The sequence below is a fragment of the Mus musculus genome, chromosome 1, assembly GCF_000001635.26.
Source record: "Mus musculus strain C57BL/6J chromosome 1, GRCm38.p6 C57BL/6J".
Classification (NCBI taxonomy): Eukaryota; Metazoa; Chordata; class Mammalia; order Rodentia; family Muridae; genus Mus; species Mus musculus.
The window spans coordinates 120,804,388-120,876,476 of NC_000067.6; the positions used below are offsets into that span (position 1 = coordinate 120,804,388).

General features: G+C 43.0%; 2 long non-coding RNA genes across 2 annotated transcripts; both read left to right on the forward strand.

The window, feature by feature from the left end:
- The first annotated feature begins 1,694 nt into the window (after positions 1–1,694).
- Gm29345 lies at positions 1,695–39,149 on the forward strand. Its single transcript, XR_878480.1, has 3 exons — positions 1,695–1,807; positions 32,477–32,621; positions 39,067–39,149. It is a non-coding gene; the product is annotated as a predicted gene 29345 (long non-coding RNA).
- Positions 39,150–53,264: 14,115 nt separating this feature from the next.
- Positions 53,265–69,907, forward strand: Gm34584. The gene is made up of 4 exons (XR_387339.3): positions 53,265–54,862; positions 55,928–56,490; positions 68,276–68,468; positions 69,365–69,907. It is a non-coding gene; the product is annotated as a predicted gene, 34584 (long non-coding RNA).
- The last annotated feature ends 2,182 nt before the right edge of the window (positions 69,908–72,089 follow it).

Sequence of the window (72,089 nt, forward strand, 5' to 3'; positions counted from 1 at the left end):
TCATTCCTGACTCTAACCTAATGCAGAAATTGCTGTTTTCATGTACTACTCGATATTCATCCATCCCAGGGACTTCAAACATTGTTAAAGAATTCACTACCAAATATAGTTTCTTCAAAGACATTCCTTTTGATTTAGACCGACCTCTAATGTCAACTCACTTTCTTCTGAATTTATCAGATTTAGAGAGAATGAGATGTGACTGGCACTCTGGAAGTCACTACTAGAATGTTCAATGATGTTCTATACCAAATAGAATCTCCTTGGAAAGTCTCTAGAGGAAGACATCAACTACATGAATGGATGAAGAACTGTTTAAAAGCCTGGTTTGCCCACACATCAGCCCCTTGCTGGTTCAAGATGAACAGCAGGATGAACACTCCCACCGATGTTGATGTTCATGCAATCTCCCTGAACTTGGCTTAGTCCCAGGGACTGTCTCTACCTCTCTCTGCCTTTTTTTTTTTTTTTGACTTGGCTTCTTGTGAGTAAAAGCTGCTCCAGCAGCCCAGAACTGGAGTGGTGTTCCTAAGGCATGTATGTGGGCACATGAGCCAGTGCTTGTATGTGGGCACATATATGTGTACCTGCATGTGTAGGCCTGAGGTTGACTTCAGGAGTCTTCCAAACTTTCCACCTTATTCACCGAGGTTGGGTCTCTCAAAGGAACTCAGTGCTCACTGATCTGGCTGGTAGGGCTAGCTGTTCCTATGGGGATCCTTTGTTTCTGCCTTTGGTGCACCGGAATCCCAGGCAGACTGCAGGCTTACCCAGCAATTAGTTACCCGGAGTTTGAGAACCCAAACTCAAGTTTTTATGCTTTAACCAGGAAGGAGGCCTTACCCCCAGCCTTAGGGGCAGATTGAAACACAATACCCAAATCAATGATTGGTTGAGGCATTTATAGAAAAAAAAGAAAAGTGCACATGTATTCCTATGAATGTATGCTGTGTGTGTGTGTGTGTGTGTGTGTGTGTGTGTGTGTGTATTTCTGTGGGGGTATTTTTGTTGTGGGATGTATGTATGATGTATGTGTACATGTGCATCTATGTTTATATTGTGTGCTGTTTGTGTGTGGTGTGGTGATGGTGGTAGTGGTGTGTGTGTGCATTCATGCACATGTGTTCCTGTGATTGTATATTGTGTCTCATGTGTATATATGTGCATATGTATGTGCATTGTGGGGTATGTGTGTGTGTGCATGCGTACACAGAACTGTAAACTTCCTGTCTCTTGGCTGGAGTTTTCCTATCTCTTCCTAGAAAGTTAGTATGGGCCTTGGTCTCCTCAGGAAGTAGATTGTGAGCCATGTGCTTGTGATAAACAGGATACAGGTGAGGCTCGTCTGGGTAGAAGTTTCTCAAAGTGAAGTTCCAAAGGGCATGCTTAGATGAGCCCATCTGGGCATTTGCACTATGCTGTATTTTTTCCAGTATCTCTTTATGCATGCCTGTCACCTTATTTTTGATTCTAAATATGTGCTGGCCCTATATTCTTGTCCCCTTTTCAGGGAAGAAATAGAGTGTCTAGACTGTCAGACACCTGAGCTGGGGTGGGGAGATGGCTCAGTCAGAAAGTGCTTGCTGCAAAAGCATGAGGACTTGAACTTGATCCCCAGAACCTGCATAAAATACTGCGTGTGATATTGCACGCCTGCCATCCCAGTGCTGGGGCAATGGAAATGGAAGAGTACCTTGGGGTCTGCTGGAGGAATTGATGAGTTTTATGTCCCAGTGAGAGACTATAACAACAACAACAACATCAACAAAACTGAGCTGGGGTAGATAAGATGTCTCATCAGGTAAAGGTACTTTCCACATGTTTTAGTTTCTTTCTATTGCTGTGATAAAGCACTAAGACCAAAGCAACTTAAATATAAAAAAGGAGCATTCCATTTGGAGATCATGGTTCCCAAGGGTTTGAGTTATGATCCTCATGTTAGGGACCATGGCAGCAGGCAGGCAGACATGGCGCTAGATCAGTAGCTGAGATATTACATCTTGATCCACAAGTATGAGGCAGGTAACTGGGGAGGGCATAGGCCTTTGAAACATCAAAGCTCACTACCAGTGACAAACAATCCTCCCTAAAGGCCACACCCCCTACTTTTTCTCAAATGGTTCCACCAAGTAGGGGACAAGAATTCAAATATATGAGCCTTTAGGGACCATTCTCATTCAGAACCCCATATGGCTTACTTCTCTAGTTGAACTCAGCATGAACCTGAGAAAAAATGAGCCTGAAATGGTGGAGTAAAGTCTCATGCAATAGGTAACGTTATTTAGAACATCAGACAGTTTATACTCTAAGGGTAAAAAAGAGTCACCTAAGTATACAATCACAAGAACAATTCACCTGTGGCAAAACCAGTTTTTTTCCATAGAGGCATATGAATTAAAACAGCTGGAAAACCTCACTTCTATCCACTACACCTGGGAGAAGCACACAGGAACATTTCAAGAACAGCTCTCTGTTTTGAAGGAACTGAGATCCAAGACTCTTGTTTTCTTGGAGTTTTCTCACAAGCCTTTTGATTTCTTGCATGACTCCATTCTTGGACAGTCTTCCAACATCATGCAAGTTGGTAATGTGAATTTGGTCCTACACAATAGAAGGAGAAAACCAATTCCATAAACTTCCCCTATGAACTACGTGTCACTCCCCCAATAATGAGAAATTAAAAGAAACAAACAAGATGAATGTCCTCCGAAGAGAGAGTAGATCCAAGGTTGATTTCCTTACATTCATGTATGAACATGAGCTTCTACCCACAAATCATGCACAAATAAGCACAGACATGTATATATGCACTCTGAGCCTGAATGGAGACTATGCACACACCAAAACAGAAGCAAGATGAGCCTCATGCATTTTTATTTCTGGTAATATAGAGCATTATTTACTCATGCAATATTGATGAATTTATTTAGATTTATAGACTAATTTAGATTTTTTAAAATGCTTTTCCATAAGTCGTGGGAAGTTATATATCTATGTTCATATGTTGCCTTGGACAGAATTTAAACTGTCCTTAAGACATAGCATTACACAACACAATACAAGTAACATAAGAAACAGAAAGCAACCCTTAGGGCTATAAAACATTCCATTGGGTGAGATGACTCAGTGACTAAAAGTGCCATTTCCAAGTTCAAAACCAGGATAGAGGGCCTCACATAGCAGAGGGACTAGCTCTCACAAGTTGTCCTCTGACCTCCACATGCGTGCTGTGGACATCCCCACCCCAAATCACAAAATAAATAATAGAAACACAGTTTTAAAAGGTTTAAACAACAAAGTGTTTAGGGACACAAGTGGTTGTGGGGATGATAGTGATGGGGGGGTTGGTGGTTGTGCAGCTGTTGTTGGATTATGGGGAGCAGAATGCATAGACGTGTTTCTGGTGGTGGCTGAGTGAAAGTCGAGGTGTTGGTAGAAACTGTGGTAATAGAAGCAACTGTGGTTCATAGGCGAACCAACCACAGGACCAGAGAATAAGGATCAGAAAAGTGTGTCCCAAAAGACATAAAGGAGGAAGGTGAAAATGAAGAACTAGAGCTAAAAAGAAAAGTAAACGAATTTGGGTTGTGGTGCAGAGGGTAGAGTATTTGTCTAACATGCACAGAGTCCTGCATTACACCCATGGAACCGCATAAACCAGGCATGGTGGCACATATGCATATTCTCAGCATGCAAAAGGACCAGAAGTTCAGGGTTATCCTTAGCTACATAGTGGGTTTGAGGCCAGACTGGGCTACACAAGACTCTGTCTCAGAAAACAAGAAACAAAACAACCTCCAAGTCCTATGCAAGCTGCCATCTCATTTTCATAGATTGAGTAACTGAGCATTTTGGGAACGAGGGTTTGATGTTGATGTTTGCGGTCTGAGATGTGAGCTGCTACCCACATAACTGGCCTGTCTCTGGGTGTCTGTGAGCTATTCCACGGTTCTGCTCTTCCTTTGCTGAGAATGCTTCCTCTCTCTATCCCCAGAACTGTGATGCCCACACTGGCTGTCATACATGGCTTCTCCTCTCCAGGGACATCAGCACGCATGAGCCCATTTTCTATCTACCTGCTTCATCTTCATCTTCTTGTAACATTTGACCTATTGCTTTCATTAACACAACTTTGTTTTTGTTTTCTTCTCTTTTGGAGGAGGGGAGTCACCTACCTATTATCATCATCAAGGTCTCATTGGGGCTTCTGCTTTGCCAAAGAGAGAGAGAGAGAGAGAGAGAGAGAGAGTTAGAGATAGAGACAAAGACAGACAAAGTGACAGATAGAGACAGTGAGAGACACACACAGAGTATGAGAGTATGAGTGTGTGTTGCACATGTGTGTAGGTCAGAGGACAATCTTGTTTATTATTCCTTAAGTACTGTCAATTTTTTGATTTTTTTTTTGTTTGATAGAGCCTCTCAAACCCTGGAACTTCATCAAGTAGATTCTACTTGATGAAGGATCCATCTTTAATCATCACCCACCCATCTTATCACTTTTGGGAACTTCAAGTGTGCCTCATTGTTCATGACTTTAAAAAAAAATATGTTGTGTATGTGCATGCACACGTTTGTGGGTGCCAGTGGAGGATAGGGTACCCACTGCTCTGAATGAAATCCAAAGTGATGCTAAGATTTAATAGCAACTAGTTAGTCCTTTAAGATTTAATTTTTATTATTTTTAATTACTTGTATATGTATATGTGTATGTGTGGGTATGTATATGTGAGTCCAGAAGAGGGTGTTAGATGTAAGCCTCCTGATCTGGGTGCTGGGAACCAAACTCAGGTCCTCTCCAAGAGCATCTTTCAAGCCCTAGCTTTTTATAATAATAATAATAACAATAACAATATATTTATTATAATATATCATTAATCATATATATTTTATTAATAGATATATTAATAATAACAATGTATTATTATTATTATTATTATTATTATTATTATTGTGGTTTCCGGAGCTTGAACTAATGTCTTCACATTTGTGAAGCAAGCACTCTATGAACTGAGCCACCTGTACAGTACCAGGAGATGCTTTTGACCCAGCACAGGCACAAATGCGATCCTGGAACAAACCAAGGTAGGCTTTAGAGGATATTAGAATCCTGGCTGTGGGTCAAACCTTCATAAGCTTACACTTCCCTCTCCTCACATGGGCGCCAGTCTGCACACTACTGTGAAACTGCTGTCCTCAAACAAGGTAAGTGTATTTTGTGCCTCTACTGTGGCTCTTCTCACTGTGGGAAGAAGGCAGGTGCGTTAATGACGACAGGAAATCATGTCTGCTGGAGTTTATACCAGAGCCCAAGAAAGTAGGAATGTCGTGCATGTGTGTGAATGTGCTTGTCTGGTGCATGCGGAAGCCAGAGGTTGGCTCCTGGTAGCTTCTCTTTACTTCTTATCTTGTTGTTTGAGACAGGGTCTCTCACTGAATCTGGAACTTGTAATTGTGGCGAGGTTGAGTGGTCAGTGAGTATCAGGGACCCACCACTTTCTCTATCTCCAGTGCTGGAAGTGTATGTGCTAGCACCACCTCATGCAGTTTTATGTGAATGCTGGGACCTGAACTCAGCTCCTTAGGCTTGCATGGCAAATGCTTGTCCCACTGAGTCATCTTCCTGGACACACACTTTTGAACATTGATTGCTCCCTCTCTGTGGTGTAAACGAGTCTCCTGACTCTTACAAGCAATCGGATGAATGGACTGTGGAGAACACATGGCAAATATGTTTGCACTTACGAGCTCCAGGAGTGATGGGATGGGCTTTTTTTCTTTGCTGTTGTTTATAGGAATGTCAATATTAGGGACTTTTTAGTATAAAGTGGGCTTCAGATTGTAAATTTGCTAGTAAAGTTTTTATATGCTTACAGTGCCACTTGTGGGAATTGTACTGCAACCTCAAATCCGAGCTTTCCAGGGGAAATAGATGAAGCAAAGATCCTCTAGAAGATACATGAAGCAAACATGTAGCTTTAACTTGTTGCTCTCTCAGAAGTGTGAGAAAGGAGAGTGGGGGGCTTGTGGCTCTGAATAAAGCCCCAGAGACACAAAGGCTGAATGGTATCTGGCTCATTCATTTTTAAGGTTCATTTTTTGTTATTTTAAAATTATATATTATTTAGAATTTAGATGTGTTCATCTCAGTGTTAGTATGTGATGTGTGTGAATGCAGGTGCCTGAGGAGTCCAGAAGAGGGCATCAAATCCCTTGGAGCTAGCGTGCTCAGATGTGAATGTTGGGAACCAAACTCAGGTCCTCTGTAAGAGCCAACTCTTTAGCTTCATAATTGGCCAATTCATGCATCTGCTGACATTCTCCATGTCTATTACAAATTTTAACACATTGATTAAAATCACATGACTTATAGTCCTTACCACCCCAGTAAATAATAGCAGGACGCTTGTCATCATTGACCAAAGACTCTCTTGTCAGGTTTAGGCTTCAGCCATGTTGTCTGAACAATGACTGTTGATTGTGCACACTCCCCTCTGCCCAGATCTGATTATAGCAGATTAGGTAATGTGGAGAAGCAAAAATATATTTCTAGAAATAATTCTGTTTGCAAAGGGCCCTTGTGTAAGTTCAGAGAATGTTCACTTCAGAGTGCGCAAAGCAGTGCAGCAAATATTAAAGTAACTTTTATTGACCTCAAAAATTGTAAGCTAAAAGCACTTGAATTCATTTAAAAAGCAATTTTATTGAGTTAATGGTGGATGCAAAGAATTAAATCAATAGAAACCCCACTTGCCATTAAGCTAAAAACACTTTATTAGCTGTGTTGTTTTAAATTTAACAATGTGTGTTCTCCCCTGTTCTGTCTTCTTCATAACGCTTCATCCCAACTTCACGTTAATTTGCTGCTTTCCTTTTTCTTTGTGGCTCTTGCTATGCACTTTAAAATTGCAGGTGTGGTAGCGGGTGGTGCATACCTAAAATCCTAACACTCAGGAGGATGAGTCAAGAGGATTGCAAGTTCAAAGCTAGCTCGAGCTATAGAGTGAGGTGCTGTGTAAAGATACAAAGAAGGTATTTGTAGGAGACCATCATATGTATATCAGTTACTTTGATCACTGTGATAAAATACTCTGACCAAAGCAGCTGACAACAGAAGTGCTTCTTTTGGCTCACAGTCTGAAGGCACAGCAGAGAAGATAGAGCAGCAGGTGAGCGAGGCAACTGGTCTCTTTGCATCGGGTGGGTTGCATCCAGTTCTAGGGGACCTGATGCCATTTTTTGGCCTTTGTGGGCACTTACACTCACATGCATACACTCACACACTCACACACATACACATACACAGATGTGGACACATACACACATAACAAAAAATTAAATCTTTAGATAAAGAATAATCAATGATAACAACAGCTTGTATTATTTATTGAGTATTTTTTTTTATCTCCTAGGTATAGGCAGATTTTTTTTTTCTACTTTATTGGCTTCTTACATCTACTACACTGCCAACATTTATTTTATCCTAATCCCTTCCAAGCCCCAAACACTAGGTAGGAGAGAAGGAAGACTAGAGGGAAAGTGGGTCTACTAGACCTCTTAGAATACTTCCTGCTGACTGGGGGCATTGAGTTTCCTGAGGCGAGTCTAATATTTGTCATCAATGTATCTCCAACTAGCAACCCAGCAATAGCAAATACAACAGCACGAACAATCAGCAACAGGGACCATCAACAGCACCATCGGCAGCATCAGGGACCAGCAGCATCAGGGACCACCAGCAGCAATGCCAGCAGTAGGGGAGGCAGCAGAGGTAGCAGTAGCTGCCGCAGGCCCTGCTCAGGTTCTCCCATTTATACTCTCTCCAGAGTCACAAACCTAAACTATCTGCAGCTGGCAAAACAAAACAAAAACAAACAACAACAAAAAAAAAAAACAAAGCACCTCTCCTAGAGCACCTTGTCTAGCATCTGTGGATAATCTGAAGCCACCCCATATCCCACACCTGGGACTAAAGTGAAAACATATTCACGCAACATAGCAATATAGCTGAATTAAAAAAAATTCTCACTATGCTTAGGCACCAAGATACATTCTCCATTTAATCCTGTATTATAAATTGTAGCCCAATGATGGTGCATTATTATAACTCCTATTTGGCATGTATGGAAACTAAGGTTGAGTGTGTCTCTTCCACAGTGGGCCTGGCAGTCTGTTCACTGAGACTTTACCCATCAATGTCTCTGCCTCTGCTGCTCTGACCTTTCAAACCCTTCCCCCCGCTTCTGCTGAGTGTGGGGTTTGATTTATAGTTTGGTTTTCTTCAAGGAGAGTTATAGTTAGGCCGCGCTCCCAACCCACTCAGAGGACTAGCCTCCCACAGTGAATGCAAGCTTGCTTATTGAACTAAAGAAACCAGCGACTTCTCACAAAGTGGGTGCTACTCCTATTACATGCAGGCCACCATTGCACCAGTGGGCATATCTTGCCAGGCTGGCTTTACTGCAGCTCAAAAGTTTCACAGCTGGGTAATATTACTGATTACTTTGTTTGTCAAGTAGCAAGCATAACACTGTCCAGTACTATGAAGACTAGTCAGTAGGAATGAGCTCCTAGGTGAGTGCCCGCCCGATTTCTTCATATTCTATGACTCAGTATGTAGTGTGTTCAGTGACAGTGTCTTACTGTCAAGTTCTGGAGGGTAGCCAAGGGCAATGGCAGTATCCTGTAAAATTTTGGGGGCTGTGGGATTTCACTGAACATCAGCTCCAAAAGAGATAACCCATTCCTGGCTTGAGCTTTTCACTCGTTATCCTGTGGTGTCTAGGTGGGGTATTGTCATTCTGCAATGGGATATAACTCCATTTAAAGATCTTTTTTTCTCGTTATATATTGTTGGACATTTCTATAGTAGTATGTTCCTATATGACTCTTTAAAAATGTCTTTAACATAAATCTCCCCACCCACTTCTTATTCCCTCCTCCATCCAGCTCCCCTTACTCCTCTCAGTTCTATTATTTCTCCTTACCATTTTATAATACTGAGTTCCATTTCCCGTCCCTTGTAAGCCCCTCCCCTGGCCCCTTGCCAGTTTACCGATCTCCACAGGTGCACCCAATGAAACACACACATCTAAATATCTGAAGATAAGAGTCTACAGAGGGACCTGCAGCCATCCTCTTGGGTATCGTGCTTAGGATGATGTCTGAAGGCTAGAGGGTTAGCTTAGTTGGCAGCGTGTTTACTATGCCAGCCTGGGGACCTGGATTGAGTCCCCAGCACTCATGTTCTAAAAAGCCAGATCTGGTGGCACATGTTTGTCATCCCAGCTGTGTAGATGTGTGACAGGAGAATTCCTGATTGTTGGCCATCAGACAGCCTTGATAAATTGGAGAGTTCCAGGTAAAAGTGAGAAACCCTATCTCAAAAACAAATAAACCAACAAGATGAATAGTGTTTCTGTGGAGCAACAGGCAAGTTTGTCCTCTGGCCTCTGCATGCACAAATGGATGCTTACATATGTACATGCACTCACAGAAACACACACACACACACAGACACACACAGACACACACACTAGCTTCTAGGGAGGCCATGGGCTTGAGGCAGAAGCATCTGCTGCAAAGCAGACTTCAGCTCCATACTGTGCTACAGGTCCCCACCCTGGTCTCTGCTAGCACTAGGAATATGTTCTGCCTCCATGGGATCAGATTTACAATAGCAGCAGTAAGTGTGGGGTGACAGGCCTTGCTGAAACAGGCCAATCTCAATCTCTAGGGTCAGTCTCTCCACTAGGGGATCCCATGGCCAGTGCATGGGGTGGTGTTTCCGGGCTAAGCTGTTCCTAATGAATGCATGTATTTTATGATCCCAAAGGCAGGGACATAGACCATATCACCTCATCTTCGGGGCTGCCAAGCAGAGAAATCTATCAGTGAAACCACCACACACCAGAAGCAAAGAGGAAGGCCCTTGACTGCAAATGTTTCTCAAGGACCTTTGTAGCCAGATAGCCTCTCTCAAGGATCAAGATGAAGGTTTGGCCTCCAGAGGCAGCGTCTGCGGTCTGTCCCGGGGTCTCCAGCACATGTATCAGTTTCCTCTGCATGAATGGGCTGGGGAGGGAAGGCCCTGATGTACTGTGAAATGTGCTAAAGCTGGTTTGGTTCGGGTGTCCGTGCTTTGTGACACCTGCCTGTGTGTTACATGGATGCTGTGATGCAACTGTCTGGGAATTCATGTGCAACCCTGTGTGTGTAATGATGCCAACTTACCCCATAGTGGGTGGGCACAGCACCGCCAGGGCTGTGTTGGCTTATGTTCCCCTCCTTGGCTGTGGGGGACTCTCACACTGACTAGATGACAGGCTGGCAGCAGTGACCACGACAAAGTGAGACTGTTGATTCTGAAGCACTTAAAAGTCTCTAAATATCCAGGTCACTGGGCTCTTTCTGATTTTGCAACCTTCACAGAAATCTCAGCCAGTTGTGAAGTTGAGGGTCAAAGAGGGAATTCTCAAGGTTTCCTAGCAATTCCTTTCAGTATGTAGAGCAGGGAAAACAGGTCTGGAAGGATACTTCAGGCAGTAAAGTACATGCCTTATAAGTATAAGGACTTGAGTTTGGTTCCCCAGGACCCATGTTTTAAAGGGCCAGGTATGTCAGTGAGTGTTTATAATCCCAACACTTGGGAGGCAGAGATAGGCAGGTCCTTAGGGATCACTGGCTAACCTACTTGGCAAGTTCTAGGTCAGTAAGAGACCCTGTTTCGGCAAACTCATGATGTTTGGCACCTGAAGAATACAGTAGAAGTGCTACTCTGACCTCCACACATAGATACACAGACTTGCATGCTTCTCCCACACCTGCATCACACACACAGAGGCATACACACACACACACACACACACACACACACAACCTTATGAAGTAAAACAACCAGGTATTCATGAGTAGGTGATGAGTGAAGAAAATGGAATACAACATAGAAAAACCTCACAATTGTATTATGTGAAAGATAGCTGTTTGCAGTATGATTTACGTATATAGCATTCATGAAAGGTCACAGGTATTAAGTACAGCAATGGGGAATGGTTTTCAGGAGTATCTTGGGGTCCCTATGAGGTGCTAGCCAAGAAATGTGGCAAGAAAGCTGGGTCTTTGCTTCATTGTGATCTGTTTTGTATGTTATAGTTTTTTTTCTTTGAAAAATATGTTCCATGCTGGAGGAAGGAAGGAAGTTAAACCAGACAGTGCATGAGAGCAACAGCAAGGAGCTAATGAAACGTGTAGCTCTATGGGACAGCTGCTCAAAGGCTGTTGTTCCACAGGAAAGCTACTCAAATGTACAGCTCCATAGTACAGCGACTTGAATTCATGGCTCCTTGGGACAGTCACCGTTGTTGTTTTCTAGTGTTTCTGTCTGTCTAGCATCTTCCTGCTCTAGAATCCCCAGCCCTAACTTCACCCCATTGCCTTACTCTCCACCAGCATCCCCAGAGGTCCAGATGGTGGAACCACAGAAGGAGCAAGCTGGAAAGTACTTATGATTTTTTTTATTTGAGTGGTTTGACCTTTGTCCCAGTATTGGTGTCTGCCATATAGGAGTGCTGCCTGGGCCATTTCCGTTTCTGTCTTCTTAGTCTTAATTATTCATGCAGGATGCTATGAAGTTACTAGAGAAAAGAATTTCACACTTAAACAACTGAAAATCGCAGATCTTCCCCTTTATACAACATTCTACAAGCTTAGAGATCTGAGATGAGGGGCCCAATAGTGTTATGAATAGCTAGTTAAAGACACACAACTAGAGTCTTTGTGTCTTGGCTGGAAGTTGTCACTTCTAGATCCCTTGAAGAAGGGCAAGCACCAGCCAGGCAGAGGAGTGACACTGTATTTCTCGACTCCTCTTTATGCTGTCTCAAGAAATCTTGGAGCTCCTTGGATCCCCCTTCAGCCTCACTGATGCTGTCTGTGCTGCCAGAGAAGAATGCTTATTCCTGGCTTATTCTGTGCTGTGGGGCTGTCTCTTGAGACTGCTGGGAGCTCGTTTTGCTAGCTCAGCTGTTTCTCAGCCTGCCCTGCCCAATGATGTCAGCTGTGATGTCTCTTCACTCAGGAATCTCTCCCCCCACCCTCCCACTGCTCACCACCTCGGCCTCTCTTTTGGTCCAGCTAGCGATGTCTTCATCTATTTCTCCCCTTTTCCCTGGTCTCTCTACTTTTGACATCCTTGAGGCTGATAGTGTTTGTCAGGTCTGTCTTTAACTCTGGGGAAAGAGCTGGTGGAGCCATCTGTGGGTTTTGGAGAGCATCCCTGCTTGTAATTATTTTTCCTGGAGTTGTCCTTGATGGAGCAAGGGCCCATTGTTGTTTCATTAGCAGTTGTCGCCTGGATTTTCTCAACACAGAGTGTGTCTTGAGGGGTGGTGAAGATGGCATGGGGGGTGTCTCAGAAATACAATAGTTGTTGATTTCTTCATAGACAATTGAATGAAGAAGTCAGTCCCCAGGACACGGCTTGGGTTTGATGGCTCACACCATTTGGTTTCAGGGTTCCCACAATGGGGCTAAGATTTTCGTCACTTCTCAACCCTGATGTCAGGGAGCTGTCAGAAACTCATCAGAAATGGAAAACGGGGAACTTTCTCCTCACAGCAGGAAGTCCTTGTCCGGGAATAATGAGCAAAGATGAAATCATCACAAGCCATCTAAAAGGTTTGGAAATTCGTGTTAATTACCTCAAAAGACAGTGAGAATTGCAGAGAGCTAAATTAAATAACACCTCCTTTCAGTACTAGAAAAGAACTTGGGTTACTGGAGAATCGACAAAGAGTTCTCTTTCCCTTTCTCTCTCTCCCTCTCTCCCCTTCTCTGTTACCTGCCCTCATCTGGTATGATGGTGGTGATAGTGGTGGTGGTTTGTGTACAGGAGGTGGTGTGTGTGTGTGTATGTGCGTGTATTTCAACACAGAAGTGCCATGGTTCTCATGTAGTGGTTGGAGGGCAAACCTTAGAATGTTGTTCCTAGCCGTCCACCTTGTTTGAGGCACTCTCTACTGCATATAGGATGGTTGTGTACTTCCAGGGACTCTCCTTTCTGTGCCTTCCATTTCACTGTAGTAGCACTGAGGTTCCATATAGTCCCTTATCTTATTGGATGGCTTGAGTTGGGACTGTTTATGTATAAGTTTTCTCTCTTATAAAATGTAGTTTTGAAGAGGTCTGTTAAGCTATTTACAGCCTATCATTCTAGAGTGTGTCATTTGAGATATCTTTTAGCAGAGACCTGGGGCAGGGCAGTGTTCTGGGTCCTGCAGGGACACAAAGGAGTGCACCAGAGTCGTCCACATCAGCAGTTTTGTTGTGAAGATCTGCCACTGCACTCAGCTCAAGCAGAACCAGTCCTCTATTAGGCTAACAGATCTGTGCCAAAAGGAATTGGCTTGATGTGAATAGAGTGTTAGCAATTAGAACACTAATTGTTTAAATGTAAATGATTGCTTATAAAGTGCTTAAAAGGACCACTTCTGCTAAATAGGTTGAGCAATCCTCTTGCAATTGCATTCATCTTTTTAGGTTGTTTAGAAAGAGAAAAAGGTTAGTGCTCTTTTTTTCATAGGCTGTTATTATAACTATTTATGATTTATGCTCTGCCGCCTCCGTAAAAGGATTGGAGGCAGCTGAAAGCAGAAAACACACACAAGCCATGACAATTAAAATTTGAAAAAAAAAAAAAAGGAAAATTAAAAAGACAACAGAAAGCAATTACTGAAGGGGAGATGGGATTTCCAGAAAACCTGGGACACATCCATGTGTTTCTTCCTGGACCTGCCCCCAGGTTAGCTGAGTTTCATTTGCTCTTTAAAGGCAAAGGCAGCTAGAAGAACACAGAGGGCAGGCATTCCCTACATGTCCTTAAGCTTGTATCACACCTACAGTTCTATGGATAGCTGGGATTCTTTCCCCAAAGGACCAAGCAGAAGATGGACTGCAGACAAATTCTTAGGATACTATGTGTCCTGCTTTAATTTCTGTCATTGTGATAAAAATACCCTGACAAAAAGGAACATAGGGGAAAAGATAGTTTATTTCAGCTTACAAGCCCATTCTTGGGAAGTCAAGGCAGGAACTTCAAATAGCTATCTAAATCAAGCTCACTGTGAAGAGAAGACAAGAAAAAAGAAGACAAGAAAAGAGAAGACAAGAGACGAGAGAAATGAATGTGTGTATTACTTGCTTACTTGTGCTCAGCTCAGTTTCTCCAACTTTGCATTTTATGACCGCTCCCCCTCCCCTGTGTCTAGGGAATGGTGGCACCCACAATGGGCTGGGACTTTCCACATCAACAAACTTAAGACAATCCCCACAGATATGTCCATGTCCATAGGGCAACCTGACCTAAACAATTCCTCACCGAATCTCTTTCTGGGTTATTCAAAGTAACAATTGAAACTAACCGTCATACTGTGGTACTTGTATACACTGTTAATAGCCTCCAAATTATTTTTATTATGTAAATATCAGAAAAATACACTGTACATGAGACCCTCCAATATGTGCATACTTGTTGACATAAGTTGTCTGCATAAACTATGGTCCCAAGATGTTCTGTATATTGTGAAATACATGAAAAAAATAAATATTCAATATGAAAATTACTATGAACAGTTTACACATTTTTCACTCATTCTAATACTGTGGTTTCATGTGGATGAAATGTTTATTATGTTTAAATGTTAATGAGTGAGGAAGGAGAGATGGCTCAATGGTTAAGAGAGCTCAATGCTTCCTTTTTTTAAATTTATTTTCTTTTCTTTTTTTTTTTATTACGTATTTTCTTCAATTACATTTCCAATGCTATCCCAAAAGTGCCCCCCCTCACTCCCCTACCCACCCATTCCCATTTTTTGGCCCTGGCATTCCCCTGTACTGGGGCATATAACGTTTGCCTGACCAATGGGCCTCTCTTTCCAGTGATGGCCGACTAGGTCATCTTTTGATACATATGCAGCTAGAGTCAAGAGCTCTGGGGTACTGGTTAGTTCATAATGTTGTTCCTCCGATAGGGTTGCAGATCATTTTAGCTCCTTGGATACTTTCTATAGCTCCTCCATTGGGGGCCCTGTGATCCATCCAATAGTTGACTGTGAGCATCCACTTCTGTGTTTGCTAGGCCCCGGCCTAGTCTCTCAAGGGACAGCTATATCACCGTCCTTGCAACAAAGGCTTGCTAGTGTATGCAATGGTGTCATCGCTTGGAGGCTAATTATGGGATGGATCCCTGGATATGGCAGTCTCTAGATGGACCATCCTTTTGTCTCAGCTCCAAACTTTGTCTCTGTAACTCCTTCCATGGGTGATTGTTTCCAATTCTAAGAATGAGCAAAGTGTCCACACTTTGGTCTTCGTTCTTCTTCAGTTTCATATGTTTTACATATTGTACCTTATATCTCGCTATATTAAGTTTCTGGGTTAATATCCACTTATCAGTGAGTACATTTCATTTGAGTTCTTTTGTGATTGGGTTACCTCACTCAGGATGATGCCCTCCAGGTCCAACCATTTGCCTAGGAATTTCATAAATTCATTCTTTTTAATAGCTGAGTAGTACTCCATTGTGTAAATGTACCACATTGTTTGTATCTATTCCTCTGTTGAGGGACATCTGGGTTCTTTTCACCTTCTGGCTATTATAAATAAGGCTGCTATGAACATAGTGGAGCATGTGTCCTTCTTACTGGTTGGGACATCTTCTGGATATATGCCCAGGAGAGGTATTGCGGGATCCTCTGGTAGTACTATGTCCAATTTTCGGAGGAACCACCAGACTGATTTCCAGAGTGGTTGTACAAGCTTGCAATCCCACCAACAATGGAGGAGTGTTCCTCTTTCTCCACATCCTCGCCAGCATCTGCTGTCACCTGAATTTTTGATCTTAGCCATTCTGACTGGTGTGAGATGGAATCTCAGGGTTGTTTTGATTTGCATTTCTCTGATGATTAAGGATGTTGAACATTTTTTCAGGTGTTTCTCAGCCTTTCGGTATTCCTCGGGTGAGAATTCTTTGTTCAGCTCTGAGCCCCATCTTTTAAGGGGGCTATTTGATTTTCTGGAGTCCACCCTCTTGAGTTCTTTATATATATTGGATATTAGTCCCCTATCTGATTTAAGATAGGTAAAGATCCTTTCCCAATCTGTTGGTGGTCTTTTTCTTATTGATGGTGTCTTAAGAGAGCTCAATGCTTTCTAAGAGTACTCGAATTCTATTCTCAGCATCCATGTCAAGTGACACACAGCCCCCTCTATCTCCAGCTCCAGAGATCTATTGCCCTCTTCTGGTCTCTGTAGATACCTGCACTAATGGGCAAGCACAAATAAATAAACATAAACATAAACCTTTGCATGTTAATAAGTAAATAAATAAATAAATAAATAAAGGCTCATATAATGTTTGAGAAATAAAAAATGTTTAATAAGTAATATAACTAATGTTCTATTGTATTAACTTAGATGCCTTTTAAAAAATTTAAAGTACTCTTTTTGTTTAATTTTTCTTAAATTATTTTATTTATTTACATTGCAATCATTGGCCCCCTCCTGGCCCCCCTCTCACAGTTCCTCCTCTCTCTTGGCCTCCAGGAGGGTACTTCCCTCACCAGACTTCCCCCTTCTCTGGGGTCTCACATTTCTAGAGAATTAAGAGCATCCTCTCCCACCGAGGCCATACCAGGCAGACCGTGGCTACGTATGTGCCAGGGGCCTTGAACCTGTCCATGTATGCTCCTGGTTGGTGACTATGGCCATTTTCCTATGTTAATTCTACCTATCCATGAGCATGGGAGATCTTTCCATCTTCGGAAGTCTTCTCCAATTTCTTTTTTTAAGGATTTGAAGTTCTTGTCTTATAGATCTTTCACTTGCTTGGTAAGAGTCATACCAAGATATTTTATATTATTTGTGGCCATTGTGAAAGGTGTTGTTTCCCTAGTTGCTTTCTCAGCCTGTTTATCATTTGTATAAAGGAAGGCTACTGATTTGTTTGAGTTAATTTTATATTCTGCCACTTTGCTGAAGTTGTTTAGTAGCTGTAGGAGTTCTCTGATGGAATTTTGGGGGTCATTTTTGTATACTATCATATTATTTACAAATAGTGATACTTTGACTTCTTTCTTTCCAATTTTTATCCCCTGACCTCCTTTTGTTGTCTAATTGCTCTAGCTAGAACTTTGAGTACTATATTGAATGGATAAGGAGAGAGTGGGCAACCTTGTCTTGTCCTGGATTTTAGTGGGATTGCTTCTACTTTCTCTCCGTTTAATTTAATGTTGGCTGTTGGTTTGCAATATATTGCTTTTATTATGTTGTCAAAGTCTTTTGCATTATATAATGAGATGATCATGTGACCTTTTCCATTGAGTTTGTTTATATAATGTATTACATTGATGGATTTTCATATATTGAATCATCCCTGCATCCCTGAGATGAAGCTTACTTGATTGTGGTGAATGATGGTTTTAATATGCTCTTGGATTCAGTTTGTGAGAATTTTATTAGGTATTCTTATATTCATAAGTGAAATTGGAGTCTTTCTTTGTTGGGTCTTTATGTAGTTTATGTATCAGAGTAACCTTGGCTTCATAGAACGAATTAGGTAGTATTCCTTTTGTTTTTATTTTTCTGGAATAGTTTGAGAAGTATTGGTATTAGTTCTTCTTTGAAGATCTGATAAAATTCTGCACTAACACTATCTGGTCCTGGGCTTTTGTTGGTTGGGAGATTTTTTAATGACTATTTCTATTTCCTTAGGGGTTATGGGAGTGTTTAGATAGTTTACCCGATCTTGACTTAACTTTGGTATGTTATATCTGTCTAGAAAACCATTCACTTCATCTAGATTTTTCAGTTTTGCAGAGTATAGACTTTTGTTGTAGGATCTGATGATTTTTTGAATTTCCTCAGATCCTATTGTTATGTCTTCCTTTTCATTTCTGATTTTCTTAATTTGGATACTGTTTCTATGCCCTTTAGTAAATTAGACTAAGGGTTTATCTGTCTTGATGATTTTCTCAAAGAACCAGCTCTTGATTTTGTTGATTCTTTGTATTATTCTCTTTAAGGACCTCTTGGGTGTGTTTAATTCTTTCTGTTCTAGAGCTTTCAGGTGTGCTGTTAAGTTGCTTGTATGGGATCTCACCAATTTCTTTATGAAGGCACTTAGTGCTACGAATTTTCCTCTTAACACTTTCATTGTGTCCCATAAGTTTGGGTATGATGTGTTTTCATTTTCATTTAATTCTATAGAGTCTTTGATTTCTTTCCTTATTTCTGTTTTTTCATCTTTTCCACTATTTTTTATTAGATATTTTCTTTATATACATTTCAAATGCTATCCTGAAAGTTTCCTATACCCTCCCCCTGCCGTGCTCCCCTACCCACTCACTCCCACTTCTTGGCCCTGGCATTCCCCTGTTCTGGAGCATATAAAGTCTGCAATACCAAGGAGCCTCTCTTCCCAGTGATGGCTGACTAGGCCATCTTCTGCTACATATGCAGCTAGAGACACAAGCTCTGGGGGTACTGGTTAGTTCATATTGTTGTTCCACCTATAGGGTTGCAGACCCCTTCAGCTCCTTGGGTGCTTTCTCTAGCTTCTCCTTTGGGGGCCCTGTGTTCCATCTTATAGATGACTGTGAGCATCCACTTCTGTATTTACCAGGCACTGGCATAGCCTCATACGAGACAGCTATACCAGGGTCCCTTCAGCAAAATCTTGCTTGCATTCCTGACCAAGCTGTCATTGAGTAGAGATAGTTTCAGTTTCTACGAGTATGTGGGCTTTCTGTTGTTATTGAAGTCTAGTCTTAGTCCATGGTGATCTGATAGAATCCTTGGTGATGTTTCAATCTTTTTGTATCTGTTGAGGACTGTTTTGTGACTAATTATATGGTTACTTTTGGAGAAGGCTCCATGAGGTGCTGAGAAGAAGGTATATCCTTTTTTTTTTTTTTTGGATGAAATGTTCTATAGATATTTGTTAAATCCATTTGGTTCATAAATTCTGTTAGTTTTACTGTGTCTCTGTTTAGTTTCTGTTTCCATGATCTGTCCATTGTTGAGAGTAGGGTGTTGAAGTCTCCCATTATTATTGTGTGATGTTCAATGTGTGTTTTGAGCTTTAGAAAAGTTTCTTTTATGAATGTGGGTGCCCTTGCATTTGGAGCATAGATGTTCAGAAATGAGACTTCCTCTTGGTGGATTTTTTCCTTTGATGAATATGAAATGTCCTTCCCCATCTCCTTTGATAATTTTGGTTGAAAGTCTACTTTATTGGACATTAGAATGGCAACTCCAGCTTGTTTCTTGGGACCATTTGCTTGAAATATTTTTTTACCAGCCTTTTACTCTGAGGTAGTGTCTATCTTTGTTACGGAGGCATGCTTCTTTATGCAGCAAAATGCTGGATCCTGTTTATATATTCAGGCTGTTAGCCTGTGTATTTTTATTGTGGAATTGAGTCCACTGATGTTGAGACATATTAAAGACATATGATTGTAATTTCTGTTAGTTTTGTTCCTAGAAATGGTAGTATGTGAGTATGCTTCTCTTATTTTGGGTTTGCTATAAAATGTTTAATTTCTTGTGTTTTCTTGGATGTAGTTACTCTCCTTGTGTTGGAGATTTCCTTCCAGTATCTTCTGTAGGGCTGGATTAGTAGAAAGATATTGTGTAAATTCAGTTTTGTCATGGAGTATCTTGGTTTCTCCATCTATGGTGATTGAAAATTTTGCTGGGTATAGTAACCTGGGCTGGCATTTGTGTTCTTTTAGAGTGTGGATCACATCTGTCCAGGATCTTCTGGCTTTAATTCTGATAGGTATGCCTTTATATGTTTCTTGGCCTCTTTACCTTATATCTTTATTTATTTATTTATTTATTTATTTATTTATTTATTTATTTATTTTGCATTTAGTGTTTTCTTTACTATGTGACAAAAGAATTTTCTGTTCCGTTCAGTTCTATGTGGTGTTCTGTAGGCTTCTTGTACATTTATGGCTATCTCTTTTTTTAGGTTAGGGAATTTTTTTTTCTCTTTCACCACTGAGATTTTACTGGTTAAGGAGCAGAGTGCACAGACATTGCAATTCTTACCACATGTACCTCAAAAGAACCATATATTTTATTCACATACCCAAACTCTGAAGAGTCACACTATGTTCATGTACACAAATGAAGAGCTATGCATTGTATTGCTTTTCTTTGAAATCATTCCAGTGATGTTCCAGTCTTAAACTTGATAAGTTTTCCTAAGGCCTCTCATAACAACCAAATGCCTGTAATCCTCAGTTCCACCAACTCACGATTTTATTCCACACACAGAACAGACTCAGGATTTCCATCTTTCACAGCACATTATCACAACGGTTAGGAAGATGGACTGCCACGACCACAGACATCACAGTCCTGACAGGGCAAGAGCCAAGGACTGGCTTTCTTACAAAATGGCTCTACTAGAAACAAAGGACCAGATAGAACTGAAAATACTCCAGCATGAATGCATGACTGAGACTCTAAATTGCCATTTATTATTCTTTGTATTGTAGGATATAAAACTAGCTCCCTCTACAGAATGTTATGGTGACCCCAGAGACAGTCACAGTCTCTCCTAATTCAGTATCCTGCTATTTTCTGGTTATACCAAAAAATAAACAACCAGCAAATGATTTAACCACTTAAAACACCATTTACCCCCCAAATCATTTGAGATGAGGTGGAATTCTCTCACCTTTTAATAATGTTTCTAGGGCTACTAAAAAACTCACATTTACAAAATAGTTGATAAAAACATTCCTCTGGATTGTACAAGAAGGGAGGCGGGACACTGACAGACATGATGGATGCTTAGTTGGACGTGACTTCTTTCTCTTCTACAGAGGCTGGACTCTGGTTTTCTGACTCTCCATTTTCTGCAGGCAGATCTGTGGTTTGCTGGTCAGCCACTTCATCCTGTTTGCCCTTTGTTCCCCTCTTCCCTTCTATCTGCATCTTTTTTGGCTGATGTTTTATCCTTTCCAGCGGTCTTTTTCGGAGTGGTACAGGAAGTGCTGGAGCAGCCTCTGGCATGGGCTCACATTTGCATGCATGTGCACCTGCATGTATATGCACACACATACCATATATACACAGGCCATTAAATTTTCCTATATTCTATTTTATCACATAACAATTTATTTATATAATATGCAAATATCCCCGTACATGGTAGAAGGGATTTTGGAGGTTGAGTCCAAGTTTGGATCTTGAACACAGAGATGATCCTGGATTCAGTAAAAAGCCAAAACCTTTTATCTGCTAATACAAATTTGATATCCCAGGATGCCATTCCCACAGTGGTCTCTGTCTTCTGGGAACCATGCACTGGGGTTCCTGTGTCAGCAAGGCACTGGCTTTGCTGCTCGGAGACTTCTGGGACCAAGGGCAAAGCCTGGTGTGGAGATGCTCTTAGCACTTGCTGATGGACAAGAAATTTCTCCAAATGCCTTAGACAAAGCACAGAGACTGAAAGTCATTTCATTCCTGTTAAATATTCAAATAAAATTGGGGGTGATTATTTGTCACAGGAGTGAATATCAACTGAAGTCTTGCGGGGGGCGGGGGGAGAAAGAAAGAAAAGAAAGAAAAAAAAAAGAAAAAAATCAGTCTTGGCACATGGGCTAGCTCTAAAATTTCAGTTCATTCTATCAGCAGTTTAGAGTTCTTTATAAGTGGATGCTCCCAAGTAGATGCACAGCCTTAACCTGGTTTTTATATCCATGTGACTAACCTGAATTTATATAGGTTTTTCCACTAAGCTCTCAAGGGAAGGATTTTACTGGTTCACACTGGCCAATCCCCTTATCTGGGCTTATACAAAACTTGTTTATCCTTACTGGCTCTTCTATAATTGCAATGACTCTTATTGCCCATGCATGATCTTGATAGTTTAGTAGGCAAGGGTGTTATAGCTCAACTAGATTTATCATGTGTTGCCGATGCTTGCACCACAAACTAGATAATTAGCTCTTGAGTCTAGGTGAGTCTTCACATTGTAAGGCATTACCTTTTATAAACATTATAACCTTGCAATATTAAATTTGTATTTTGCTAGAATTCTTAATTATCAAACAGCTGTTGTTACCCAGGGAAAGGGCCATAGGGAATTGTCACTAGCTGGTCATTCAAAAACTTTTGCTTATTTTGGAGACAGGGTATCATGTAGATTAGGCTGACCTCAAATTTGCTATGAAGCAGACCTGTATCTTCTAATCTGATTCTCCTGCCTTCACCTCCTGAATTCTGGGATTACAGGTATGCACTGTCACAGCCAGTCTACATGGCACTGGGGATGGAGCCCAGGGCTTTGTTCAAGCTAGGCAAGCACTCTGGCAATTGATCTATAGTCCCTTCTCCATTTAACAACTTTCAGCAGAGACCAGTTGGATATATCCTAACTACAAGGAATTGTTCATTGCCTTCATATGTGTGTGTATGTGTGTGTGTGTGTGTGTGTGTGTGTGTGTGTGTGTGTGTGTGTATGTGCATGTGCATGTGCACACAGTGGTGGCAAGCAGTTTTCCAGCTGAGCCATTTTTCTCAGCCCAGAAATGGGTTGTGGTCCAGATGATCTGTAGGTGATCTGGGTTTCTTTCATTGTAACATCATGGCCACATACATTAAAATGTAACAGGCAGTTATGCTTTCATTACTCTCAGGTCATGTGATACTAAAACAGCAGCCAATTGCCTATAGCAGACCTTTTCCATTTCAACCCCAGAACCTTTGAAAGCTCATTCCTCATGACAGGAACTTGTTATGCACCAAAGTAGCTGCCCACATTCCACAAGGCCTTGGCCTCAATGGGGTTGGAGAATCCATGGCCGGCAGAGTTCCTCGGGATAGCATCTTGGTAGAAAAGTCCTGTTTCCATGAAACTAGCTGAGACTGGCTCTGGGGCAAGAGTGAAAACAAGCCAGAGACTCAAGATACTTCCATAGGTGCTCCAGAGAGGTAGAAGACCAGGCACTGTTGTTTGCATGCAAGCAAGTTCTTCTTTGAGATGGCTTAAGCTACACTGAATGATGGGAGATATCCACTTGAAGCAGAATTTCTATTTATAATCTGTGTGATAAAGAATGTAAGAGCAACAGAGTTTCCATGTAGGAATATAATTTTATAAAAGTACCTCATACATTCAGAGAGACTGAACTATTGCTAGACCCCACAGCCAAGTTAATAATATACCTTGAAGTCATTTGAGAATGTTTACTTAGCCTGCTGTCCTACTGTGTATTCATCCTGTTTAAACTTAGCCTTCCTTTAAAAGAACAATGTAGCAGCCTCCCTTACATGCTTTGAATTTCCATTGCAATCAGCTTTTATAGCCCAAGCTAATGCATAGCTCTAATTTTAAATTATATAATCTTCCATTCCCTTTACCCAGAATAATGTAAGTGTGTGTTGTGGTAGTCATTTACTGAAAGCAGCCAACAGGTTGGAAACAATCTTATAAAACAAATATCCATCATAAATGCTGGCAACAACATATGGAAATAGCTTGATAGTGCCTGTTTGTGGTTAGAGTTGCTATTCCAAGTCAGTTGGGGTCAATAAAAATGACTTTTCCCCTTGTAAAACTCTGTTAAAGATTTCTGTAGAGACTCTCTCATCCCTTTGTCATGAAATGCTTTTTATACTGTTCAATAAATTCATAGCCAAGTATTCTGCAAGGGACATACAGAAACAGAGACAGACAGACACAGATCGATTACAGAGAGGCCAGTCGATAGAAACTACAGACCTATGGAAGACACGGGAAAAGAACTGGAGAACATGTTTGGGTTTTCTTCTCATCAAATTAAGCCAAGAGGAATTTTTTTTATTTCATTCCTTAATGTGACATCAACACATTTGGTGCCCCTGAGGTTCTCCTTAATGCATTACTCAACACACTCAGAGAGGTTTAGAAAATGACAAATGGTGAGCAGGAGAAACAGTAGCTGAGAGTGAATGAGTGACTAGCCAGGGAGTGTGGTCAAGGAGATCCAGTGCTATCAGGTGACCCGATGGAAATGAGACTGCATGTGCAGATGTGTGGGACATAGAAACCCCATGTGAAGATCACTCTTGCTTTCTAGATCCTATGAATCTTGAATGTTGTGTAGAAAACTGAGAAGCAGGGGCCAGAGATGACTCAGTAGATAAAGTGCTTGCTGAGCAACTGTGAAGGTTAGAGTTTGAACACCTAGGTCCTACAGCATTGGGTAGGTGTGGCAGTTAGTCAGAATTACTAGTTCTCAGTAAACAGAAATGAACTCTTCAGGGCAAGATACCAAGCTGGACTAGCCAAATTGGTAAGGTCTCCAGTAAGCAAAGTCCTGGTTTGGTAACAAGAGTAGAAAATGATGAAGGAAGATAGCAGATGCCAAATCTCTGGCTTCTCTGCACCTGGCTACATACATAAAAACATTCATGCATGCATGCTACATACATATACATGTCCCCCCAAACCCTAAGATGAAATGTTGAGGGAGACACTTGGTCACATGACCTAACGATGGGCCTCACCACATTGTTCTTGAGAGACGCTTCCTTTACACATTACCTCAACTGTGTGTGAGAGCTTCAAATACAGCATTTTTGGTAAGCGCCCACTACCTAAAGAGGAGGTCTCAGCACCATCTGATGTTAATTATCTATTTACAGGGAGATTTAGAGAAAGCTTCCTTGAGATGTAATCTTAATGGAAAATGATTGGCTTGAAAAAAGAGCTAGATTTACTTAGTCTCCAAGAATACCTGTGTCTAATAGTTCTGCACAAGTTGGTTGCAGGGTAAATAATAATAATAATAATAATAATAATAATAATAATAATGATGATGATGATGATGATGATGATGATGGTGATGATGATGATGGATGAATAATGAGGACAAAAAATAAAGAAATATATGTAGAAACATCTTTGTGTAATGAACTAATTATTTCTTTAAATAAACTTCCTGGTCTGTATGTATGTACATGTGTACATGTGTGTGTGTATGTGTGTATGCGTACGTATGTGTGTTTGTACACATATGTATATGCTAGAGGACAACTTGAAAAGCAAATCATTTTTCTTTATTTAAAAATGTATTCATTATTATTCTATACAAGTGTACATGATGGGGAACAAGTATGTGTCATGGCACCTGTGTGGAGACCAGCAGACAGCTTTATGAAGTCAACTCTCTGCCTTCACCTTTCCTTGAATTCCTGGGATTAAATTCAGGTCTCTAGATTTGCACACCAAATGCCTTCATCCACTGAGGTATCTCCCCAGCTCCTTGTTTAGCCTTTAAAAGATTTTTGCATAGTAAATATGGAAAATTGACCAGCTCAGATGCTCATGGATAGCACTGAACCCGTCCTGACAGCTGGAATGACAGCTAAGACTTTCCCAGGCTGCTCATCATGTGTACCTAACAGGGTTTCTTCAGTTCATCAGCACAGTGCCCTGGCTGGTGGACATTACTCTCCTTTCACAGCTGAGAACTGGAGGAGATGGGACATCAGTAACTATTCCTGCAGTCAGTATCAGAGTCCTGTCTGCCCTGGGTTTCTGAGAACTTAGAGGCAAGTAGAGCAGAGAGGCAGAGAGGCACCTGGCTATCAAGAGCTGCTCAGTCTCTGCATTAAAATTAAGAAGCACACATCGACTGACCCGAGGAACAGGGCCCTGTGCTCAAGGCTAGGGAGTCAAGTCTTTTTTTATTTCATTCAATGATGGGTTCTTAACCTTGAAGATTTGGTTTAATCTCTATAATCCTAGGAAGGATTATTAGCTCTGTTTTACAGATTAAGCCAAGTCAATTCATGTTGCAAATCTCTGCTCATAGCTAAAGGCAAGTTGCAAACCAGAACAAAGGCAAGTTACAAACCAGAACACACACTTTCAAGTTCCTACATTGAAATCCTTACCCACATGGGCTGGGGAGATGGCTCAGCCTATAAAATGCTTTCTTTGCAACTTTGATAGCCTAAATTTAACCCCTAGAATATAAGCCTAGGGTAATGACACACACTTGTAATCCTGGCACTGAGGCAGAGGCATGCCGAATCCTGAGGCGCACTTGGCCCGCCAGCCCTAACCTACTTTGTAAGTTCTAGGTTAGTGAGAGGCTCTGTCTCAAAAGAAATCAAGGTAGACAGTATCTTAGGAACAACAACTGAGGTTAGCTCTGGCTTCCACGTGCATGTGCACACACAGGCACCTGTACAAATACCAATACACACCACAGCTTAATAAAAACATCCCTACCCTCAGAATCTCCAAATGTGACTGTATTTGAGACAAGGTTACTAAGGCAAAGGGATCTGACAATGGTCCAGCTGTAATGCTGTTGTGCACAAAACATGGGGATGGTTGCAAGAAAGGAAAGTGTCCTTGGCCTGACACAAAGTCCTATATCATAGTCTTAATCCAATAAGGCTAGCACCCTTACAGGAAGAAGAGGCAGACGGACATGGCACACAGAGCAATACCCTTGGAAAGGCATATGGCGGAGGTTGGCCAAGCACAAGGCAGGGAGATGGTCACTGACACCTTGAGCATGGGCTTAGGGCTATGGTAGCTCCATCCAACTGAGACAATGTGTGACGAGAATTCAAACCCTGATTGGCCATTTCTTTGTGCTGTAGGAAAGATCAGCAGAAAGGTGGAAGGCAGCCAGGCAGGAGGATGTGTAACTCAGTGGGGAGAGGATGTTGGTCATTCAGTAGGGATGCAACAAGGGTCAGTGAGACCTCCTGGCTGATGAGCCTGGGTCTGGGAAGGAGCATGGGGTTGAGAAAGACCCTTCTGGGTAGAGGGGGAGGGATGACATTCTAGGCCACTGAACAGCTGGGTTCGCTGGATACCAGAATCTCTACCACTGACTGTTTGGCTGAACATTTGGCCAGCTAAATACACATGTGGACACAGCTCTGAGGAATGTTGGCCCAAACCAAGCACAAGACAGGAGATGGTGTGTAAATCAGGGGTCTCTTCCCTTCAAGCCCAGAAGATGAGTAAAGGCAAAAATCCAGTAACTTCGCATATTTAGTATGAGACCAAGAGTGTGAGACCTGATGAAGCTCATCCCAAAAGATCTCATCTTGGAACAAGAAAGACAACAATAGACCAGGCACATGGTTAAAACACCAAACTTGGGGGTACATGAAGGGAGGGGATCCCCAGGCTGACACACAATGGATCAAATGTGATAAGTCCTTTGAGGCCAATCACATACCATCATCCAGCCCCATGCTCTGTCAAATAGTAAAAGCAGATGTGTTTGCAAACTGGCAAGAACTCAGAAGACATTTCTTGTGATTGGCAGGCGCTTAGGTAGGAGGTTGCCAGGGATAGTGAGAAGAAAATACTTGGGTGGCGATCCAGACATAAGCATACCCCAAACCTCCCCCAACCCAGCTCCTCTAACAATAAGAAAAGAGAAAATCAATATCAGCTTGGGCAAGAATAGATCTATTGTAACGTGGAAGAAACCCACATGATAGACAGGATAGGAGGAAAAGATATTCCACATCCCTGAAATTATTCTGCTCTATTGTCTGATCTATCTCATCCAAACACCATGCAGTTAGGGCCAGGTGCAATAGTTTAAAGTTGAGGTATGTGTGGAGAACAAAGTTCCCATCTTGGCTTGTGAAATTTTTTCTCTCCATGCTTCATCTAGAGCCTTTGACCTTCTATTATTTGGCTTCAGAAACAACCCCCAGTTTCCAGTACATTCTTGGGGAAAGAGTCAGTTCTCTCAGCCTGTAGCAAGCATTCACAGAGTAGCCATGACCATGTCTATCCAAGATAGTGGCCCCACAAGAATGCATTGGCATTTATGTACTGCTAAAGGTCTAGCCAGATTATCTAAGACCCTGTAAAAGGCTGGAGGGGAGGAGGGGTCAGGTCGAGTGGGTCCAGGCTCCAGAATAAGAATCCTCTCTGTTTTGTTCTCCTGACCTCCTAAATAGGGTGAGTTCTGTGTTTTTTCTAAAGGTGCTTATCTTTTACTTCATTCTAGCTACATACCTGTGGCGGACAAGGGTTAGGGCAGGAAGCACCCCAGAATCTCTGGTTGCCTGAGCTCAAGGCGGGGGGGGGGGGGCACTTATGGGCTGTCATGGCCAGTGGACAAACTCATTGTGTGATTGAATTGAAAACCGGATAATATGGTAGCTCTGATGCAGGTGTGAGCAGATGCTAGCTACAGATTTCAGGGCCAAGAATATACTTGGTTTCCCTGAAGATCAGCTGGATGAGGGAATTCATAATACTTCTCCAGGGCAGAAGGGAACTTGATGGACCGTCTCTCTAGAGGCAAGGAAGAATGTACATAGACAGTTGTGATGGATGTGTGGTGGAATCTATTGTGCCAAAGCTTTATCTTATTAGTTTAGGGTACAGTGTTTTAACATGGATGGATGGTGTTATGACGATAGTATAGCACCTATGGTGTCTGCCAGCCCACCATCCTCACAGTTCCCTTCCTCCCTTCCTCCCTTCCTCCCTTCCTCCCTTCCTCCCTTCCTCCCTTCCTCCCTTCCTCCCTTCCTCCCTTCCTCCCTTCCTCCCTTCCTCCCTTCCTCCCTTCCTTCTCCTCTTCCTCCTCCTCCCATCTCTCTCTGTAAGTAGGTAAGTAGAATAATTCAATGATCAATGAGCCTCAGAAATCTTCTACTTTTTATCCCCCACCCCCATCCCCCTGCCCCAACACTGGGATTTGTCGCCATGCCTGGCATTCTTTACATGGATTCTGAAGTTCAAATTCAGGTCCTCATGCTTGCAGAGCAAGTGCTTTATCCACTGGAGTCTTGTAAACTCAAGAGCAAGTATCAGCACTTGTTAACACAGTTTCTCTGTTCCTGAGGTCTTCTACATAACACCATTTCCTTTGCACAGTTCTAAAACACACAATTCTCAGTTGCCACAATTCAGATAAATGATACCAAGTCCCAGAAACATTGTTAGACTTTGGCTATCATGGCACATGAACTGAGAATGGTTGTAAAAAAAAAAAACATTAGCTCTTGTGTCCATGACTTATTGCAAAACTTCAGATAGATATTTTAAGGCGAAATGTATCATTTCATTCTGAGTATGATCACATAGAATCTATTCTTCCATTCACACACAAAGCTAAGTGCATAGCTTTATCATTTCTTTGTCACTCAGTGACAACTTCTAGTTCATGGAAATAGATGAATGTGATGGTTAGTGCTAATTGTCACCTTGACCAAATCTAGAATTACCCAGGAGATGGTCCTCTGGACATGCCTGTAGGGGGATTTGTCTTGCCTGCATTACTTCTTGTGGGAATACCTGCCCACTATGGGTGGCACCATTCTCTGGATGGGATCCCTGGCTGTATAAGTGAAGAGAGCTGAGCACCATCATCCACCACCCTCTGCTTCCTGATTAAAGATGCCATGTGCCCAGCTGCCTACTGCCTTGATTTCCCCACCTTAATGGATTACAGCTTGAACTATGAGCTACAATAAAACTTTTCTCTCTGAAGTTCATTTGCCAGAATATTTTATCACAGAAAAAGAAACTTAGCTAATGAGCAATAGGGGAAATTGGGCAACAAAGGTGAATGTGCAGTAACACACTGGAGCATAAAGATAATAGTAGAAGTGAAAGCATGTTCCATGTAAGTAGGTTACAGAAGAAAAAGGCTAGGCCACTAGCTTTATGATAGCTCTAGAGTCTCAGTCAGAAGAACTTAATGGAAATGAACTTATTGATACAAATGTGAAAAATACTTGTCACAACAAAGGTCAAGATGTCCTTGAGTGACATCGGCTAAAATCTAGAGTGAGTACTGAGATGTCCGAGACACAAGAAACACAGGCTAAACTGTAAAGTCTGGAAGTTGACTCAAACTTAGAATGGAGATGAATATTGGATGAGGCTTAGAAAAGCGCCTTCTGCTCTATCCGATGCCAAAACTGAAGCTGATACGTGCACTTGACAGAGCAACAAAACACTTCTGTTTACAATGCTTCACATGTTAAAACCACAGTGCACCAAACAAACACTAGTGTTTCTGCTTGTTTAGAAATGTGTGTGTGTGTGTGTGTGTGTGTGTGTGTGTGTGTGTGTGGTGTATATGTGTAGTAAATTACATAAGTTAATCTGTATGTGTATGTATGTGTACAGTTGCACAGCACAGTGGAAGGCATTGGGTGTCCTGGTCTATCACCCTCTTTTATTCTTATTCTTATTCTTTTTTTTTTTTTTCCCGAGACAGGGTTTCTGTGTATAGCCCTGGCTGTCCTGGAGCTACTTTGTAGACGAGGTTGGCCTTGAACTCAGAAATCCACTTGCCTCTGCCTCCCGAGTGCTGGGATTAAAGGCGTGCGCCACCATGCCTGGCTTCTTATTCTTTTGAGACTAAGTTTCTCACTGAACCCGGAGCTGAGTTGGCAGCCAGCAATCCAGCCATCCCTGCTCCCAAAAGTTCTAGGAGCCACAGCAGATGCTTTTATGCATGGAGTCATCTACTCTGCCTCAGTTTTTCCATTTGCCATATCCTACACACTTACCAGTGATGGTAAAGAATCTTTGATGTTTTGACAAAGATGTTTAAAGCTCACAGAACAGTTGTTTTTCTTTTTTTTCTCATTGGTCATTGGTGTTGTTTCATATGATTTTAGCCCAATCATCTACAATGCAAGACAAACACTGGACTGTTAGTCCAAGGTAACACAGTGATGGTTAATTTGGCATATTACCTAACCCTGACCACCTCTTCCCTCCTGTATTCCTGACTCTAGAGAGAATAGGTTATTAGGGTAGCCAATAACTGCATCCTCCCTTTTTATGTTTAGTCCATCATGAGGGCCTCCACTCATCTTGTCATCATCTTTTCAACAAATTAGCCCCATGTCCTGCTTAATGCACTGAACTTGACCCTCCCTTCCATTGCTTTACTTCCTGATTGCCACTCTCCAGTACTTGCATTTTAATCATTTTCCATTTACCACTTTCTGTTTTAGTTAATGTGCAGTTCATGAAAATACTAGAGCCAATGATTTGGAAATGGAATCTGTTCAAACCAACCTCCCTTTCAAAAACGACTATTAACAGTTGATCACTTTTGAGGGCCTGGACTTCATTGTATTTTTCAGAGATCTCCTAGCTGCCTGGACCTTGGTATCTTTTCTTGTGATTTTCTTGATATCTTTTCTTGTGATGACTCCTCCTTCCGACCCACCTCCTTCCTCTTTTTCTGGGCTAATTTCACATTTCCTGTAAGGTTTCTCACAAGTGAAAGCCTTCCCAGTGTCCCTAGCTTTAGTTGCCTCCTTTTCTGTGACTCTGTGAATAGAGCTTTGGCAAGTGTGGGACTGGAGAGATGGCTCAGTGGTTAGGAGCATGTACCACTCTTTCAGAGAGTTCAAGTTTGTATCTCAGCAGCCATGTCAGGCAACTCATACTGCCTGTAACTGTAACTCAGACTCCAACTCCAGACATATTTGATGACTCTGGCCTTGGTGGGTTTCTGCCACAAACCCACACAGAAACACAAATATGTAACTAAAAATTTATTATTTATTTTAATTTAATGTATATAATATATTATTGATATAGCTAATATAATATATAATTATATAATGTACAATAAATATATATTGTAAATGCATATCATTTACATTTATATATGTACATATATATTTATATTATACAATATAGTACATGTAAATATATTATATAATAAATTAATATAAAATTGTTTAATATATTATTTAATTTATAATAAATCTTTACTAATTCTTTGTATTGTTTTCTTTGTTTCTAACTGATTGATTTCAGCTCTGAGTTTGACTACTTCCTGCCACTTACTCCTTTTGGGTGTGTTTACTTCTTGTTCTAGAGCTTTCAGGTGTGCTATTAAGTTGCTAGGGGGGGACCCTCAATTTCTTTAAGGAGGTACTCAGTGCTAATAACTTTGTTCTTAGTGCTGCTTTCCTTGTGTTCCATCAGTTTGGATATTCTGTGCCTTCATTTTCATTGAGTTCTAGAAAGTCTTTAACTTCTTTCTTTATTTCTTCCCTGATAATATAATCAAGTTATCATTGAGTAGAGAGATGTTCAGTTTCCATGTGTATATGGACTTTCCATTGTTTCTGTTGTTGAAGTCTGTCTTTAATTCATGGTGATCTGATAAGATGCATGAGGTTATTTCAACCTTCTTGTATCTTTTGGGACTTGCTTTGTGACTGATTAACATGTAAAATAATAATGATATAAAAATAATAAATTTAATCAAATTTAACATAAACTGTTATTGAATTTACAATAAATAAGGAAAAGAAACTTCAGCAAATGTATTATAGAATAATTTACTTCTTGTGTGTGTGTGTGTGTGTTTGTTTCATGCATATGTATCCCAGAGGCTAATGTGGGCGTCTTACTAAGTTGCTATTCATCTTATTTTTTTAGGCAGCGGCTCTCTCTGAACCTGGAGCTCACCATTGCATCTGACTGGCTGGCAGTGCATTCCAGGGATCTGTCTGCCTCTGCTTCCTCAGCTCTGAGCTTGCAGACATATGCTCTTTTAGTAGTTTTGTTTTCTTGTGGCTTTATGGTAAGCGTCACCAGTTAAGCCTTCTCCTCCGGCTCTGCAATGCATTTATCATAGAACTCCATTTCCTAGTAGATTAGAACGCAGTAGAATGAGGATCTTCACACACTCTAGGCTTTCATTCAGTAAAACTGCAGGAGTGATGACCGTATCAATGCCTCTCATGACGAAAGAGAAGGCATTATTGATGGAACCACAATCATGCAGGAGTTGCAGTACATGACTATGGGTCCATTTAACAATTTCATAAGGTTACAGTAGGAAAGTTTGAATTACATGTAATGCCACTAACCCACTAGTCAGTAATTAGTACTCTCCTTGTAATAGATTAAAGACAGTAGCACTCTATTTAAAGATACTGTTTAGAGTCTAGAAGTTGAAATAGCTTCCTTTAGACATGAGGCACTTCCAAGAGAGGAACTTCAATAGTAGATGTTTACACAGAAGAACCAACTCTTCCGGCTGTCAAGAGGCACTGCTCCTTAGAATCAGGCACCTGATGGCAGAGTCTCACTTCCATGGAAGACTCACGCACACCTAGTGAGTGTCTATGACTGTCCCTCCCAGAAGATTCCTCCAAGATAGCCTCTGTACATACAAGCTACCAGAGCCACAGCTCCTTCCCAGGGAATATCCTAGGACATGTTTATGTGGTACAGGCAAAGGAAAAGCAGAGAAAGGCATTCCTGTCTGTAACTCAGAACATAAATCCGTCACAAGAGTCCTCCCAAGACAGTTTTCCCAAGGAGTAATGAAGTGAGGGGAGCTATAGGTAACCAGGGAGGAAACAGTAAACCCCATGTCATTCTGTCTGATTAGGGAATTAGCCAAGACCAAACGGAGCTGGCGAGAAGAGAAGCGTAAATTTCCCCATGCAGAAAGGACTCCGTGGGTCTGCTGGTGCAGGGAAGGAAGATGGCACTCCCTGAAGCTGGCTCCGGGCTTTTAAGCTGTCTCCAGTTTGAAAAGTTCTGCCTCTTGGCTTTGAAGATGAAGTCAGTGTAGATGGAGGAGAGGGGAAGTCAACAGATTCCCAGAGTCACAAGGACTGTATCCGCAGCTGGGTTGAGAGCATGCACAGGCAATTGCCCGGTCCTTTGGGAACACTAAGCTTGGGTTGACTTGCTCACTGTGTCTTTGTTTTCTTAAAACTCCTCAAGGAATCCAAGAGCCTCAACACATGCAATGCTAACACTCGCACTATAAAGTTTGTTTCTCATGGAAGTGAATCATCAGAAATAGTATTGGTCATTATATTTGAATGAGTTAGCATATGTATGTGGGTGTGTATGTATGCATACATATGTATACGTGTGCATGGAGGCCAAGGGACAGTCTCACCCGTTGTTCTTTCAAAGCTAACCACCTTACCTTGTGAGATGGGGTCTCTCATGGGCCTGGAGCATATTAAGTTAGCCAGGTTGGCCAGCAAGCCTCAGGGTTTGGCTTGTCTCTCCTTACACAGCACTGGGGTTATACTACCATGCCCAGCTTTTTAAAAAATAATTTAAAACTTTACTTCTGGGGATCAAACTCAAATTCTCATGAGAAGAAAATGCTCCACTGACTGAGCTGTCCCTCAGCCCCTAATGACTATCTTGTAACAACACTTGAAAACATTTCTCAATGGTTGTGAAATTCTTTTATTTATATTGGTGTCATGGAAGTCTCACAATAGCCCATTGAAGTAACCTGATCAGCATTGATTCTAAAGCTCTAGAAGACTTGTATCTATTAGTGTTTCCTTCTCAACCTCACTTGCTTATTGGACAGACTTCAGCAAACATGAAGAGTGTTGAGAAAAAAATTCCATTCATCTATGCTCCTACTCCAAAGCACCTCCTTTTGTCTATAATGCGCTTAAAAACCAGTCTCATTGTTAACTATGTGTGTTAACGATATGTGTGTCGAGGGGTATGTGCATGAATGTGTGGGTGCCCTATGAAGCCAGTGGGAGGAGTCAGATCACCTAGAGCTGGAATTTCAGGCATCTCTGAGTCACCTGACAGGACACAGGTACTGGGAACTGAATGGGGGTCCTCGGCAGCCGCAGCCCTCTTCCCTGAGAGCAGTCTCTCAAGGGTTGTACCTTTGCACTTATTTGGTTTGCAGCTTTCAACATATTTCTTTCAAGTCTAAATACCCAATTGGAAAGTCATATTCATGCCAATAAATTCACAGTTACGAAGTCATTTTTTAAATGACTGCAGAGACACACTGTTTAATAAAAGAATCCATCTTGATGTCCTTTTAAAATTTTAATCCCCTGGTTTGGAACATTTGAATCACATTTTGGCATAAATCATAGAAACTACTAAAGTTACCTTGTATATTGCTTTACATATTTAAGCATAAAATAATCATACAATTAGTAAAATGATGTTACATTAAATGGTTTATTAATTGTCAAAATAATAATGTTATTCTACTTATAATGAAGTCACTGAGCACGTTCTTTATTATTTACTGGTCCCTTTAAATTAAGTTGATCCTGCCCAGTGGATACATGTATATCAAACCCCATTTCTATTTCTTTAATTTTTAAAATTACATTCCTTAAGGGTTGAAGAGATGGATCAACAGTTGGCAGCACTCGTTGCTCTTACAGAGGACCTAGGTTCACTTTCTAGTACCTAGGTGATGGCTCACAACCGTTTGCAACTCCAGTTTCAGAGGATCCAGTATCCTCATTTGAGCCTATGGCACCAGGCATTCATGTGGTGTACATACATATATGCAGGCAAAAAAAAAATCTCATATATAAAATAAATAAACCTTTAAAATTTACATTTATTTATTTGTTTATTTATTTGTTTATTTATTTATTTATTTATTTATTTATTTATTTATTTTGTGTGTGTTTGGTGAGGGAGTGTGCCATGGCATGTATGTGGAGGCCAGAGGACAACTAATAGCCGTTTGTTTCCTTCCTCCACATGAATTCTGGGGATCAAACCCATGTTGTCAGGCTTGGTAGCAAGCACTTTGGGCTGAGCTGTATTGCTGGCTCCAGGCCCAGTATTTAATGAAAATGAACTTCAGAAATTTCTGCTCTCTTCCTGAAGCTGCAGAGCTCATTCCTTGGCACCCATGGCTATTTCACTCCCTTGCTTAAATTCAGCCTCTACCCCAAACTGAACATTATCACGTGTCACGTTTAATGCCATCCAGTTTCCTGTCGTACGTGCTAGACATCGTGTTAGACGGGGATGTGTCAGAGAGGGCAGGAGAGCTGGTGCTCGCTCTCAGACAGAACGCAGTTACGCTGAGCATACAAACAAGACAAGGATGACCAGGATATAATTTGTCAGTACTATGCTATGGGGAGATGCCTGCTTTGGGGTTACAGAAAGGAGCCTCCAATCCAGATCCAGGGGCTAGGAATGAGTCTCATACAGATGCTGAAGTATGTATGTTATATTGGAGACATGACGGAACTTCAGCCAGGATGTGGACAGGCTACATGTCATAAACCAACAGAGCCAATAGTGGGCTTGATATCACAAATGACGTCTGGAGATAGCCAGACTAGGCCTATTTCTCAACTTAAAATATTAATTTTAATTATATGTGTATATTTGCATACAAATTCCAGTGGAGGCTTAGTAGAATGTCACCACACCAACCTGATTGCATCTCCCCGATCTGGAAATGGACATCAGCCGCAAAGTCCAGGACTCTGGTTTCAGAGCTTTGGTACAGAGTATCGTGGTCATTCCTGTGAGGGGAGGTGAATGGAAAGTACCAACTGGTGGGAGGCTGATGCTTGGAGGGAAGAGATGTTCTGCTTCCTGCAGTGTTTGCTAGTCGTGCGTTGGATGGTGGCCAGGCTGCATCTGGAAGAGCATACCTTATGATACATATCGCACCTCATATGTTGATGCTCAGACATGATGGATCAAGACATAATACCACATATGAAAACATGTGAAGTTGCTCTGCATTGCTGTAACAAAATGCCCGATAGAGAGAGGTCTCTTCAAAAGAAGAGATGTTTATTGAGGCTCACAGATTTCAGCCCATTCTTGCTTGGCTCCATGCTTCTAGGGTTTTGGTCAGGCAGAGCATCAATCATAGTGTAGACAGGGAAAGCTGCTTAGTTTGTGGTGGCCAGGAAAGCAGACAGCAAAAAGGGGGTTGGTGAAGGGACAAAATGCCATTCAGCTATGATGAAGGAGCAGCTAGGTCTTCCATCAAGACCTCATGTGATAATGATCCTGTAAGCTATGGATTCATCCATTGGATTCTTTCAGCCATTGAGTTATTTATGAAGCCACCCAATCAGGATCACCCAATCAGAAACCAAGCCTGTAACACGTTATCTTGTAGAATGCTGCTTTCTCCCTACGTCTTCAGATGATCTCTCTGATCAAATCCCTGTGCAAGTCTACATGCATTTTTTTTCCCTTCTAACAAGGACTATTAGTAATACTAGAATACCGAGGAGATGGCTCAGCAGGTAAAAAGGTGCTACCACTCAACCTGATGATCTGAGTTCAATCTCGGGAGCCCACATGGTAGAAAGAGAAAACTGAATCCTGCAAGTTGTTCTCTGGTCTCATCACAAATGATGTGGCACGTGAGTACCCTCATGCTCACTGAAACAAACAAACAAATAAATAATTGTATAAAGTTTAGGGCTTAGCCTAATGATTTCACTTCATTTTAATTATCTCTCTTTTTTTTTTAAAAAAAAAGTGGTTAAGAGCTAGTTTATTCTAGAGCCATATTTGTGTGACCAGGGCCTGGGGAACACCAATTTAGTTTATCCAAATTCCATGTCTTTATCCTGGGCTAGGGATTGAACTCAGGTCATCAGTCTTGGTGGCAAGCACCTTTACCCATGGAGCCATCTTAACAGCTCCAAACTTCTTATCTTGCTTCCACCTCCTTAGTTCTGTGATTACAGGCATGTGCCTCATATATGTGCCTCTGGCAACTGAGTTACATTCTAGTCTCGAGTCACACACACACACGAGAGAGAGAGAGAGAGAGAGAGAGAGAGAGAGAGAGAGAGAGAGAGAGAGAGAGAGAGAGATTATACAAAGATAACAACCTCAATAGCAGAACCTTCTGTATTTATTCAGAGGATTACTACTAGAATCTATCATCAGAAAAGGCTCCACGGGTTTTGAAAATGACAGCACTGGTTGTTGAGAGCAGGAGGCCACCCTGGTCCCCGAAAACAGAAAGCAAGGTGCTGTCTTGTCACTAGACAGCATATTGCCCTCACTGGCTGCTCTGACAACATAGAAGGGTAGAGAGCAGCTGCCTTGATTATCTTTTGATTATCTTCCTCGTTAAAAAAAGAAAAATGAAAAAAAAAAGCCAAGCATCATGCTTTACTAAATAATTAGAAAAACGTGGGACAGCTCACATTTCCCACCACTCCATAAAAATGTTTGCATCTGCAAGCTGGCATGTAGCATTCTGAAACTCCCAGGTATCCTTAATTACAGCGTCTAGAGAGTACCAGATGGGAACACCCCACTAAGCTGTTTTCTCGGCTTTCATCTGTAAGTGAAGAATAAGGCTCTCTTTATTCAAACCACCAACAGGAGAACTTCATTCTGCATTTTGATGATTGGTCTGCAAGTCAAAACTTCAGTAGCAAAAAAAAAAAAAAAAAAAAGTCAGTCTTGAAGAGCTGCCTTGAGATTTGAGAATTCAATCAGTCTCAGGAATTTCTTTTGGTAAAGACACTTAAGTTCGGTCAGGACTCGTGGGGCTGCGGTTGGCTCCTTGTCTCTGAGGCTGGGCATGCCCAGTGGTGTGGTTAAATATCATCAGAGCTGAAGCTGACCACAAGAGTCTGTTTGAGGTAGTTGTGCTGATGTGATGTTGAAGAAAGGTCGGAGGAAATTGGGCTATTTAGCTAGCAGACAAAAGACTAAGGAGCAATGAGGTCTCGGTTTCCAAGTTTAACCATGTCCGTCACTTCCAGCACAACACAACATTCACTTGAGATGTTGGCAGAGTTCTTCCACGTGTCCAAGCCCAGCGTGACTGCAAATAGATATGCAGAGGACAGGGAGCCAACTTAGGAATTCATGAATGAACCAGAGAACTCTATTCTAGCTTCATTCTGTAATGTGTGCTTTATCTGCAAGCTGACTTGGTGTTAACACTTAAAGAGCAAAAACGATCGATGTGGGTGGGGCAGGGCTCAGGCAGAAAATAATCAGCAAGAAGAAGATCTGATTCCCTGTGAGAGAGCACTTGAGGGTCCTTTAAATAGGATTTTGGAAATGGTGAGATGGGTCTGTTGATAAAGCATTTGCCATTTAAATACGAGAAACCCCAGAACTCATGTATAAAAAGCTAGAAGCGGTGGTGTGAACCTGTAATTCCATTGTTGGGGAACTAGAGTCAGGGGGCTCTGCAGGGTGTGTGGGCTGCTCAATCTACACAAAACAATGAGCTCTGGGTTTACCCTGTCTCTAAATAGGATGAAGACCCTGGATTTTGACCACTGTCCTCTACCCATACATACACTCAAAAGAGAGCTTCCAACTGTGATCAAGGAATAAGGTAATGGTGGCAGCGGCGGCGGGGGCGGGGGCGGGGGGTGTTTTAGGGAGTGTCAGGATAGGAGCAAGAACACTGACGTGTAAGATCTGAACGAGGTGTCTAGGTAAGACGAACTACTGCCTGACTACTAGGTCCTTTTAGTTTATCTTTTAACCTTGCATGAGTGAGTGAGTGAGTGTGTGTGTGTGTGTGTGTGTGTGTGTGTGTGTGTGTGTGAGAGAGAGAGAGAGAGAGAGAGAGAGAGAGAGAGGAGGTGGGTATACATATATATTAGTATGTCTGAGTGTGGGTGCACATATACCACAGTGCAGAAATGTTGGTCAGACCACAACCTCAGGTGTCTGTCCTCACCTTCCCATTGTTTGACACAGTCTCTCTCACCACTGTCTTCTCCAGGCCAGCTGGCCCATATGTTCCCAGGGATTCTCTTGTCTCCACCTCCCATCTCAGTAGGAGCAATGAATGAGCTCATAGGCATAGGCACAACATCTCCAGCTTTATATGGATTCTGGAGATCTTAACTCAGGTGCTACCTTGTGCAGCAGGCACTTCCCCAATTGAGCCATCCTCTAGCCTGCGGGTGGGTTAGTAAAGAATTGCACCACTGCCTCTGTGAACCTACTTGAGGTTAGACTGTGGGAGGCCTCACACATCAGCACCCACAAAGCTTCCTGAAGTAAGAGGTGTATTGCTTTAGGCAAAGCAAAGGGGGAATGTAGATTTCCACAGAGATATAGCTGACCACAGCTCTTTAAGATGTTCAGGATGAAGATAAAGCAATCCTTGTAATATATAGGCTTTGCTACCAGATAGTTAAAACACAAAGGCCCCCTCCATCACAAAGAGTGCTTGTGGCTCTTTGAATATGCACAGCTCCAATTATCATGCTTTTAAATACACTTCTGAGAAGCCATTCCAAAGTGATTTGAAAGTATCTACTACCATGGAGGGTTGCCAGGGAGAGGGGTAACAGCAGGGTCAGGATGGGACAGGGAAGGAACAGGGGTAATCAGGTGCTTCAGGAATGCACTGGAAACCCAGCCATTTGGTGTGAGCTTCATGTGCAAGGAAGACAATGAACACTACCCTAACATTTCCTTCTTGATGACTATCTTGCCCTATGTATTTATGTGGCAGCAAGCACTAACGTGTTTTGGCAGTTTCTCAAATATTTGACGCTTGATTGCAAGAAAAAAAAAGGGGGGGGGCTGAAATAAGGAGCCTCCTCAACTGCCTACTTAAGTTCCTTAAGTTGGAAAACAGGGATTTTAGAATTATTCTATTTACCAACCCCAGCCCAACTCTGTAGGTTTTTTCAAATATTTGAAGACAATTGCTGGCCTCAAAATTGAAGTGAGGAGAAGAATGTCTTGAGAGAAACAGCATTTAAGAGGTGAAAGATTACTATGCATTTAAGTGTTCGAGACCATCCATCTTTTGGGGCAGGAGTCTTTAATCAGGACCAGTGATTACAGGGATAATGGCAAGATAAAAATCATACACATTCTTGCATTTTAAAACTTTCTGCTTTAAGTCACTAATGGTAGCTTAGATTATTATTAGTGAAGGAGCATCCCCAGACTTTCGCAGGCTTCCCCAGGTTGTTCTTTCTGCAGGCTCTGGGCACTAGCCCACCTTTGTAATTTCACCTTTGCCTTGCAGTCTGTCTGTGTTTCCACAGGCATGTGGATTTGAAAGCATCAACCACATTCATCCTTAGAAGTGGCCCTTTTTGCTTTCAAGACAGCCTGTTGGTTGACTAAAGTCACTGGGTATGGTAGCATGTGTATGCTTGGGACCCTCGTTAGCACTCAGAAGGTTGAGCTAGGAGGATTGTCGTGGCTTCTAGGACAGCCTGGGTTATAAATGAAATACCAGGCCAGCTTGAACTATATATCCATATCTTGCCTCCAAAATATAGAACAAAAGAATAAAACAGTGGCTATGATTATTGCTCAGGCAGTAAGGCACATCCCTTGCAAGAATGAAACTCGAGTTTGATTTCTGGTACCCACATAAAGATCCTTATCTTAACACTAAAGACAGGAGACAGGGGGATCCTTACATCTTTATGGCCAGCCAGTCTGATCTCTGGGTTCAGTAAGGGACCCTATTTCAAAAAATACGGTGAAGAGAGACTGAGGAAGAAAACTGATGTGTCAACACCTGACTTCTACATGCAAACTACACACAGGCATGCACACAGGACCACATATGCATGTTTTAAAAGGCCAACCAACACCAGTTTAGACGGTGTAGCAAAGTAGATTGAGTACATCTGCATTTTCAGGTTCTCTTTCAGCACTGACAGTATTAATTACTGCCTTTAGACTTCTGGATATTTGCGTGTCTAATATTTCAGCATGTGTGATTGCCCCTCAGTTACAAAGGCATTTTCACACTCTTGCCTTTATTTGTTTAATGACTGCAACAAGAGCTTACTATTGACAGTTCTGGGCTAGGAGTCGGGGACACATACATGTGTGGTGACAGGAGCACTTCCTGGGATGCTTCTGCTTCATCCATTCATTTATCATTTGATTCTGCATGTAACAGATTGCTTTCAGGGAGTGTAGTATTTATGCCACTGAGCCTGGGGCTACGTCTGCAGTAAGGGAGATTCTGTGTGCTCCAGTTGATGTAGAGAGATGCTGTGCACCCATGATGAGCACTGGAGAAGAAAAACGAAACTGAAGGTACAGAATAGGGGGTGAGGCATGCATCTACAACTGAATACGCACATGAGGAGTTCAGAAGGTAACTGGTGGTTAGAATATGCTTGGCCCAGGAAGTGGCACTATTAGGAGGTGTGACATTGTTGGAGGAAGTGTGTCACTGTGGAGGTAGACAATGAGCCCCTCCTCCTAACCACATGGGTATCAGTGAAGACCTCTCCTAGAGGCCTTCAGATAAAGATATAGAACTCTCAGCTCCTCTTGCACCACTCTGCCTGGACTTAAGCCATCAAAGTGACCTTATGTGTTGCTTACCAGGAGCCATCAACCTGTTTTCTTTGACAGGACAGGAACTCTCACTGGCCTGGAGTTCACTTACTTGTTAGACTGCCTGACCAGTAAGCCCAGGGCTCTGCCTATCTCTGCTTCTCCAGAACTGGGATAACAAATATGCACTCCAAACTTAAGTTTTTTCTTTTATTGTTGTGATTATAATATAATTATATCATTTTCCCCTTACCTTTCCTCTTTTTAAACCCTCCCATATATCATTTCTTGATCTTTTCCAAATTCATGACCTCTCTTTTCATTAATTGATATTTTATGCATGTATATGCACATGATATCAAAACATACACACACACACAGACACACACACACATCAATAGGTCTGCCCTTCTCTGGAGACGACTGTTCCTCCCACTGGGCACTCCCTAGCTGCCTGTAGTTCTTAGTCTGGATTGAGGCCTCATGAGCTTCCCCATCTACTTTAACATGGTTACTGCTGTTGTCCTTGCTTTAGGCAGTCATGTTGGTGAGACTTTATGCACGTAGCTTCTGAAATTTTTGGGAGACACAATCTCACGGCACACTGTCTGATCATCCAGCTTTTGCACTCTTTCAGCCCCTTTCCCATAATGTTCCCAGAGCCTTTGTGTGTGATAGTTTAATCCTCACAGTTATAAAATCCTCCCAAAAGCAACCTGAGGATGGAGAGGTTTGTTTTGGCTACACTTTGAGGGTACGGCCCATCATGAAGGGAAGGCATGACAACAGGAGAAGGTGTCTGGTCTCCTTGTGTTCACAGTCAGGAAACAGAGAAAGTTGAAGGCTCAGGTCAAGCTCCATGTCTCCTCTTTATTCAGTCCAGGACCCTAGCCTATGACACAGTGCTGTCCACGTTAGGGATAGATTTTCTCGCTTCTATTAACCCAGTCCAGGTAATCCTTCACAGACATGCCAGACGTTTGGATCCTGTCAAGATTTGCTCTGAGGTTTTCACAAGGCCCTTGAACACTAGGGTATGTGCCACCTGCTGTACCTAATGGTGTCACTTGAACTATGAGCCAAACAAGCCCTCTCTCCCATATGCTGCTTTTCTTACTGAAGCAAAAATGTAACTAAGATGCTCACATCGTGGGATGTGGGATAAGGTCAGGCACTGGTGCTGGGGATTGGGAACAGCAAAGGTACATCCCATGGCTGAGCTTTAGTAAATGGTGACATAAATGGCAGCTTCTATGTTCTGCCCGTGCTTCCTAAACTCTGGGCACTGATGAGTATCTGCATCTTGGCCACAGAGGCCTTAAAATATCTACCTTTGTATGTGTTATTTAGCCAGAGGGTAAAAACCACACCACACCACAGGTTTTATCTCATATATATTTTAATGTACATTAAGATAAGCAGGTAACAATTAAAATATATGCTTCAAGGGCTCCGGAGATAGGTAAAGCCCTTGCCATGCAAGCATGAGGACATGACATTAGGTCCCTAGAACCCGTTGTGAACCTCATGAGATAGTACACACCTCTGCACTCTCGGTGCTTCTGTGGAGGGATGGGTGGGAAGTGCAGATGAGAGAATTCCCCGTAGCTCCCAGTTACCCTGGTGCCTGTGCAAACAGGCAAACAGCAGAGACCCTGTCTCAGAGACAGTGAAAGGAGACTGTTGACACCCGAGGCTGTCCTCTGCCCTTAGCATCCTGCAGCACACACATGCTTGCTCTCACACATACATACCCCTCCCTCCACAGATGAAACAAAATATAAGTCCACAAGCCCTCTTAACTAACGTCCCCGTGCAGAGCTGCTCACTGTCAGCTGCCTGTCAGAGCATCCTTTTACACTGTATGGCTTCTGGCTAGTATTAGCCCCCAAATTCCCTCTGACAGCTTCCCTGTCCCTGTATGGATTTCACAGCAGCTTCCCAGAGCTTGGACGTCTTGTGTCATCTTCTCATGGCATCTCATTTGATCCTCATGGCAAGCACATCTGAGATGGTGCTTCTGATGGTTGTCCCATGAAATAAGGAACCTAGAGAGAAAGGACATCATTTGCCTTAACCACAGAGCTTGTGCAGGTGGGAGCCAGTGGCTAGCCCAAGCCTCTAGGAACTCAAAGCTTCCCTTTGTTGGGGACATCCTCACTTGTCCAAGGCCCTGGGCCACACACCCCACGTTGCTGGTTCACCTGGCCAGATGTGGAAGAGTTCTTAGGACGCTGTCTGGACTCTTGGAACTCACTATAAATACTGGTGAGTCATTTTTTTCTTATCTCAGAGTCTTTCCTCACTCACTTGACTGCTGAGTACCAGTATCCAAGCAGCCATCAGCTTGCAGACCACAAATCAGTGCTAAACCCAGCAGCAAACCTACCGGCCTGGCTGAGAGCAGGAACAGGCATCAGGCCCCTGCCTGGGAACTTCAGAGGGAATTCTGGGGCTAATACTAGCCTGGAGTCACTCAGTTTAAAAGGATGCTCTGACTATGGTCCAGTCTAATGTAGAGACGAATTGCATGAAAGGAGCCAGAGGCTATCCTCTGGTCACACTGAGGAGGGGTAAGAGAGGGAAAGTGTGTGTTTAGCTGTCTCCACAGCTCTCCATCCTGGGACTCTTCAATTATGTAAAGGCAGATGCATAAGGTAAGTAGTTCTAGGACTTTGAGCCTACCTGACTTCAAGAAATGTTTGACCACTAAACCCAACTTGGAAATCCCTCCTCCTTACTGGGATAAGGAAACAGTGATAATGCATGAGAGCAAAGCAAGTATTTCTGTGTTTTCTGCAAAAGGGTAAAACCCAATTCAAAGCTTAGGAGGATCCCCAGCATGGAACCAGGGCAGTCCCAGAGCCCCACCTTCCTAATCCCCACCTTGCACTCATCCCTCCTGCTATAGTGTCCCTTAAGAGAGGCCCAGTGGACTTGTCCTGTGGGCATCTGCCCTCAGTATTCGTCCTGCCAGGGGCTACTTCTCTCCTGTTCCCACCTAGTCCCTATGCACTGTCCAGACTCTGTTATCTTTCCCGCTCTTTGATTAACACAGCATGCCAATGCAAACAAATCAATGAATTGAAGCATGAGGTGGGGAGCCTAGAAACTGGCAAGCAGTCTGGCTGTGGGCAGCTGAGCCTGGAGAGATGAGGATGAGGACACCTCGTTATGCAACCTGGGGCACTACAAAATTTGGACTATGCACAGTTTGTTCTTCTGAAAACCCTGCAGTTGACAGCCCAGTTCTTTTTCCTGATCTTACTTCACATACGGGGACACACACACATACACACACACACACACACACACACACACACACACACACACACACGGGGATGGGAAAGAGAGAGAGAGTGGGGGAAGAGAGAGAGGGAGGGAGGGAGGAAGAGAGAGAGAGAGAGAGAGAGAGAGAGAGAGAGAGAGAGAGAGAGAGAGAGAGAGAGAGAAAGCTCTGAACAATGCACCAGGAAACTCAGAGCTTCCTCGAACCCTATCCACAACTGGCTATACATCCATCCCTCTCTGAAGCTTAAGTTTCTCTGCCACTAACAAGAATCAAACTTAGATTGTTTTTATTCAGATGTATTCTCAATATATCTGTGCAGGAAGAATGGAAAGGCCAATCTATGTGAACTGGGTTTGGGTGGTAAGCCAAACCACATCCTGCAAGTGAACTTTTAGGGAGAATTTCCTATTTATCGTCTCATGCCTATGCATAACTGGGCATGCATGTGATTAAAATCAGACTCCTTTTGAGAAGGGACATTCACAGTCAGAAAAATGAATCTATAACGTAACTTACCAATCAACACACAGAACTACCCTCTCTATGCTCCTTAATAACCAAACTTTTCTTTCTCTTGATTCCCCATAAAAGGAGGCCCTGCATCCTCACTGCTGTGGCCATGACTCTCTTGCAGTATATTTTTGTCTGCTTCTACTCTTTGCTTTGCTTCTGAGTAAGTTACTTAGCATTTTGTCATTCTCTGTATTGTTTTCAGCTCTTTGGATAAAAGACCTGGAAACAGGAATCATACTGCCACCATTCAGGTGGCAATGCAGTGGGGTTGTGGGATCATATGACATGGGATGACCTTAAATATCCCCAGAAGACATTGACTCCACAGCATGCCCTCAGTGCCAATCCTGCTGTCCACAGCTCTCCCTTCCTACCTTCCTGCTAGCTGTGGAAGCAGGCATGTAAACACCAGCGCCTGTTTACATTGCTTGGCTTTGTCTCACATCTTCCCCAAACCCTGGGGACTGAGGGTGCAGCTCAGATGGTAGAGTGCTTGTCCGGTATGCACAGAGCCCTGGATTCCATCCCAGGAGCAAACCAAAACCACACCTGCTCTCATGCCTGTAATCCCATGACTACAGAGGTAGACAGGAGGTTCGACAGTTCAAGGTCTTACACAGTGATCTTAAAGCTTGCCTGAGTTACATGAAGCCCTGTCTGAGAGTATACACACACACAAACACACACACACACAGACAAGTTGCTCAAAAGGACTTTCATCCCTCCCCTCCCCCTTTCTACCTCAGCCTTCCCTCACACCCTGCTACTCTATAACCTGCCTCTCCCTCCCACAGGGCAGACATTATCTACCTTATGGCTCAGTTTTTTTCCAGGGTTGATAATTTAATATGAATTCCCTCTATGTGGATATTTTGTCAAGGAATAGGATTCCTTGGACAACGGCCTTTCAAGCTATTTCAAACAAGTCAAGTTCACTCTAGTCACCATGTCTAACCTGAAACCTGTGGATTCCATGTGTCCTAGGATAGCTGTGAATTTGGTCCAACACATTTATAGACAACACAGTGTAAAAGGGTTGGACACTCCTACAAGGCTTTAGGGAATATGTAGAAAGAAGTAAAGTGGTAAATATCAACAATTCTCTTTAATAGCTCCTTTTGCAGGCTAGCCAAGGTTTCATTTTGAGTAGAGTGAGAATGGAAGAACTTAGAGAACATGGTCTGAGTAAGAGGAAGGAAGAATCCTAGATGTAGGCCGGGGAGATGGCTAAGTAGGTAAGAGACTTGCCCTGCAAAGAGGAAAACTGGAGACTGATGCCCAGAATCCACCCCTCCTAGCACTGAGACGGGGAGAAAGGTGGGTCCCTGGAGCTCACTGGACAGCCCACCTAGCAGAATCAGCCAGTTTCAGGGCTAGTGAGAGACACGCTGTAAAGAAATATATAAACCAAATAAACCATAGATGTAGAGCTCCTGGGGAAACACCTGAGGCTGACCTATGCCCTACACACACACACACACACACACACACACACACACACACACACACACACACACACACACACACACACACAGGAGATCTCAGAGTGGGAAAGGGTAGCAGGTGAAATTCAGAGGGATAGGTCTCTTTCCCCACCTGTGATGCCTGCCAGTCATTAGCACAGACGATTCTAGTTGGCTGAACAGCTTACAATCTTTCTTATCTTACACGGTCTGCTATTCTTGTTGGCAATTATTGCTGGTGGCAGGGCGTGCTGGCGTCTTGGCAGACAGGAGCCTTCCTGCTGGGGAGAAGGGTTTTGTGTTTTATGTCCCAATATGACTTTGATGGATTCAGACAAATTTCTCAGGCTTGATGGACCTTTGCCCAGGCTGGAAAATCTTCCCCGGGCAGCAGGAAACATCTGAGACACCCAGACCCCAAATGGGGTGTTCTGCTTTGTTAATTTCCATGTCCTAGTGGACTATAGCCAAGACCAGAGTTTGAGGACAGCCAAGTTTGGGATCAGTCCCAAGGGACACGAGTAACAGCAATGGAGTCCCTCAACTTGGAGAGCTACAGGCTGGTTTCCTTATGGTACCCAAGATGGCTTTCCTGGGCTGAGGCAGAGGACAGGGTAGACTAGCCTGTGCTGTGCTGCTAGGAAGGGTCTCTCCTAGATACTGACCCTTAGAGAAGATATTATTACCTGCAATTAGTTGAAGAGTTCAGGGAGACACAGACACACAGACAAATACACAGAAGGGGGCAGGGTGGAAAGAGAAAGAAGAAGAAGAGGAGAAGGAGGAGGAGAAGGAGGAGGAAGAGGAGGAGGAGGAACAATACAGAAATGGAAGTCATGATAGATGCCTAGAATTATGAGGCAGTGTCAAAGGAATCCAGAAAATTCTTGTGATGATTCCAGAGTAATGGAGAACGTGGGAAAATCAAAGCCAACACTGTGTGAAGGCTGCTCACGCTCCATGACCATCGCCATGTTTTTGTCTATCCTGGACCAACACAGTCTTAAATGTGAACGTGGACAGCCCTGGCTAGGGAATATAGTCTGCCATTCGACTTCACAGTTGGGATGCAGATTGCCTCGAATATGCAGGATGCAGAATGCGCACATGACAGATGTGTCTGACATTTGTCATCTCAGCCCTGGAATGAATGTCTCAGAGAGTTACTAAGTGGCAGCCTCTGGCCCAGCCTGCCACCCCACTAGGATACTGTCTTGATTTCCTTTCTATTGCTGTGGTAAAATATTCTGACAAAGGCAACTTAAGTGATAAGTGATTTATATTAACTTATAGTTCAAGGGTACAATGCATGACAGTAAGGATGTCAGGGTGGCAAGAACTTGATGCAGCTGGTCACAAGAAACACACCCTCAGGAAAGAGAGAGTGAAGAATACATGTTGTTGCTAAGTTCTCGTCCTACATTTACACAGTTTAGGACCCCTGTCCCATGGAATAGTTCCATCCTCAATTAAGATGGATCTTGTCATATCAATTGACATGATCCCTTAGGCATGTCTGGGGAACCCATCTCCAGGGGATTCTAGAGTCTGTCATGTTAAAAATGAATGCTGACCATGGCAGATGCCATACCCTAAGTCAAGATGTGTGATAGAAAGTTCTCATTCCCTATTTTGGGCAACCAACTCTATCTGAATTCCCAAACAGTGCTACTCTCTTCAAGCCAATCAGTTATTCGGAATATTATATACTATGTTGTGTGTTACACATGCAGAGATACTACACCAGAGTAGATAAACAGCCTTAGCTATGAAAGACATACCTATTCTATTTATGTGTGATCCTTATACTCATTATATGCACAGCTGTGGCATGATAGTGGGTGATTTAGAGATGTATAAAGAGGAGCAAGTGCCTTGGTGGGACCCTGAATGATGAGAAGTTCTCCAGGCTTTGTGGAAGGCAAAACTATGACCATCGAATGCATAAAAGTATAAAGGCATGAATGGCCAGTCAGATCACAAAGTCCTTGTCATTACTGGGGAAGATTGTTAGCTTGATCCTGCCAGTGGTGAGAGTTATTGAAGGTTTCTGTGTTTGGTCATGGGGTGGGTGACAGGTCCAAAAGAAACTCAAGACAAGTAGATAGCTTTGGTGCCTATTAGCATATCAACGTGCATGCCGGCCTCCAGGTTCTTTCACTATTGCAAATACCTGGTATAGAATCTATATTGGCATCCTGGCTCTTGTCACCTGCTCCCTACCCTTAACTTCTCCAGCTCGTGCCCCCTCCCCCAGATTCTCACTCCTTTATAGATCTGCCATTCCAGTTCCATATTCCTTTGGTCTCCTTTCTCTTTTGGTCTTTGCTTTTTCTTCCTCTTTCTCCCTGCTCCCTCTCAGGGCCATGCCTAGCCTACTACTTTCCTCATCATGTGCTGGACTCTTCTAGATGCCTCCTGATTTACTCTCCCTCATATCTACAGTCAAGACCTGCCCCTCAACCATACTTTGGAGGAGTAATGTACTCACTTTATACAGTGGGTGGGCTTGTGTAGTGTATGTGCATGTCTGCATTTGTGTGTTGTATGCACCCATGTGCCCACGTGTTTGGAGGCCAGAGGTTAATAGTTGACATCATTGCTCTCTGTCTTTTTTTATTTTTTATCTTCTCCATTTAGGTATGTTTATCTGTATGCAGTATTTAAGTGAATTTCTTTTTTTAATCTATATATATGAATTAATCCCTTTTCAGAGACACATAGAGCTTTTGTAAGGCAATCAACCATTCAGGGGTGATAGATCTGAAGACACAGAGCAGAAGAGGAGCATAAGTTCAAGATGTAGCTGTTCTCTTATTTTCTCTCTGAGTTCACACAAAGGATGGCAAATGTGCTCCAAGGTGCCCACCCTGGCACTCTGAGAGGTGGAGGCTTACAGAATCCCAGGACACGGTGCTGTGGGAAATCAGTTGCTTATCAGCTGCTCCTGGCGTGCCAAATTGGTTGGGCTAGGTTAGATTGTCTGGTGCCCTCCCCAGCTCAGGGAAAGACTTGCTGGGTCTTTGAAAGATCTCTTTCTAACAGCCAGCCTCCAGCAAGATGCAGAGCCCAGCTTAGAAACCAGATCCACCTGTTCTGGGGTAGCCTAATCCCAGAGGGCCTCTGCTGACTGGCACATTGATCACTGACTGACAGTTCTCTGGGACAGCTTGCCACACTGGCTGAGGACAAATTGGCAGCCTTTCTCATTCTCCAAAGCTCATGGGAACTTGTTCTTGTATACAGTGCCTGGCATGCATGCAGTCCAAGGGGTGGGGACCCCAGGACCACTAGAGACACAGCGGTCTGTGTTCAGGTTGTACTTCATATGCTAGTTTGCAAAACATGTCCTATTACCATGTTCACAGTGGTAGCAGATGAACAAGGGGAGGTGGCTTGGTTACTAAAATGCCTGTCTCCCTTGTTCATCTGCTACCAAGTCTTTGAAGACTTAATTCTATCGCCAGCAATCTGTGACTCTTGGACAATTCACTATTCTTCTCAAGTTCCCAGTTTCCTCCCCTGTTCTATAGGAGTAGCTAATTTCCCAGATATCTGCTGCAGTGTTAGGAGAAGATGAACCTACTTGGAAGTCAGTCTAACCCCATCTCCATGGCTCCTTCTGTGCCTGTACCGCTGCTCTCTCTTCACTTCCTCTCCCGGATCCCTGTCTCTCTGTTTATGTGCATTCATGTGTGCACACATCTGCTTGTGGAAGGCAGAAGACAGCTTCGGCTGAAGTTCCACAGTGCTTTCTACCTTGTTTTGGAGAAACCCATGCCTTGGTAAGCAGCAAGGTGAAGGGATCCATCTGTCTCAGCCTCCCCAGTGCTGGGATGACAAATGCTTACCACACCACCATTGTCTGCTGTAAAGATAAGGTGGGGGAGGGTCTTCAGGCATTTGGGACAGGCATTTTAGTAACCAAGCCACCTCCCCAGCCCCAGCGTATCCTCTTTCAACTTCTGTTGTCTCATCCAGCATATGCCAGACCTGACTGGCTTCTCTATAGCAATAGCAAGCATGTGCATCTTTTGCTTGTGTCAGAATTGGTTCAAAGCACATGGAAATTCAAGTCTGAATCCTATGAGCAGATGTCGTACTGGTGGCTATAGGTTTAGTGCTCAGAAGGGGCTAGGGACTCTCAGACACTCACTGTAGCAGGACCCCATCATAATTCCGGAGATCTGCTATGGTTCCCTCCAGCAGAGGCTCTTACTGATCATTGGCACTGGGAGAAGCCAGCAGAAATCTTCCCTCAGGACACAGGCCTCTAAGATCCTGATTGCCCAGAGCTGTGGCAAGGGAGCAGGGAGCAGGAAGCAGGGAGCATCATCTTGGTGGCCAGGTTGGGCTCAGGGGAAGCCCTGGACCAGTCATGGAGATGCACAGAATATTGTGTTGAATCTCACCGGGATCAAGGCAGCTGCTAACAGACATGTCCTGTACATGAGCTGAATCCCCACATTTCAATAGAGCTGATGAGGGAAACAGTTTGTACACGTACCCTGCACACTTGTTCCTATGTTTCCCCGAGAGCCTGTGCTAGAATATCTTACAGGAGACATTAAAACTTTCAGAGAGAGAGAATATCACAAAAGGTGTGTTCACGTGGGTGTGAGTGCAAGTGAGCAGTTGCATGTGAGCCTGTGTGAGTGTAAGTGAGGAGGTCAGAGGCCAACCGGAGGTGTGAGCCTGTTTGAGTGTAAATGAGGAGGTCAGAGGTCAACCTGAGGTGTTGTTCCTCAGGACAATACATACCTTGGAACCTTGTTTTGTTTTTTGGTTGTTTGTTAGTTTGTACAGTCATGTGGTAGTTTAGATGTATTTTTCTTTATGAAAATTCTGTCTGTCTGTCTGTCTCGGTCTGTCTGTCTGTCTGTCTCTCCCCGCCCCCCCCCCCAAGTGTGTGAATGTGTGGTGGGTATATCTGCCACAATGACCATGTGGATCCCAGAAAACAATCTTGTGGAGTCAGTTCCTCTCCTCCATCCTTCTTTGGATTCAACTCAGGTCTCCAGGCTCATGTGGTAAGTGTCTTAGTCCTTTGACCCATCTCAGTTGACACTATTTTTGTGGTTTTTGAGATGGAGTCTCTCACTTTTATCTAGGCAGTTCCAGGATCTTCCTCTCCATCTCTCTAGCACTGGGATGCATCTTAGGCCCATAGGCTTGCCTCTTCCACTTGGGTTCTAAGGAACTGAACTCAGATCCTCATGTTGTAAAACAGGCATACACTAAGCCATTATCTAGGTCCCAACAGTACAATTTAAAAAATTGTATTTTTTATTTACCTGTTGTTATGTTTATTATACTTATATGTGCCTGGGTGACTTCATATATGCCAATGCTTACAGGAGCCTCTGGAGGTCAATGGAGATTAGAAGCTCTAGTGCTGGAGTTACAGATGCTTGTGAGCCACCTGATGTGGGTGCCGGGAAACCACCCAGGTTCTCTGCACTAGTAGCACACACTCTTAACTGCTGAGCCAACAATGTAAACTTTTGACAACAGCAAAGCCATATAGCACACCCTATTACAGGGACACAGTGTAGCTGTTGAACTCTTTGCTAGTGAAGGCTTCTCTATTTGATCTGAAAACAAAATGTGCTGTCCAGTGTCAAATAAAAACTGTCACACTTACCTGATGGCAAGTCGCTCTGCTGTAAGCTTCATAATATCAGTCCTGGAAGCAGCCTGGGCATTTGCTGCTAGGTGGCCCTGGTTAACATCCCACGTGGACAGATTCTCAATAATTCTCTAGGAGGCATATGTTATTTTTAAAGTGGAACTAAAATTATTAGTTTTTTTTTCCTTAAAAAAAAAAGCAGAATTTTCTTGCCATCGCATTGAGATAGGCAAGCTGGAGGGCTTTGTCTGAGAGTTTAAACCACACAGCAGCTTGTTCATGTCAACAGGATGGCAGATGAGTCTAGACCATGCAAATGCCAGGAGAAGAGCCAAAAGGCAAAATATCTCCGTGCCATCTCACACACCGAGAGCCCCCCAGAAGCCTCTGGGTTTCATTTCCTCCATCAGGAGCTCAGATAACAGCAGCAGAGACAATCACACACGAGTTAAGAATGCAAATACAGTTCTCATTCCTTCTTATGCTTTCTGTGCTGCTGGGGATTGAACTCGGGACATGTAATATCCCACACAGATACTCTCTACTACTGAATTACATCTTCAGCCTGACATTTTAAGGAAAAACACAGAGAAAAATGGTATCCTATTGAATAAATCCTGGCTCTTCAAAACAAACTCATTTTGAAGTAAAGGGTGTGGCTTAGTTAGTGGAGCGCTTTCTAGCATGCACGAAGTCCTGGGCTCCATCTCCAACGCTTCGTAAATCTGGCATGGTGGTACATGCCTGTGATCCCAGCATTTTGGAGGTGGAGGCAGGAGGCTCAGAAGCTCCAGGCCATCCTTGGTTACACTGAGTTTGAGGTTAGCCTTGGCTATGTGGGATTCTGTCTGAACTCTGCCCCTCCTATCCCCACATGGTTTTTATCACTCAAAAATTTCTCAGCTCTCTCTTTGGGGACTGTCCCATGAGTGCAGCGACTCTAGCTTGTAGATTTGGTCAGCGTTGTCAAGTCTGGGCCTTTTAAAATGGATTGTGAATTTTTCCCAAAGCCATTTAAAAAAAATTCTATTTGGAAACTGGGCAATGACTTTGGGAGAGCTTTGAGTGAAAATAAAATTTGAATGGAGAGGCCAGAGGCTGTTAGTCCCACAGAGTGAAGAAAGAAAAGGGCCTTGGAGATCTTGAGGCTAGGTTCGGCCATGAGATCTTCTGTTGCCTGGGCTCTCTCTGGCTTGGCAGGGTGCTTGTCTATACTCGTGTGTATATGTTTGCAGAGAATACTAACCTTTTACATACTAATGGATGAGGCTGGGAGAGATGGTTCAGTGAATAAGAGTGCCTGTTATACAGCATGAAGATCTTTGGTGGAATCTCCCGCATCATGTAAAAAGCTGAGTGGCCTGTATATATGCTAACCACCCCGCATGGTGGAAAACAGAGACAAGGAGCTTTCTGACACAGTCTAGCTCCAGGTTCAGTGAGAGGCCTGTTCTGAAGGACATAAAGTAGAGAGTGACAAAGTAGGGCAACTATGCCCTCTTCTAGCTTCTTCACGCACACGCGCACACACACACACACACACACACACACACACACACACACACACACACACACACTAGGACTGGAGTATTTACCCATTTGAAGTCACTGGATGAGAAAGAAAGATATTGCACCAGACTCTGTCTGTTCTGGAGGAGATCCCAGGGCCCATCTCTTCGTTATCCCTAGTATTAGCATAACCAGAGCCTACACAGGAAACAGCCGTGCCCCAGCCTGTCCACATTTTCATAATGAGGTGGGCAAGGTCCTGAGGGCAAAAGGTCGACTTCTGGGCAGAAGGAAGATGGATCTGTCCTCCTTGGGACTCAGCTGCCTGCGTCACCTGAAGCAGACAGACCTGGACTTTGTTACAGGTAAATAATTATAGTTGTATGTGCCATAAATATCTCACTGAAGGGGCCATTGCAAAAATTGAGATTGTATCTCCAAGCAACTGTCAGATGGCTAGAATAAATTCTGAGGGCTCGAAATACAGACGCACCTTTTCTATCATAGCTATCTCTCGGTCTAGACTTCCAGACTGCAACTTGACAGAACACCTAGGATGCCTGAGAAATTAAGGAGTCATGACCAAAAAAAAATTACATAGTATTGGTGTTCCGTGGTTTGTGTCTTCTTTATCTCTGATCCTGGAAAACAGGAAGCCCTCGTGGACTGGGGCGGGTACGGGGCATGGGGTGGGGGGCACAGGATAGGGGCAGAAATATTAAAGGCACAGGCAGATCCCTGGGAATTTCAAAAGCCAAGGCAAGGAGGCCATAAATCTCAGACCCAAATTGAAAGCCCAAAGAGGTCAGCGAGCTACAGCCAACCTAATATCTGTAGTTCTCAGGGCCGCAGTAAATCTGACACTGCTGCTTCTTGGCTCTGCTAGCTTCTGTGCAGCCGGCACTTCAAAAGCCTCCCTCAGGTCCCTTTGCAGTCTCCTGATTCTCATTGGGCCAGTTGGGTGAAGCAGGCAGGATGGGGGTGGTGATGGTGATGCTCTGCTCTCTCTTTCCCAGCACCATCTGGGGGCCATATTTAAACACTCATAGCCTGGGGCTTAGGAAGACAACTCAGAGGGGAGATAGATGGTGTGCCCCAAGGCTTGACTGAAGGAAGAATCAGCCTTAAGAAGGGCAGCAGGGGAAGCAGATAAGATTCATTCTGGGAGGTGCTGGGACTTTGGATTTGCGTTTTCTTTTGTCTTGTTCTGTGGTACCAGAGACCTCTTGGTGTGCTAGGCAAGGGCTCTCACACCGAGCCACCCCTCGGAGTTTTATACTTCAGTCTTTGGAGGTGTGTTCAACCTAAGGCCAACATGCACCCAGCATAGCTATTAATACAGTCCAACACAGTTACAAATCTACTTAAAACATTTTCCTTTTTAGTATGTCTGTCTGCCTGCCTGATTTTTCTTCTCTTTTTCCTTTTAGATAGGCTCTCATGTAGCCTAGGCTGGCCTGGAACTCACTAGGGAGCCAAGGGTGATGTTGAACTTCTGAGCTCTCTGCCTCTACCTTGTGAGCTCTGGGATTACAAGTGTGCACCACCACAGCACATTCAATGCAGTGCCGGGGATGGACCTCACAGGTTTGGCCACGTTCAGCCATCTCTTTACTGACAGAGCTACATCCTCAGCCTCTACGATGAGATCCTTTTTCATAATTACTTTTTATAACCCAGGTGCACAGTTTTTAAGTGTGAACTGTTCAGTAACAAGTCCTGCCATACAGTTGGGTATATCTGCAGTTTAGGATATCTTGTGTTGTTGGAAAAGAACTTTCCTTTTTGAATGTGAAGAAATTGGCTGAACTGCCAATTATAATTTAGTTGGATGCTTGACTCGAACATTCCCCTGACTGTTGACTTCCTGCCATAATGCGTAAGCCTGGGCCCATCATTTATCGTCTGTCTACGTCAAGGTCTAGATCAGACATTTTATCCATTGCTTCACCACCCACCCCCATGGCTCTGCTGTGAAGACACCCATGCTCAGGTGAGTTGGCTCAGTTAAGGTCAGACAGTGAGTGGAAAGCAAAGCCAGGATTCAAATTCAAGCCTCCAAGAAACTGAAACTTTCCCTGTGGTCACCACTCAGCCACAGTGAGTCTACTGTGATCAGGCTGCCATTAAATCTTTCAATGGATAGAAAAATAAGCCAGAAGTGGATCCTAGGTTTGGAAAAAAAAGAAATGGTCTGAAAGTTGAGATTTGACATGTCTATAAATAATAGTGATAGAAAACAGAGTATGATAAATGTCTCATGAGGTAAAAGATGAAGAGGTTTGGGGAGGCGATCATTTCTGGAGAGTATGGACTTTGGAGCCAGGATCTTGAAGCATCATTGGGATTTGGAGCGTTGGCTCCAAGGGGGGAGAGCTTCAAAGCAGAGAAATGGCTTGTTCAAGCCCAGCAACAAAGGCATGGGCTGCCCTTAGGAACTTCTGAAACCCTCTATGGAAGGAGCCAATGCCACCAAGGTTCAAGGAAGCTCACAAATGAAGCTCGGACGTGACTTCAACAGAAGAGTTTGGGTTCTTTTTCTCATCATGTAAGCAAGGAGAGTTACTGGAGACTTCTGAGCACATGATTTAGAAAGCTTACTTTTGAGGTAGTGTGGAGGATAAATTGGAAGAGACAGAAAGAGGATCCAGGAAGCTGCTGTGAAAATCCCATTTCTGAGGACATGACAAGCAGACTATGTTAGACTTCCATATGTCCTTTAAAAAGTATTTGTGTGTTTATGTGCAGGAAAGTGTTTGTGTGCATGTGTGCATGTGCAAATGGAGGCCAGAGAACACCTATGCTATCATTCCCCTGGTGCTATTCACCCTGTATTCTATAGAGTGTCACCTTCCAGCCATGACCCAGATGTAAGGGGGGGGGGGGTCCCATGGAAAAGCCATTGATTTTATCTGCTTGCCCTTGAGTCTCGGTAAGAACACTTCTGTTGCTGTCACCAACTGCTATTGCTGACATCAGAATCCAGCTTTGTTGGCCTTCAAATGTGAACTGAAGGCTGGTAGTTTATTAAAAACCCTCAAAGGAGATAAGAATGGATCAATTCGCATTCTTCTACGTGCTAACTGCCAGTTGAGCCAGCACCATTTGTTGAAAATGCTGTCTTTTTTCCCACTGGATGGTTTTAGCACCTTTGTCAAAGATCAAGTGACCATAGGTGTGTGGGTTCATTTCTGGGTCTTCAATTCTATTCCATTGATCTACCTGTCTGTTGCTGTACCAGTACCATGCAGTTTTTTGTTTGTTTGTTTGTTTGTTTTTATCACAATTGCTCTGTAGTACAGCTTGAAGTCAGGGATGGTGATTCCACCAGAGGTTCTTTTATTGTTGAGAATAGTTTTTGCTATCCTGGGTTTTTTTGTTATTCCAGATAAATTTGCAAATTGCCTTTTCTAACTCTGTGAAGAATTGAGTTGGAATTTTGATGGGGATTGCATTGAATCTGTAGATTGCTTTTGGCAAGATGGCCATTTTTACTATACTAATCCTGCCAATCCATGAGCATGGGAGATCTTTCCATCTTCTGAGGGAAAGAGCTACAGAAAGTACCTAAGGAGCTGAAGGGGTGTGCAGGCCCATAGGAGGAACAACAATATGAACTAAGCAGAACCCCCCGAGCTCTCTGGGACTAAACCACCAATTAAAGAAAACACGTGGTGGGACTCATGGGTCTAGCTGCTTATGTAGCAAAGGATGGCCTAGTCGGTCATTAATGGGAGGAGTGGCCCTTGGTCCTGTAAAGGTTCTATGCTCTAGTATAGGGGAATGTCAGGCCCAGGAAGTGGGAGTGTATGGGTTGGGGAGCAAGGGGAGGGGGGAAGGCATAGGGGATTTTTGAGGGGAAACTAGGAAAGGGGATAACATTTGAAATATAAATAAAGAAAATATCTTTAAACAACAAACCCTCCAAGCCTTTAGCACTAGATTGGTACTGCTAAGAGACGTAGATTTGTGTACCAAACAGCCTCCTCAATGTTAAGACAGTCTTCATTTGACTACCCTGGCCTACACTGTGCACGACTATGTAGTAAATCCTCTTTCAATATATGTTCAACCTTTTTGTCATTTCTGTAGCTGCTTCTCGTGAAGACATGGTGTATCCCTGCAGGAAGTGGCAGATGTTAAGGAGAAATAGCAGAGGGTGTACAGTAAACAAGGGACAGGAAGTGGCAAAGGTTTAAGCTCTGTGCTGACTCTAATGATTTTAGCTGCCTTTACATAAACCATCTTCCATATCTGTGGATTCAACATCACTGCCTCCCAAATTAGGAATAAGACATTCTCAGTTTGTCCAAATTAGGGTATAGATGGATGTATGGTGAGGACTATTCAGGTATGTTGAATGCTGTGTCTCTCTCTTCCTTTCTTCTTTCTTGTCTTATGTGTTTATGCACATGTGCGCATGTGTTTTTGCTCATGTGTATGTGGTTGTATGTACCTATACATGTGCAGAGGCCAGAAGAGGACTTTAGGTGTCTTTCTCTATAACTCTGTGTCTTATTCCCTTGAGACAGAGTGTCTCTCTGAACCTAGGACTTGGGCCCATACATAACATATAAGCCTGCCTTGGTCAGGGAATGCACTAAGTAGCATGAAGACTATTTGTAATGTGTGTAGAGAGTTAATTGGGAATCAGAAAATGTAATATAGAGTCTCAGGTCTACACTAGCTTGTGAGATCATTAGTAATCCATTTCTTGCCAACCTGATGTTCTGCTTCCTGGTTTGTTTTTGGATGGTTAAGCTGTACCCCTTCTAAGTATGAGGACCTGTTTCTCCATTCCACAGAATTACCAGACTCGTCTGGTGTGGTGTGTGATGATGTTTTAACTAGTACTCCCATAAGTAAGATGGTGGGGTAAGATTACACACTGTGCAAACACAAGGACCTGATATCTTCAGCACCTACATGAAAATCTGGTTGGATTGGCAAGAATAGGTGCATTCCCTCAGCTGTAAAGGGCAGAGACGGGGTTACTGGGTTTTGCTAACTGCTGGTTCAATAAGAGAAAAGCAGAGAATGAAAAAGCAGAACAGAACAGAACCTCTTCTGGCTTCCTCACATATATGCACAGGTGTTTGCACCTACACACACATGCACATACAACACATACACACCCCCCCCACACACACCACAGACATACACATATGAAAAGAAAGAGTGAGCCTATATTATATCAGCTATGCAGACCATGGCATGTATGTATGACTTAGTTTTACTATGAAAAACTATCCTGACAAAAGCAACTTAGTGGAGAAGGGTTTATTGTCACTCACAGTTTGAGGGTCCAGTCCGACATGGCAGTGGGAACCTGGGAAAGCTGGCTACATTTTATCCACAGTCAGGAAGCAGAGAGAAATAAATGCTGGCCCTCAGTTTGCTCTCTTGTTTTTACTCACTTAAGACCCAAGCCCATGAGATGGTGCTGCCCCCATTTAAGGTGGGTCTTTACACCTAAGTTAAGACAATCTAGAAATTTTCTTATGGTTTGTCTGCTATGTGAATCCAGGCCCTTTCAAGTTGACAATCAACATTAACCATCACAAGGCCAAAGTGTCAAGATAGGCCTGCCCCCACCCCCAGCTGCATGTCTTTTACCATTAGGAAAGGTGTCTGAGCCTCATTCAGAGCTCACCACCTCCTTATTTCTAAACAGTCTTAACATGGTTAGTTATTTGGTGTCACAGCATCCAAAAGGAAACTCTGTAGACGGAGAAGACAGCTAGAAGTCATATCCTTGAGAATCAGCAGACTGACTCAAGCTAGAGAAATGGAAAAACAATATGAAACTCATTAAGAATTAGGGAGCTGCCACATGGATTTTTAACACACTTCAAGTTAGGGACCATTGACCATTGGGGCAAATATTTTTACACAGTCTAGTTATATTCATCTCCCTCTCTGGCAGAAGGTTAGCTCATGTGAAAGCCAGAGAAATCCAGGACAGTTAAAATCTTGGCGTCCAAGAAAGAAGAGTTGGGTTAACTGGATGCAATGCAAGGGTTTGTTTCAAAGAGCCAAGTTGTCAAACCTGAGATCTGAGGGGGAAACTCACTTAGAAAAAGCACATGTACAGCCAAGGGATGAAGTCTCCTGGAGACTGTTCATGAGATTCAACCAGACATACTGACTGACATTCGAGCCATGACCTTGGATACTTATAAAAATGAATCACACTGGGGCTGAGCAAATGGTTCAGATGGTAAAATGTTTGCTGTATTAGAAGAAAGACCCGAGTTTGATCCCTAGATCCCATATTAAAAACCCAGATGTGATGGCATGTGACCATAACCTCGGTGCTGGAGGGGCAGAGAGAGGGGAATCTCTCAGACTTTCTGGCTAATCTGCCTAGCTGAATTGGCAAGCATCAGGTCAGTGAAGAGATCTTTTCTCAGAAAAAGAAAGTGGATTGAGCCTGGAGAGTGACAGGGAAGACTATCTCTGGCTTTCACATGCATAACAACACACATGTAGATCCATGAATACACACACCTTCACATGTATGTATGCACATGCACACACACACACACACACACACACACACAGCATTTAGCTCTAGTGTCCAGGATAGCACTCCTGGGGATGTCTTATTGTTGGATCTGGGTCAGCACTTTAAGTAGGAAAGTCTTCACTGGGTTTAAAGCCTCAGCTGCTATGAGAATCACCTGGAAAGAGAATAAATTATGATGGCCAATAAGTATATTAAAAATAAATGTATATATATCTCATTATGTAACTTTAATACAGTTGCTCATGTTGTGATGACTCCCAACCATAAAATTATTTTCATTGCTACTTTGCAAGTGCAGGGTTTTTTCTACTGTTATGAATTGTAATGTAAATATCTATTTTCCAAAGGTCCTAGGTGACTCCTGTGAAAGGGTCTTTTAACATGCCCTCCACCAAAAAGGGTTGTGACCCATAGATTGAAAACCACTGCTCTAGAGAACCCTAACCAATTAATACTGAACCGAGGTCCTCAGCAAGAGAATCAAATGCTCTCAGTCACTGAGCCATCCCAGTTGTGTTTGATGAAGAACAATATGTGTACACATACAGCTATACATGCACAACACTTAGATGTATGTTTCCCCATACATCTATCTATACATATTGAGAAAGCCCTGTTCTCCATGTAACTTTCAATTCCAATTCTATCCTATTAAGACCAGTCTATGCTTCTCCCTTTCATATTAAAATATTTTAATTAGTTAATTTCTTTATTTGTGTGTGTGTGTGTGTGTGTGTGTGTGTGTGTGTGTGTGTTGTGTGTATGTGTGTGTGTGTAATTCAGGTTATCAGGCTTGATGGCAAGCACCTCTGCCCATTGAGCCATTTTGCCTCCCCTTCCTTTCATTTTTTTATTTTTTTATTTTCCTCCTTAACAAGCAAATGTGAGATCCTATTATCTTAACTATTTACTGATTGGGAGTAGGTAAATACCAAATATTTATTCCTCTTGCATAGAGCTATTCTCTTGTCATGATGACTGCCCCTCTTCCATAATGTCTGTCAAACCCATCTAGGCTTTAAAATTCCACATCTGCATGGGGCTGCACCTCCACAGGGACATCCCTCCCAAGGAGCCCCTCTTTTCTATAGGAAGTTCAGTAAGACTTTTAGGGCACCCCAAGCTACAATCAACCTTTGAAGGAGTCCAGAAGCAGACCAACTCCAATACCCCTGTCACACTAAGTCATTTGTTGTGGGGAGGCCATGGGGACAGAGATAGATGTACAAATGGTGGATTTCAGAGTGCAGGTGATTAGTGGTTAGTGTGGTTTTGAAGTGAGACATCTCAGAGGATACATCTCCTGGCCAACCCTGAGCAGGAAAGGCAATCCTTCTGAATGTGTAGGTTGATGGTTGGCCTGTTTCTGAACAGAAGACCTGTAATGGTATGTTTGAATGGAGAAATGAAGAGAGAGATTAACAAGGGTACAACATGGCACACTTCCTTTGCTGTGGAGATGGTTCAGTAAGTGATAGGCTTGTCTTGCTAAGGACCTAAGTTTGATCCCTCGGTATCCATGAGAAAGCCGAGTATGGTGGTGAGTGTTTACAACCCAGCACTGGCACTCAGTGGTGCACATCACTTGGTGCGTGGCATACAAGGTTGACCTCTGGCATCACAGGAAATATGTAGACCCATGTGTGCATGCGTGCGCGCACACGCGCGCGCACACGCGCGCGCACACACACACACACACACACACACACACACACACACACACACGAGTGCTTGCACACACACACACACACAGGGGTGGGTGGGGGAAACCCTTCCTTTCAGGGATGACCTGTAGAACTGTCCTCTGAGGTTTCAAGGACCACACTCACCACTGGGCAGCTGCTGCACTGTGCTTAAACCTCTGACTTCATGGCTTCCTCCCAACAGGTTACTGAATATGGCAGGGGTTCTGAGATGGGTCTCTTCCTGGACTCCTTCAAAGAGGGCCATGGCCTGAGATATGCTAAAAAGCCTCTCCAAAGCCCTTTTAGCCTTTCTAGTTGAAGTAGCAACTTGTGCCTTCTTAGCTAGCTTCACCTTGGTGTCTAGAAACTTCCATTTCTAGGCATAATCAGATCGTTCCATGGCCGTTTAAGAGTAGTATGACTTAGTAGCAATGTCAACTGATTAAACAGAACGAAACAGAGGTGAGTAGGTCTCTCCATAATTTAAGGGGACAGGGAGTCTTGGCACCTCACCTGAGATCCCAGCCATTACTCCTTCCTCTCATTCTCCAGTTGCAAATGATCTTGGAAGAGTCGGGGTTATATAGGAAGTTAACTGAAAGGGAGACTGCATGATGCATTTTTTTTAATGAGATCACAGTCTATGATGGGCTTGGACTTGGTGGAGACACACAGCTGTTTGGGGATCACAATGATCTTGAAAATAACCTCTTACATGTGCTGTTTAGGTAAGCCCAGTGATGTCATTGGTTGGCCAAGCTGGACTTGATTGGCATCTACTTTTGTCTCTCATCAATGTCTTATCTGGGGGTATAGATGTTTATGGCTCCCATGTTGGAGTTAGTACAGGCAGCATCTGGTTGGGAATCAGCCAAGTCAGGTTGTTGACCTCTACTCCCCACTCTTACCAGTAATTCGAGGACAAAGGGGATCTTACAGCGTGTGTGTGTGTGTGTGTGTGTGTGTGTGTGTGTGTGTGTGTGTGTGTTAGAGAACAGCTTGCAGAGATTGATTCTTTCCTTCCATCAGGTCGGTCTCAGGTCCTGAACCAGGTCATTAGATTTTGGCAGCAAGCTCCTTTACCCAGTGAGCCTGTTGCTGGTTCACAGCGCTTACATTTGGAAAATAAGCATACATTGTATGTGGGTTTATAGTAATATTCCAGAGTACCCTGTGGACCTTGCTGGGTAAAGGTAAACACTTAGGGTCACACAGCTCAACTAGACTAAAGAGCAGAATATTTGATTGACAGTGTCCAGTGCTTTCCTAGCCTGCAGTACTACATCTATGGTCTATGTGTGCCTCTCCCCAGGGTCTTTGGCTCAGCTGTACTGACTCCGCCTCCAGCCTCTGTACCTTATGAAAAAACTTGCTCTCCTGAATCATCACTTTACCTACAAGACATAATTTTATTCTCCTGCCTCTGATTTCATTATCTCTGTTTTGTCACTCGATCTTGCTTTTTTTTCCTAGCAGCTTCCAAAGGATTTACAATGAATGATAAGAAAGGAATTATAAGACCAAAAAAATAGAGAATAATTAAATGTCAGTCATGGCCATGATAGAGTGAATGGGATTCGGTATCTCACTATTTGGGGCGCTGACTAGGTAATACTCATTAACTGCTGTTATTCCTCACATTGGGAGTTGGGCTGCGAGTCCAGCCATGTGAAATGGAGCATGCTCACCTTGCCTCCCCCAACCCCACGTGCTACAGAAGGGAAGATAAGCATCTCTGGGAGAGAGACTTCTGAAATGAGATTGTTTATGCATGAAGGAGTAAGTATTAATAGGCAGCATGCATTCATATGGTGAGTGTTTTCTGGTGACGGGAATGGAAAGTGTTATTTCTCTATTAAATTAAATATGGAGGCTACTGGATTAGGCATGCCAGGCTGGCATGTCCGCTTGGTTTCTTTGCACACACATTTCATTCTCACGCCTGATGTCTCTGCCCGAGTGTCTCTTGTGTGCCTGGAGTCATTGCTGGAGAAAATCTGATTGACTAGTAAGCATTTTTTACCTGCCTCTGGGTCTGTTTGACAAGCAGGGACAGGTATGTTGTCCACTGTGCTGCGTCTGCTGTCCTGAGCCTGCTTTGGGGCCATATCACAGAGACGAAATAAGTAAAGCAAGCAGGAGAGCTCTTCAGTGCAAGCGAGCTCAAGTAAGAGATTTATAGAAAGAAGCCAAGACTGTAGCATCCCCAAGGAGAGGGATGAGGATTATCGTTGAATTGGTCAGGTCTTTGCCTTGCAAACATGACTAGAGTTCATCTCCATAGCCATTGTCGAAAAGCCAGGCATCATGACAAGTGCTTATAGTACCAACTCTGGAGAGGTGCAGACAGAAGATCTCAGTGGTCAACAGGCCGGCTAGATTGATGACTTCTACACCAAAGAGAGAGTGCTTCAAAAATCAAGGTAGTTGATACCTGGGGAATGGTAACTGCATATAAATATATATGCACACATGTACATGCATGCACACACACAAGTGTACCTGCACACAAGTAACACACACACACAACTCAAAGACAATAATCCTAAGCACCAGTTTGACACTCATTCTATATTCCCTCATATCAAAGAACTTGAATAAATGACAAATGACTTCAGGCTCCACATAGCAGAGTTTTTCATTTCTGGAATATCTATGTGTTTACAAAGCCCTTTCAAAAACATTGTCACCAGAAAGTAATCACCACAGTGGCAAGTTTGGCCTGGTGTTTATTATTTGTTTAGTGCCCTTGGCTCCTCTGATGGTGTCTGATACATAGAACATCATCTTTGATACATATTTGGCTAGATACAGAAATGAAGGCATTGGCTCATGAGGGCTGATGTTTATATTAGTTATTTTTCTGTGCTGTGATGAAATACCATGACCAAAAGCAAGTTACTGAAGAGTTAGCTTGCTTCAAGGTTCCAGAGGGAATCTGTAATGCGGGTAAGATGTGGCAGCAGGTAGCAGGAAATTTGCATACAGGAAACAGAGAACAGGCAAGAAGTAGGACCAGGTTATGCACCCTCAAAACCTGCATCTCTTCTTCCAGAATGTCTTCTTTCAGCTAGGATCCATTTTCTAAAGATTATATAACCTCACCATCAGCAGTACTAGTTGGCCACCATTTTTTTCTACCTATTTGAACCCAATGGGGACATTTCTCATTCAAACCACACCATTTTATGTTCATGTTACAGATCATGACAACTAAGGTTCAGATACAGTGGTGACCTAACTGCACTACAGCCACAAAACCATCTTGAGCTCAGGTGCCCTGAGTCTTGTGTAAGGGTTTTGTGAGATTAGCTTTCTACTTTGAGTGGATCTCTTTGTCTAAAAGTTGGTGGCCTTCTCACCAGAAACTGAGCATGTGTCTGTGCATCTCTGGTCTTTCTCAGCTGCTTATCTCAGTAGAGTCAGACTCAGGGAAGCAGAATGGTCCAGATGACAAGAATGTAGTTTTGTGTGTTTGTGTGTCTACCGTATGGCATATCTCTTTTCCTTTTGTATTTATAACTTTTCATGTTGTTGTTGACCAAACATCCTTTAAAAGCAGCTTAAACAAAGGAGGGTTTCTTTTGGCTCACAGTTCAAGAGTACAGTCTATCATGATGAGGAAGTTGTGGATGCAAGGGCATTGTCATATCATGTCACATCCAGTCAGGTGGCAGAGAGCAGAGAATGCTTGTTCTCAGAGGACTTTCTTTGCTTTGTTCAGTCTGAGACACCAGCCTCTGTCACGGTGCTGGCCCATCAGGGTGGGTCTTTATTGCTCTATTAAGTTATGGAAATACCCTCATAGATGTACTCAGAGGAGTGTTTCCATGGTGATATTAAAAACCATAAAGCTGATGATGAAGATTAAGCACCACATCTTCTGTGGGTTCCTCAGGTCTCTGCAATACTTCCACTACATGGATGCCCTCTCTTTGTCCCTCACCCCTTTCTTGCCTCAGATGAGACCAAAGCTATGTTGAGTGGCCAGGAACATTCTAGCATCAGCAGCTTCTCACACTTCCTTTCTCAGGGTTACTTGCTGTTTTAGAGCATCCTCAACAGAGAAAACCATTCAGAAGTGTGATGGCTGAATTTCAGGCCCTGAAATAAGAGCTAATCTTGGAGTAAAAGAGTCATGTGAGTGAGGACCGTGAGGACCGTGTGTGTGTGTGTGTGTGTGTGTGTGTGTGTGTGTGTGGTGTACATGTGGAGGCCAGAAGTTGTTGCTGACTGTATTCCTCAATGAGTTACCACCTTGTTTATTGAGGGAGAATCTCTCACTGGCCTGAAACATTTTGATTCTGCTAGCCTGGCTGCCCACAAGACCCAAGGATCTTCCTATGCCAATCCTTCCAGTGATGAGATTTAACTTAGGCACAGCCCCATCTGGATTTTGTACCCTGGTGAGTTCTGGCAATGGAAATCCAGTGCTCATGCTTGCACATAAAGCACTTCAATGGTACAGCCAGCTCCCCAAAACTATATGGGGGACTTATAGTAGCCTAAGAACAATGGCCACAGACCATGCCATATTATGTCCTACACAAGCAGCCCAGTCTGCTGTTGGCAGCTCAGAGGAGGGCCATTCCTTCAACTCTACCGGACCTCACCTCATTTCCGTATAACAAGACCCAATGCACTGTCGTATTTTCACAGCATCCCCCAAAGGCTTACAAATGGCTTGGCTGGGGTAGCAATGTTGTGTTTCTATATAGCAAACAGAAATGATAAAGACAAATATTCTCTACTGGACGGTGGTGTGGTAGCTCAGTTATAGAGAACTTGCCTAGCGTTCACGAGGCCTGGAATTCAATCCCCAGCATCTCACAAACCAAGTGTTCCTGTAAGACCTGCATTGGGGAGGTAGAGGCAGGAGGATCAAGAGTTCAAGGCCATTCTCAGATATAGAGAAAATTTGAGGCCAGCTTGGGCTATAAGAAACCCAATCAACAAAGAAAGAAAGAAAGAAAGAAAGAAAGAAAGAAAGAAAGAGAGAAAGAAAGAAAGAAAGAAAAGAAAAGAAAAGAAAAGAAAAGAAAAGAAAAGAAAAGAAAAGAAAGATGGATAGATGTTCAGAAAGATAGTTGAAATGACTGACAAGAGCCTCCTAGGTCTGAGATAAACAGACTATAGCTTCTGATAGCCCTAGTTGTCTCTCAGAAGTCCTGTTCTCATATAAAGTCTTCACTATGACACGATGCCAATGCACTGTCACCTGTCTTTGTGGTCCAATGTTACAGGCAACTGAAGATGCTCCAAAGAGTCTTGGATTCCACTCATCGAGCCACAAGCATTTCTTTTCCAGCTCCAGGACATCCTCCAAAGCATAAGAAGCGATGAGAATTTTAAGAATGCCACAGTAACATACACATTGTTAGCAGGACTCAAATACGAAAGCAAAGATCTGTCTGCTTCCTCTTCGTCTATCCATATTGCTCTGTGTGCCAATTTGTCAGCCGTCAGAAAGCTCTCCAGTCTCCTCTAATGTTTCACGCTAGGTTTGTCCAACAAGAGTAATAAAAATAATGACACCATTATCCCTCTTCTCTCTTTGTTTCCAGCAAATCCCTTGCAGGTTTGAATAATGAATTAAACTCGCATTATCCAGATTCCCTTGCTCTCGACTTCCTCTGCTGGCTGGACTGAAGCTATTATCCCATTGTCCAAAGACTGAGCAGCCTCACCCAGTGCATTGTGCGATCCTGAGATTTAGATACAGTCCATGGACAGAATTTTCGAGGGTACAATTTCAAGGTATGGAAGAGAAAATTAGTAGCCAGTGTGGTGATGAATCCAGAGCCCGGTGAAATATTAAAGATTGCATTAGTAATCCTTTTGGAACAAAAATAAGTAGACAACAGACTTAGTTTTGAGTTGGGCATAAAAAGGCTAATTAATGTTATTGTATTCAGCTGATTGACTTCAAGACTATTAAATCATTATTTCATTGTCCAAATCTCTGCTTCCTTCAGGCCAAAGAAGCCAGTTCATGAAAAAATTTATAGTCCATGTTCTCTTCTTCTTCCTTCTTACCAACTAAAAACAAAAACCCATTGCTTCTAAGGAGACCCATTCATGTACCTGAATTTATTTCCTCCCCTCCCCTCCTTCTCTCCTCTCTTCATCCCTTCCATCTTTCCTTCCCCCTCATTCTACTCTCCTTCTCCCTCCTTCCTTCCCTCCTTTCCTCCCCCTCTCCCTTCCTTCCCAGAGTCTCACAATGCAGCTCAAACTGATCTTAAAATCTCTATGTAGTCTCCCTCTCTCTCCCAAGGACTGAAATTACAGCCATACAGCATCCTAACCAGTTTATGTGATGCTGGGTATCAAACCCACAACTTTGTATGTGCTAAGCAAGCATTCCATTAGCCAAGCTACATTAGCTGAGCTACAGTTTGGGCCTTGAACCTGGTTTCTTCCACAGCTTAGTTCCCATCTTTGAACATGTCTTTCATTGTTGACATTTAATATACACCTGGCTTCAGAAGCAAGCAAATGTAAATGTGGAGAGGACCCTGGAGACAACAGAGTACAGGTCTGGGAAGTACTGCAGAGGTCACACTGGTCATTGGTTTTCATCTATATTTGGGGTTCTATCTCCTTTTCCTCTTTTCTCCATCCTCACCTCTATTTTCTTCTCCCTCTATCAGAGATCTGGCTCCCTATTCCAGACCACAGACCACCAGTCACAGAACTGAACCAAGTGAGCCTTCTCCTACTCATTCTTAAACAAACAGATGCAAGATGTATTTAAAGTTGAGTGTGATGATTGCTTCCAAGTCTTTTCTTCTGATGTCCCAGGTACCATTTAGTAAAGACGAATGTTGAGATGCTCCAGTTATGGTCAGTTTAACTGCTAACTTCATAAAACCTGGAATCACCTGGGAAGTGAAAGTGTCTAGATCAGGCTGGCCTTTGGGCATGTCTCTGGGTGTTTGTCTTGATCATTAATAAAGGAAGACCCATCTTGAGTGTGAGAGCCACCATTTCATGCACTGGGTCCCAGAATACATAAGACTATATAAGAGTGAAGAAATCTAACTGAGAAGAAGCACAGATCCATGTGTTTATTCTCTCTGTGCTTTTGTAGATGTGATATGATTAGCTGCTTGAGTTCCTGCCTTGATTTCTCCTAAAAAATCTTCTGGATTGTGACAAGAAGTAGAAGCCAAATAAATCCTTTCTTACCATAAGTTGCTCTTGGTCATGATATTTTATCCAAACAACAGCCATGCAACTAGCAGAGTGCCCCAAATAAATTTCTCACATCTTACTCTGACCTTCTGTGACATGGCTCAGTGGACATGATGAGGACAACTGCCTCCACTCCCTGTGTTTCTGCAGCTTTCACCAAAATACACACTGGGCAAGGATAGTGCACTGATGAATTTCACCACCACATATCCCCTTGGCCAGACATCCTTGAATACCAAACAACCACAAGCAACAGACACTATATTGACTCTGAAATCTAGTAATACTGTAAAGTGGCTGAAACTATCTCTAGGAGTTTCCTTCTCTGCTTTACTGTCCATTTCTTTCCTGGCCAGCTTACAAGTCCAGACTAGTAAGACTTTCCCATAGTGACTCCTGAAGAATAATAGGACTTCAAGACACAATCGAAGAGATTTTGTTGCCATTCCAAGTGCCCCGAAACCAATGAAGATTTCTGAAGTATTACTACTTAGTTTTCTGGTGTCTGCTTCTACAAAGGTACACCTTGATTCTAAAGTCATCTGGATAAGCCTCCATTTGGGGGTGCTAAGAACCTTTTTAGAATGCCAGAAACCAGGCCAAGCCAAGGAGGGTGCTTGATACAAAAGTCAAAGGAGATCGGCCATAGTGATTTGTCTAGAGCCTCATGCAGATTGTTCTTGTCATTTTTAGAGAAGAGGATGACTGGGTGGTCTCCCGATATACCATCCAGACCCAAACCAAGATAACATGAGTAGCAAGAGATTACATCATGACATGGTGTGATCTCCATCTTTTGGGTTCCACAGCAGCTTGGCTTTCCACAGTGCAAACAAAACCAATACTCTTAACTCCTTGCTTGTTGCTTATTTCCCCTTAGAAAAATAAAATGAAGGGGGAAGAGAAAAAAGAAGAGAAGGGGGACAGACAGGAGGAAGATGAAAGGGAAGAAGGAAGAAGAAGGAACATGGAGGAAGAGAAGCCTGAAAGAATTTTGCCTGTGTTTGTTGGCACAGTGGCATGCAATAGCATGAAATTTTTATTTTATTTTATTTTATTTTATTTTATTTTACTTTACTTTGTATTTTCAAAATCAATGGTTCTATTATCCCTGCATAAAGCAGAGATATGATACCTGAATATCATATGAATGAATATGAAACTAGATTGGTACTTTGGAAAGAAATTATTAAACAGCTAGTGGGTTTATGGGCTGGACCTCCTTTTCTTATAATGGCAACTTCCTAAAGACAGGGATGTGGCTGGTTGAGGATCCTTCCATGGGTTTTGTGGGCAGATGTCACAGTGGGTTGTGGAGAGATTGGTGGGATTTGGGTATTTTTCCAGATGTAACAGACATCTCCAGCTCTCAAATGCACTGGATTGCTACCAAGGAAAACCATCCCACTGTGGTCTTGGAAGGATGACTTTCCAAAAACTCACTGAGAATCAGTCCTGGATCTAGAGGCATCAGGGACCTGAGCTTGGAAGGTTGGGCCCTACTAAAGTGGCCAAAGTTTTATACTTACAAAACTTTATCTCAACCTCACTGATACCCTGTCTCTAATCTCTGTATAGAGCTACCCTGCTGTGGTAGGGTAGGACAGGCAAGTGAAAGGTGGCACTTCCTCAAGCCACTGTCACCTATGGTGGGAAATGGAATGAACTCATTTCACATTCATGTCTTGGTAGCATCCAGGTACTCAGGACTGGATGTTCCAATGGTCTCTGTATTTAGGAAGCGTCCCTCTGCAGGAGAAACAGACAGGGACTCAGGTGAATTCAGAGCTTTACAGGAGGACAGAGGTAAGTCTCAGGTATCTACTGGTGGAAGCCCCTAGAAATGTCAGTCTTGGTTTGGAGGCAATGAGTGTAAATCTCTCTGACCTGTGACCCCAGTGGTCTCAAAGTGCTCATTTATCTTTTTAATTGCTTATTAATTTGTGGTATGTGTGTGTGTGTGTGTGTGTGTGTGTGTGTGTGTGTGTGTGTCTGTCTGTCTGTCTGTCTGTCTGTCTGTCTGTGTATGTGTGCCTGTCTGTATCTGCATGTGTGTTCACATACATGCATGTCGAGGACAGGTGTTAAAATGGATGTCCTCAGTCAATCTCCATCTGACTTATTGAGTCAGGGTCTCTCACTTGAACCTAGAGCTTGCTGACTCAGTGAGTCTAGCTAGCC